This window comes from Mobula hypostoma, chromosome 1, assembly GCF_963921235.1.
Source record: "Mobula hypostoma chromosome 1, sMobHyp1.1, whole genome shotgun sequence".
NCBI lineage: Eukaryota > Metazoa > Chordata > Chondrichthyes > Myliobatiformes > Myliobatidae > Mobula > Mobula hypostoma.
In genome coordinates this window covers 215,283,357-215,355,445 of record NC_086097.1, presented here as the reverse complement: position 1 = coordinate 215,355,445, position 72,089 = coordinate 215,283,357, and positions in this window count along the sequence as shown.

Genomic DNA, 72,089 nt, shown 5'->3' with positions numbered 1-72,089 from the left:
CACAGGCAGTTGTGGGGTCCAAGTCATTATATATTTAAGGCAGAGGTTGATAGATGCTTGATTAGTCAGGGCACAAAGGGGTATGGAGAGAAGGCAGGAGACTGGGGCTGAGAGGGAAATGGATCAGTCGTGATGAAATGGTAGAGCAGACTCGATGGGCCAAATGGCCTAATTCTGCTCCTATATCTTATGGTCTAAATATTACCTAGCATATCATTCCTTGATGATGCAGCAATCACATGTAAAACTATCATTGTTACTGAAGCAGTTCACTTTTTTCTTGCTTCGCTCTCCATAAATCAATCCATGGTCATCAGGAATATCCTGATCATGGCTATCCATTACAACTATAGCAACTGACCTACACGGGTTAAACAGTCTCTCAACTTTAACACTCTCATCCTTATTCTGAAACCTTATGGTGTAACCCATACTGTGGCATGGTAGTGCAGCGATCAGTGCATCACTTTAGAGTTCCTGCAGTTGGGGTCCATTTCTCATTGCTGCCTGTAAGGAGGTTGTATATTTTCTCTGTGACTATGTTGTTTCCTCCCAGTGCTCCAATTTCCTCCCACATTCCAATGACCTACATGTGAGGGCAGTGAGCTGTGGGCATGCTATGACAGCACTGGAAGTGTGATGATACTTGCAAGATTCCCAGCACAATCCTCACTCGTTCGATCGGATGCAAACAACACATTTCAATGTACGTTTCATTGTTTCTATGCACATGTGACAAATAAAGCTAAACTTTAACCTCTAATCTTTATCTTTTATGGTTTTACTTTTCCTATCACCGCAATTTTCTTTCAACCTGCTCAATATGCTTCCATCTCCTTTGAGGAAGAGGGTTGCAAAGACAACCCTCTGAAAGAAAATAAACCTCATCCCTTGAATGAACAACTCTGATACATGAATAATGATTCCTAGCTATAGATTTTCCAACAGAGGAAATATCCTCCAAAGTTTATCCTGCCAAAACTCCTTAGGATCTTAAATGTTTCAGTGAAATCTTCTCTCACTCTTTTGAGCCAGGCCAATCCAACCTTTCCTCTTTAGGTGCCATTTTAAGGTAATCTTCTTTAAACTGCTTCCAGTATATTAAAATCTTCCATAATTAAGGAGCGTGGTATAGGGGACTCTGGGTAGAGGTAGTACCTTTGATGTCTGTCATGCTGCTCCCTACCAGACAGGGTGGACGGGCATCACTGGTCCTCATCCATCTCCTAAATCTCTCATGTGTTGGCTCCAAGCGCCATACCCCGGTAAACCGCTTCAGCTGGTGAGCTAAACCATGTGAGGGGGTGGTGTTAACACGGCACCACTGGGCGAAAGACTTCCATGATGAAGTCACCGGCTGGGCTGGAAAGGTTCTCAGATGAACTATAACGGCCTTGTGTTCACAACCAAGGTGAGCAACCTAGTTGGAGGAAATCGGCTGTGGTCAAACCTGGAGAGGGATGGGCTCTGCCAGGTTTCAGATGCCCAAGACACGCCGCATGATGAGCATACCAAACTGGTGCAAAGCTTGTCGTAACGGCGCCCCGACGACCCCACCAGGAGTTAAGGGCGCAAGAAGAAGAAGAAGAAGAATTAAGGAGCCCAATGGAGTACACATGATTTCAGATATGATCCTACAAATGTCCCATTTAAATGAATTAATAATTTTTTCCATGAATGCAGGGGTTCTCCTAAATAAATTAGACAATTTCATGAATATCCCGAACTCAATGGTAGCGGGAAGCCCTTGTCCCTCAAAAATCCACACAGCGCCACCGACTGGCAGGCAAACTCAGAACGTCTGCTTAAAGCAGCCAGGTGATTCTGAGAGAAATGGCACCACCACTAAAACATTTACTGATCCACAATGAACTTCACATTGCAGGGGTGAAACTTTCCTGTTCATAAAGAGGTCCAGGTGACCTCAGGGGATCTCTTGCTGATGAGATTGTGTTATCTATGCCATCCAGGGGCATCGTGCAGTACATGGCAAACAAATGCAGGCTCTGCCTTGTCATGTACAACATGATGAACATGCTCATATTGAAAACTGTGGCTGGTGCGGAAAGGAAAGCAACAAGGAGGTTGAGGGTCATCGGATGAGCCTGGAGAGCAACAGGAGAAGAGAAGGAGCAGGAAGAGGAACGCTCACCATGCACAGCCTCATCTTCCAGATGAGGGAAGAAGGGGAGCATTGTTAGCATAAACAACGAGGAACTTTCAGCTGGAGAGACTTCCCTCCAAACAAACCAGTCAATCACAATGTTCAATGTAAACAAAGTGGCCGTCTCTACACTCCCATGGTCACCACCAGCAGGACACGCCAGTGGCCAGGTGCAGTCACAGACTCAAAGAGTCATAGAACACTACAGCACAGAAACAGGCCATTCACACCACCTAGTCCATGCTGAACTACTGTATTATTCTGCCTAGTCCCATAGACCTGCACCTTCCATCCCCCTCCAATCCATGCCCATAGACCATAGCCATCCATACCCCTCCAATCCATGCCTGTAGACCATTGCCATCCATACCCCTCCAATCCATGCCCATAAACCATAGCCATCCGTACCCCTCCCGTCCGTGTACCGATCCAAACTTCTCTTAAATGTTGAAATCAATTCTGCATCCACCACTTCTGCTAGAAGCTTGTTCCACATTCTCACCAGCCTCTGAGTGATGAAGTTAAACCAGTATACACCTATTGGAAGTGAATTGAATTGACTTTATTACTTACATCCTTCAAACACTTGAGAGTAAAAATCATTACATCTCCGTTCAAATGTGCACTGTGCAATTTATAATAAATATTATGTACAACAGGATAGTCAATATAACATAGAAATACAGTTGCGTCAACATGAATTAAGCAGCCTGATAGTCTGGTGGAAGTAGCTGTCCCGGAGCCCGTTTGTCCTGGCTTTTATGCTGCAGTACTGTTTCCCGGATGGTAGCAGTTGAAACAGTTTGTGGTTGGGATGATTTGGGTCTCCAATAATCCTTCGGGCCCTCTTTACACACCTGTCTTTGTAAATGTCCTGAATAGTGGGAAGTTCACATCTACAGATGCGCTGGGCTGTCCACACCACTCTCTGCAGAGTCCTGCGATTGAGGGAGGTACAGTTCCTGTACCAGGCAATGATGCAGCCAGTCAGGATGCTCTCCATCGTGTCCCTATAGAAAGTTCTTAGAATTTTGGGGACCATACCAAAACTTCTTCAACTGTCTGAGGTGAAGGAGGCGCTGTTGTGCCTTTTTCACCACACAGCCAGTATGTACAGACCACATGAGATCCTTGGTGATGTTTATGCAGAGGAACTTAAAGCTATTCACCCTCTCAGCCCCAGATCTATTGATGTCTATAGGGATTAGCATGTCTCCATTCCTCCTGTAGTCCACAACCAGCTCCTTTGTTTTTGCGACATTGGGGGAGAGGTTGTTTTCTTGACACCACAGTGTCAGGCTGATGACTTCCTCTCTGTAGGCTGCCTCATTATTATTTGAGATCAGGCAAATCAGTGTAGTGTCATCAGCAAATTTAATTAGCAGATTGGAGTTTTGGGTAGTGACACAGTCATGGGTATACAGAGTGTAAAGGAGGAGGTTTAGTATACAGCCCTGAAGGACACCTGTGTTAAGTGTCAGAGGGGCAGAGGTGAGGGAACCCACTCTTACCACCTGCCAGTGATCCAGCTACACAAGGCAGGGTGAAGGCCGAAGTATCTGAGCGCCTGGAGGGAACTGGACCCAACAGAGACCCCTTTGGAACAGCACTAGTCACCAGCAGCCAACCAACAAAGGCTCCCTTAATTGCCACCCCTTGCCTCCCATCAAGCAGCCACTGCTTTATCCATGTTAGAATTTTTCCAGTAATACCATTGGTTCATAGTTTGTAAAGCAGCCTCATGTATGGCACCTTGTCAAAGGCCTTATGAAAATCCAAGTATTTCTCCTTTGTCTATCCAGCTTGTTAGTTAGAAACATAGAAAATCTACAGCACAGTACAGGCCCTTCGGCCCACAAAGTTGTGCCGAACATGTCCCTACCTTAGAAATTATTAGACTTCCCCATAGCCCTCTATTTTTCTAAGCTCCATGTACCTACCTAAAAGTCTCTTAAAATACCATATTGCATCCGCCTCCACCACCATTGCTGGCAGCCCATTCCACACACTCACCACTCTCTGAGTAAAAAACTTACCCCTGACATCTCCTCTGTACCTACTCCCCAGCACCTTAAACCTGTGTCCTCTTGTGGCAACCATTTCAGCCCTGGGAAAAAGCCTCTGACTATCCACACGATCAATGCCTCTCGTCATCTTATACACCTCTATCAGGTCACCCCTCATCCTCCGTCGCTCCAAGGAGAAAAGGAGAAAAGGCCGAGTTCACTCAACCTGTTTTCATAAGGTATGCTCCCCAATCCAGGCAACATCCTTGTAAGTCTCCTCTGCACCCTTTCTATGGTTTCCACATCTTTCCTGTAGTGAGGCGACCAGAACTGAGCACAGTACTCCAAGTGGGGTCTGACCAGGGTCCTATATAGCTGCAACATTACCTCTCGGCTCCTAAGTTCTATTCCATGATTAATGAAGGCCAATACACCGTATGCCTTCTTAACCACAGAGTCAACCTGTGCAGCTGCTTTGAGTGTCCTATGGTTTCCGAGCCCAAGATCCTTCTGATCCTCCACATTGCCAAGAGTCTTACCATTAATACTATATTCTGCCATCATATTTGACCTACCAAAATGAACCACTTCACACTTATCTGGGTTGAACTCCATCTGCCACTTCTCAGCCCAGTTTTGCATCCTATCAATGTCCTGCTGTAACCTCTGACAGCCCTCCACACTGTCCACAACACAACACCTACAACCTTTGTGTCATCAGCAAACTTACCAACCCATCTCTCCACCTCCTCATCCAGATCATTTATAAAAATCATGAAGAGTAAAATAAAAATAAAAATCCCAGTACAGATCCCTGAGGCACACCACTGGTCACCGACCTCCATGCAGAATATGACCCGTCTACAACCACTCTTTGCCTTCTGTGGGCAAGCCAGTTCTGGATCCATAAAGTAATGTCCCCTTGGATCCCATGCCTCCTTACTTTCTCAATAGCCTTGCATGGGGTACCTTATCAAATGCCTTGCTGAAATCCATATACACTACATCTACTGTTCTTCCTTCATCAATGTGTTTAATCTCCTCCCTCACCTCCCACATTAGCCTGGGGTACATCTCATCCGGTCCCGGCGACTTATCCAGCTTGATGCTTTCCAAAAGCTCCAGCACATCCTCTTTCTTAATATCTACATGCTCAAACTTTTCATTCTGCTGCAAGTCAGCACTACAATCACCAAGTTCTTTAATGAATTCTAACAGATTTGTCAGGCAAGATTTTCCCTTGAGGAAACCAGGCTGATGACAGCTTATTTTATCATGTATCCTGAAAAAACATCCTTAACAATCGACTCCAACATCTTCCCAGCCACTGAGGTCGGACTAACTGGCCTATAATTTCCTTTCTTGTGCTTCTCTGTCTTCTTGAAGAGTGAAGTGACATTTGCAATTTTTCAGTCTTCCAGAATCATTCCAGAATCTTGTGATTCTTGAAAGATAAGTACTAATGCCTCCACAATCTCTTCAGCCACCTCTTTCAAAACCCTGGCGTATGCACCATCTAGTCCACGTTACTTATCTACCTTCAGAGCTTTCAGTTTCCCAAGAACCTTCTCTCCAGTATTGGTAACTTCACACACTTCATGACCCCTGACACCTGGAACTTCCTTCATACTGCTAGTGTCTACCACAGTGAAGACTGATGCAAAATACTTATTCAGTTCAACCACCATTTCCTTGCCCCCCCCCCCGCCATTACTAATGCTCCAGCATCATCTTACAGCGGTCCAATATCCACTCTCACCTCTCTTTTAGACTTCATGTATCTGAAGAAACCTTTGGTGTTCTCTCCAATATTATTGGCTAGCTGACTTTCGTATTCTATCTTTACCTTCTTAATGACTTTTTAGTTGCCTTCTACTGGTATTTCAAAGCTTCCCAATCTCCTGACTTCCCACTAATTTTTGCTCTATTATGTGCCCTCTCTTTGGCTTTTATGTCGGCTTTGACTTTGCTGGTCAGCCATATTTGTGTCATTTTGCCTTTAGAATACTTCTTCCTCTTTGGGATGTATCTGTCCCTTCTGAATTGCTTCCTGAAATTGCAACCAAAGCAGCTCTGCTGTCATCCCTGCCAGTGTTCTTTTCCGATCAATTCTGGCCAACTTCTCTCTCATGCGTCTGTAATTCCCTTTACTCTACTGTAACACTGACTTTAGCTTCTACTTCTCAAATTGCTGGGTGAAATCTATCATATTACGATCACCTTTCTCTTAAGGTTCCTTTATCTGAAGCTCTGTAATCAATTCCAGTTCATTACACAGCACCCAATCCAGAATAGCTAATCCCCTAGTGGGCTCAACCACAACTGATTTAAAAAGCCATCTTATAGGCATTCTAGAAACTCCCCCTCTTAGAATCCTGCACCGATTTTCCCAATTGACCTGCGTATTGAATCCCCCATGACTATTGTAACAATGCCTTTTGGCATGCATGTTCTACCTCCTGTTGTAACTTGTAGACAATATCCTTACTACTGTTTGGGAGTCTGTATATAACTTCCTTCAGATTCTTTTTACCTTTGCAGTTCCTTCGCTCTATCCACAACCATTTAATACCTTCCAAGCCTATGTCATCTTTTTCTAATGATTTAATTTCATTTTTTACCAACAGAGCCCTGCCACCAGTCAGCCTTCCGGCTGGTCCTTTCAATACAATGTGTATCCTTGGATGTTAAGCTCCCAGCCATCTTCTTTAAGCCACAAATCAGTGACGCCCGCAACATCATACATGCCAATCTGTAACTGTGCTACAAGTTCATTGACCTTATTCCGTATACTGCGCGCATTCAAATATATTACCTTCAGTCCTGTATTCATGCTTTTCAATTTGGTCCACCTTTTACGTTGCAGCTCGTCTTGTTGACTGCAATTTTGCCCTATCATCAGCCTCCCCTTGCTAGGAGTCTCTCTACACATTGTCTCTGATGGCAAACCAATTACCTCATGTTCAGCACTATCACTCCTGTCCTCAACCCCCTGCCAAGTTAGTTTAAACCCACCCAAACAACTCTAGCTTACTTGCTCGCGAGGATATTGATCCCACTCAAGTTCAAGTGTAACCTATCCCTTTTGTACAGGTCATACCTTCCCCAGAAGAGATCCCAATGATCCATAAAAGTGAACCCCTGCCTCCTGCACCAGTTCCTCAGCCACATATTCACCTGCCAGATGATCCTATTCTTACCCTCACTGGCACGTGGCACAGACAGCAATCCAGAGGTAACTGTCATGGAGGTCCTGTTTCTCAGCTTTCTACCTAGCTCCCTAAGATCTCACCAGGTCCTCCTCACCTTGTCTACCTATGTCATTGATACCAATATTCACCAATACTTTAGGCTGCTCCCCCTTCCCTTTGAGAATGCAATGGACCCGATCTGAGACGTCCCTGATCCTGGCAACAGGGAGGAAACAGACCATCTGGGTGTCTCTATCACACCCACAGAACGTCACCTCCTTTCCTGTGAAAGGAATCTCCTTTCAACACTGCAGTCCTCTTCACCTCTGTTATCTGAGTCACCACACCAGACTCAGTGCCAGAGATCCGATCATTATGGCTCCCCCATGGTCGTTCGTTCCCCCTCGATAGTACAGTATCCAACTTTGGATACATATTATTGAGGGGAATGGCCACAGGTGTAATCTGTACTGGTTGTGCGTTTCCCCTGCTTATCTTGACAGTCACCCAATTACCTGTCTCCTGCAACCTAGGGGTAACTACCTCCCTGTATCACCTCCTCATTCTCCCGTATGAGTCAAAGGCCTTTGAGCTGCAGCTCCAGTTCTTTAGCACGCTCGTTCAGGAGCTGCAGCTCGGTGCACCTGGTAGAGATGTGTTTATCCGGGAGGCTGGAGATCCCCCATAATTCCAACATCCCACACAGATTACAAAACACTGCCCCAGAGCCATTCTCACAAAACTACTATACCCTAACAACGAGGACTGATCAAATAAGTACAGAGACAATTAACTGACAAGACAACTTACTTCACCCGAACCTGAGTATGATGAGCCAAAGCCACTCTAAACACTGGCACACTCCAAAACCACAGCCACCCTGCTGCCGCTTGAATTATTTTTATTGGCTCTTTCTAATGAATCCCTTTAGTTGGTTGGTCAGTCCTCAATGCAGAGAAACTGCCGCAAAACCCTTCCTTTAAAATCTCCATCTCAGTCCTGATTAAAGAGTAGTTCTTTTTACGCACCCCTGATGTGGATTGCCTGGCTAGAAGCATCCATTGCTCCATGGTGCAGGGATTGTTACTGTCGGGGGAGATCATTTCCTGCCCTACACACCTCATGGTGGTCTTGGTGAGCCTCTGGGCTTTCTAGCATATAGGACCTTCCATGTAGCATGCATTTTATTCAGCAGGGTTTGAATGTCCCTTTGTGAACTGTCTGCCTCTTGCCATCAGCCTCCTCCCCTACGGCTGTGTTCCTGTCACGCTGCCATGGGGAATCTGCAGATCTGAGGCATTCTTTGCTGTGTGTCTTTCAGGCAAAGAGTTGTCAGCTGTACTGAATGGAGAGAATCATGCAAATCCTAATTTAGCGCTTGTTTCTGGGTGTAAGTCACTTCAGTACGATTTCCCTTGAGCTTTGCCTGTCTTTTGTCATCAGTATACTATTTTTTTTTCGCCCTTTGCACTAAATGTTTTTAGCACACCAGATAAGTGTAATGTTATTTCGAGGCTCAGATCTTGTCAACTATTCTCATACTGGACCTCTGTCTGGGAACCTAGGGACCCCTGTAGAATCATGCTGAAGTATAAATTGGCTATTTTCTTGTACAGCAAACTTAATTTCACATAAAATGTGTACATACAGTGGATTTCAGTTAATAGGGACTCATTGGGAGTAGTATATTTTGGCCCAATTAGCCAAAGTTCCATGGAAATAGTAAAAAAAGACAAACTTCCATTTAATGGTGTAACAAGTTATGAAATTAAATGAAATACAGAACAAATTAGAGCACTTACATTAGCTCTACTTTACTAAAAAATTATGTATTCATTTTTAATAGTTATCGACGGGTGAGTTCATCCAGTGTGCGCTGTCATGTTCTTTTGATTGACTGTAAATAAAAAGAATTATTCTGTGCTCGGTGTCAGATGTGGGATGTCGGGGAGATTCCCAGCCTCCCGGATGGCCACATCTGTGCCAGGTGTGCGAGCTGCAGCTCCTTAGGGATTGCGTTAGGGAACTGGAGATGCAGCTCGATGACCTTCGTCTGGTCAGGGAAAGTGAAGAGGTGATAGAAAGGTGCTATAGGCAGGCAGTCATACCAGGGCCTGGGGAGACAGATAAGTCAGTAACAGTCAGGAGAGGGAAAGGCAGGAGTCAGACGCGTCCATGATATCCTGAAGTGGGAAGAAGAACAGCCAGAGGTTGTGATACATATTGGTACCAACGACATAGATAGGAAAAGGGAGGAGGTCCTGAAAGCAAACTACAGGGAGTTAGGAAAGATGTTGAGAAGCAGGACCACAAAGCTAGTCATCTTGGGATTACTGCCTGTGCCACGTGACAGTGAGTATAGGAATAGAATGAGGTGGAGAATAAATGCGTGGCTGAGCAGGGGGCAGGGATTCAGATTTCTGGATCATTGGGATCTCTTTTGGGGCAGGTGTGACCTGTACAAAAAGGACAGGTTGCAATTGAATCTGAGGGGACCAATATCCTGGTGGGTTGGTTTGCTAAGGCTATTGGGGAGAGTTTAAACCAGGATTGCTAGGGGGGTGGGAACCAAACCGATGAGACGGAGGAAGAGGCAGTTGGCTCACAAATAGAGAAAGTTTGGAGACAGTGCGAAACAGTTTGGAGATAGGCAGGTGATAGAGAAGGGACAAGCTTAGACCAATAGTTTAAAATGTGTCTATTTTAATGCATGGAGTATTATGAACAAAGTGGATGAGCTTAGAGCATGGATCAGTACTTGGAGCTATGATGTTGTGGCCATTACAGAGATGTGGATGGCTCAGGGGCAGGAATGGTTACTTCGAGTGCCAGGCTTTAGATGTTTCAGAAAGGACGGGGGGGAGGCAAAAGAGGTGGGGGCGTGGCACTGCTGATCAGAGATAGTGTCACGGCTGCAGAAAAGGAGGAAGTTATGGAGAGGTTGTCTACTGAGTCTCTGTGGGTGGAAGTTAAGAACAGGAAGGGGTCAATAACTCCTCTGGGTGTTTTTTATAGACCACCCAATAGTAACAGGGACATCGAGGAGCAGACAGGGAGACAGATTCTAGAAAGGTGTAATAATAGCAGGGTTGTCGTGGTGGGAGATTTTAATTTCCCAAATATCGATTGACATATCCCTAGAGTGAGGGGTTTAGATGGAGTGGAGTTTGTTAGGTGTGTTCAAAAAGGTTTCCTGACATAGTATGTAGATAAGAGGAGAGGCTGTACTTGATCTGGTATTGGGAAATGAACCTGGTCAGGTGTCAGATCTCTCAGTGGGAGAACATTTTGGAGATAATGATCACAATTCTATCTCCTTTACCATAACGTTGGAGAGGGATAGGAACAGACAAGTTAGGAAAGCATTTAACTGGAGTAAGGGGAAAAATGAGACTATCAGACAGGAACTTGGAAGCATAAATTGGGAACATTTGTTTTCAGGGAAATGTACGGAAGAAATGTGGCAAATTTTCAGGGGATATTTGCATGGAATTCTGCATAGGTACGTTCCAATGAGACAGGGAAAGGATGGTAGGGTACAGGAACCATGGCATACAAAGGCTGTTGTAAATCTAGTCAAGAAGAAAAGAGGAGCTTAGGAAAAGAGGATAGGATTAGGGAAAACCCCAACGCATTCTACAAATATGTGAAGAGCAGAGGATTAGACGTGAAAGAATAGGACCAATCAAGTGTGACAGTGGAAAAGTGTGTATGGAACCGAAGGAGGTAGCAGAGGTACTTAATGAGTACTTTGCTTCAGTATTCACTAAAGAAAAGGATCTTAGCAATTGTAGGGATGACTTACAGTGGACTGAAAAGCTTGAAAATGTAGATATTAAGAAAGAGGATGTGCTGCAGCTTTTGGAAAGCATCAAGTTGGATAAGTCGCCAGGACCTGACGAGATGTACTCCAGAATACCGTGGGAGGCGAGGTTGGAGATTGCTGAGCCTTTGGCGATGATCTTTGCATCCTCAATGGGGACGGGAGAGGTTGGAGAGGATCAGAGGGTTGCGGATGTTGTTCCATTATTCAAGAAAAGGAGTAGAGATAACCCAGGAAATTATAGACCAGTGAGTCTTACTTAGTGGTTGGTAAGTTGATGGAGATCCTGAGAGGCAGGATTTATGAACATTTGGAGATACATAATATGAATAGGAATAGTCAGCATGACTTTGTCAAAGGCAGGTCATGCCTTACGAGCCTGATTGAATTTTTTGAGGATGTGACTAAACACATTGATGAAGGTAGAGCAGTAGATGTAGTGTATATGGATTTCAGCAAGGCATTTACCAAGGTTCTCTATGCAAGGCTTATTGAGAAAATAATGAGGCATGGGATCCAGGGGGACATTGCTTTATGGATCCAGAACTGGCTTGCCCACAGAAGGCAAAGAGTGGTTGTAGACGGGTCATATTCTGCACAGAAGTCAGTCACCAGTGGTGTGCCTCAGGGATCTGTTCTGGGACCCCTTCTCTTCATGATTTTTATAGATGACCTGGATGAGGAAGTGGAGGGATGGGTTAGTAAATTTGCTGGTGACACAAAGGTTGGGTGTGTTGGGGATGGTGTGGAGAGCTGTCAGAGGTTACAGTGGGACATTGATAGGATGCAAAACTCGGCTGAGAAGTGGCAGATGGAGTTCAACCCAGATAAGTGTGAGGTGGTTCATTTTAGTATGTCAAATATGATGACAGAATATAGTATTAATGGTAAGACTCTTGGCAATGTGGAGGATCAGAGGGATCTTGAGGTCTGAGTCCATAGGACACTCAAAGCTGCTACGCAGGTTGACTCTGTGGTTAAGAAGGCATACGGTGCATTGGCCTTCATCAACCGTGGGATTGAGTTAAGGAGCAGAGACGTAATGTTACAGCTATATAGGACCCTGGTCAGAAACCACTTGGAGTACTGTGCTCAATTCTGGTCACCTCACTACAGGAAGGATGTGGAAACCATAGAAAGGGTGCAGAGGAGATTTACAAGGATGTTGCCTGGATTGGGGAGCATGCCTTATGAGAATAGGTTGAGTGAACTCGGCCTTTTTTCACTGGAGCGATGGAGGATGAGAGGTGACCTGATAGAAGTGTATAAGATGATGAGAGGCATTGATCGTGCGGATAGTCGGAGGCTTTTTCCCAGGGCTGAAAAGGCTAGCACGAGGGGTTACAGTTTTAAGATGTTTGGAAGTAGGTACAGAGGAGATGTCGGGGGTAAATTTTTTATGCAGAGAGTGGTGAGTACGTGGAATTGGCTGCCAGCAACGATGGTGGAGGCTGATACAACAGGGTCTTCTAAGAGACTCTTGGACAGGTTCATGGAGCTCATAAAAATAGAGGGCTATGGGTAACCCGAGGTAATTTCTAAAGTAAGGACATGTTCAGCACATCTTTGTGGGCCGAGTGGCCTGTATTGAGCTGTAGGTTTTCTATGTTTCAATGTTTCTTCTAATTTGCACAGACACTAGTGCCGATAATAGTGGACTGCATTTGTACAATGTTTTTGATGATTGCATCCTCCAAATCTGCTCTTTCATTGTAACATTTAAGATGATTGTCGACACCTTCAAATTCTTTGAAGTTTCTAACTTGTTGAAGTACTGAAATTTTTTCACTTCCATTCCTGGCCATTTCTGGCATCTCCAAGCTTGATACCTCAGTGAGCAAAATCATTCTGATCTATCTTACTGTTAATTTCTTAACCTCTATCAGTGACAAAAATCATTGCTTTTGAACACAAACACATGCCTGTGAAGCTATTTAAAAACTGCTCACTCTAATATCTCATGGCCACACAAGTGCACGCGACTGACGCTGGTCAGAAACCTCGTCAGTAGTCTTCGGTCCCAATTAAGTGGCATAGTGTCTCAAATAGAAGAAAGCAATCCTATCTATTCTCTCAATTAGTTTTTGTTCTTTTAAGAGTTGTCCCAAATAAGTGGCTGCCCAGATTATCCTCTGGCCTAATTAACTGCATTTGGGAATATCGAAACATTTATTTCAGATCTCACCACATATATATGCATATTTTCTCAGGGCATTTTTTACTTTACCTTGTATTACCGTCATTAAGCAGTGACCCACACACTAGCGATCTGACACAACACATTGTAACTACAGCTGCAGGGTTTGTAAGATAGCATTAAGAGAAGTAACTATAGAATTCTACCTTGCCTACAGTATTGGACTAGTGATGATCATAAACTTAGAACAGCAAAAGAACACCACTAAAATGTTTATAGTGAGATTCTAAGAGCTACATAAAGATGATCATGCTGCTAGCAATGGTTAAATGAGTAAACAGCTACTAATACTGTCTGTCCTTCCATCATTATCTCACCGTGTTTTCACAGCATCCTGCTGACAGCTGTAGCCAAGCCTCCAGCTTACTGCAGGACAGTTGTCTGCCCTTTAGGCCATCTCTTGCAATGTGAAGCAGTAATGAAGTGGCAGTGCCCTGTCAGACATCATCAGATGTCCTGCGAGGGAAGAATGAAATCAGCCGCATTGACCCTGTGGCAAATTTATAGGGTTACTCTTTGCCTGCTGCAGTACAGAGTGTATTTTCAGTCTAGTGGAGTGTTTATTTGTGGCATGGTAAATCAAATCACTGCCAGGTATATTAATCAGGAAGTGTAGGTCACTCATAGTGTTTGTCAGATTAAAACAATTAATTGTTTTGGACAACGTTTGTCCTAAATACACATCAGTAAATCTCTTAACTATAAAGGATGCTGATTGTGGATATTAACTTAAATAATAGGGTTCATTAATATCAATTTGTTTTCTCAAAGTTTTGTTTCTTGGGAACTTAGACTAGTCGTTGGATCAATCAGCAATTTTCTGGAACAAATCACGTAACAGTCAGTCTAACCTGAAAGGTTGTCTCCACAAATGATTTCCAGGGGAAATGGGACCCATTACGATATTAGTGGCTGTTAATCGTTGCACTGTTTGCATCATACTCATCTTCTTCCTTAGCGGCATAAATTAGAGCTCAAAGGAGCAACTCCTGAAGTTTGTGCATCACATTGTGTTCCTTTGTCTCTGGCTTTGCTGTTTAGACGGCCACTCTGCTGGTATCTGGGCCCTGACTAGCAGTCTTAATTTTCTTGCTGGCTGTCCTAAAGCTTTCCAATATCCTCAGAGTGTGCCCAAATTTGCAAGGGCTGAGTTCTCCACTATAGGAAACATCATCTCCACATCTACTCTGTCTAGGCATTTCAATATTCAATGAGATCGCACATCATTCTTCCAAACTCCAGTGAGTACAGGCCAGAGCCACTGTACAGTACGTTAAACTTTTTATTCCCAGAATCATTCTTGCGAACCTCCTTTGGACACTTTCTAATGCTGGCACATCTTTTCTTAGATAAGAGGCCCAAGGTGGCTTGCAATACTCCTAGTGAGGTCTGATATCACATCTTTACTTTTATATCCTAGTCCTCTGGAAATGAATGCTAGCATTGCATTTGCTTTCCTCACCACGCTCTCAACCTGCAAGTGCACTTTCAGAGAATCCTGTACAAGGACTCCCAAGTCCCTTTGCACCTCAGATTTTTGAATTTTCTCCCCACTTAGAAAATAGTCAATGCCTTTATTCCTTCTACCATACACTTCCCTACATTTTACTCCATCTGCCACTTTTTTTTTTATCCCAATCTGTTTCAGTCCTTCTATAGCACCCCTGCTTCCTCAGCACTACCTACCCCTCTACCTATCTTTGTAACATCTGCAAAATTGGCCGCAAAGCCATCAATTCCATTATCCAAATCCTTGAAATATAAAATGAAAAGAAGCGGTCCTAATACTAACCCTCGCAGATCACACTTGCCACCGGTGGTCAAACAGAATTGATCCACTTTTTTTCTGACTCCTTACTGCCTGCCAATCAGCCAATCTTCTATCCATGTTGGTATCTTTCCTGTACGCAGCCTCATGTGCAGCACCTTATCAAAGACACTCTGAAGCTCCTAGTAAACAGCATTCAACCAACACATACAAAATGCAAGGTGAAACGCAGCAGGTCAGGCAGCATCTATAGGGAGAAGTACAGTCGACGTTTCGGGCCAAGACCCTGCATTGGGACGTTTTATTTTATATGGCAAGCATTTAGAGATTAGAATTGATGGCTTTGTGGCTAATTTTACAGATGTTACAAAGATAGTAAACAACATTCGTTGACTCTCCTTTTTCCATCTGCGTATTATTTCCTTGAAGAATTCCAACAGACTTATAGGGCAACATTTCCCCATAAGCAAATCATGCTGACTTTGGCCTACCTTATCATGTGCCTCCAAGCCTTAGTAATGGACTCCAGCATCTTCCCAACTAATGAAGTCAGGCTAACTGGCCTATAATTTCCTTTCTTCTACCTCCCTCCCTTCTTAAAGAGTGGAATGACATTTGCAATTTTCCAAACCTCCAGACCATTCTAGAATCTAGTGATTCTTGAAAGATCCTTACTACTGCCTCCACAGTCTCTTCAGCTACCTCCTTCAGAACCCTGAGGTGAAGTTCATCTGGTCCAGATGACTCATCTACCTTTGGGCCTTTCAGCTTCCCAAGTACCTTCTCCTTATTAATAGTGTAGGTGTTCGCAAATGAAACGAAGTGAGGCATTTTAGTTTTAATGAAACCCATAACACATTTTATTGAACTCCAAAACGTAAACACAAAAGTACACTAAGTATCTTTACATAACAACGTCATCACACCAGGCCAGCCTCTTACAGTGAAATCCCAACTCAATATCAGTAGTTGTGAATTATGTACAATTCCCCCAATTACGTTACCCTACAGTAGCAACTAACCTCACTCCTGCCCTCTCACACTTTCAAATTTCTAGCATATTGCTAGTATTTTTCACAATGAACACTCACGCAAAATACTTATTAAGTTTGTCTACCATTTCTTTGTCCCCCATTACTTCCTCTCTTGTGTTATTTTTCAAAATGTCCGATATCCCCGCTTGCCTCTCTTTTACTCTTTATACACTATATGTGAAAAATACTTACAGCATCCTCTTTGATATTTTGGCTAGACTACTTTCATATTTCATCTTTTCTCTCCTTATGGTTTTAAATGCTTCCCAATTTTCTAACTTGCTACTAATTTTGGCTATATTGTATACCCTCTCTTTTACTTTTGTGCTGTCTTTGACTTCCCTTGTCACCCTCGGTTGCTTCATTCACCCTTTAGAATACTTGTTCGTCTTTAGGATATATCTATTCTGCACCTTCCGAATTGCCTCCAGAACCTCCAGCCATGTAGCCAGTCCAAGCAGATAACGTACAATGTCTTCTGTTTTCATTTTGCACCTGTACTGCAGACCACTGCGGTCTGTCTTGACTTTTCTGCAGCAATTACTGCTGTCTGCAGCTTATTTTTATCTTGCCTAGTGCGCACTCATTCACCAATTCATCCTGTGACATACGATCTTCTCATTCTCAACTGCAGAGTCATTTGTTCCCCTATTAAGTGATGTTGGTGAATGATATTCTGCTGATGTGCCAGAAATGTTTCTATCTCTCCTCTTTGCCTCTTCATTGTATGTCAATTGAGAATTCAGGCTATCCTAATCTCCAGCTGTACTCTCTTCTGGAGGTGGTCTGTGAGCTAATTTTTGGTGCTGGATGTTAACTTTGTAATCACCAGGAAAGGTTGTATATTTTATTGACAAATGCTTACAGAGAGTGTAGAACACAGAACATGGAAACAACAACACAGGAGCAATCCCTAGAGCATATAATGTCTCCATTGACCATAACACCAATCTAATCCCATCTGCCTGTAATGGCCTATATCCTTCACTCCTACCTATTCATATGCCTGTCTAAATCCCTTTTAAGTGTTGCTATCATACCTGTTTCTACCTCCTCCCCTGGCCATGTGTTTCAGAAACTATCACTTCTTAATTCTCTTCACCTTGGTATCCTGGTAAATCTTGGAAAAATCATGGCAAAAAATCTGGCCTTACAAATCTCCTTTAAACTTTCCATGCATTTAAAAATATTTCCCTTTTCCATCCTGGGAAAAAGACTCTAAGTACCTAATCTATCTATCCCTCTTATAATTTTATATACTTCTATCAGGCTGTTCTCTCTGCCTTCAATGGTTCAATGAAAATAATTGTATTTGTCCAACCTTAATACATAGCAAATACACTCCAATCCAGGCAAAATCCTTGCAAATCTCTTTTCTACTCTTCAAATAACATGGTGGCCAGATGTGCTCCAAATGTGGCTGGACGAAGGTTTTGTACAGCTGCACCAGGACTATCCAACCTTTTTACTCAATATCCTAACTGATGAAGGCAAGCGCACCGTACGCTTTACTCAATAACACTTGTGTGGCTGCTTTCAGGGAGATATGCACTTGTACCCCCAACATATCTCTGTACATCAACGTTCCTAAGAATCCTACAATTTACTGTGTATTTCCCAGCAACTCACACTTATCAGGATTAAACCCCATCTGCCATTTCTCCACCCAGGACTCCAATTGATCTATACCATGCTTCATCTGCATTGACAGCCCTCCTCATGATCCACAACTACATCAGTTTTTGAGTCATCCGCAAACTTACTCATGAGGCCATCCATATTTTCATCAAGATTGTTTATGTATATCATAAACAGAAGACAAAATACACTTAGTGGCTACTGTGTTAGGTTCCTCCTCTCAGTGAATGTTCATGCTTTTCTGAGTGCATACATTACTCTCTACTCACAATATCTAGCTCTGTTGTTTAGCTCTTAGCTCTGTTGTTATTGAGATTCTCATTGCACCATGTTGTTCATTATCATGAAACCAGCCTCCCACACACTTCTCTCCCTCCAGTATACCTTTCTGGATTCTCTTCACCTTAAACCTCTGGCCTCCCCTCCAGCTTCTCATCCCAGTGTCCTTCCCACTTCTGTTATTTACCCAGCTTCGGTGGGAGGAGAGAGAAGCAGCGTGCCGCGCGTGCGCAGCCCTCCGGTGAAAAATGATACCGTATCCGTTAAATAGGGGCCGTGGACAATTCTGATTTGATGGAGACAGACGTGAAAGCACAGAGAAACATCTGGAGAAATTTCTGAAATGCCTGTTTGCTGCTGCTGTTACTGGGCAATCGAGAATCTTCCGGGGGAAGGCCTCAAAATCCCCGGCTTTGCCAGCTGTTGGTGACCGAGATTGAGGTCGAATCACTCGGGTAGAGATGGTGCTTGGTACTCGGTGTCGGAGAGCTGATCGGAGGCTCGAAGTTTTCGGATGACTCAGAGTTGGACTGTCATCGGGCATGGCAGGGAGAGTTTTTCTTCCTTCTCCCGTCTGCGTGAGATGTGGGACGTTTGAGAGACTTTGAACTTTTTACTGTGCTCATGGACTGTTCTTCATCAAGTTATGGCATTGTTGCACTGTTGTAACTATATGTTATAATTACGTGATTTTGTTAGTTTTTTCAGTCTTGTTTTGTCCTGTGTTTTGTGATATCACACTGGAGGAAATATTGTATCATTTCTTAATGCATGCATTACTAAATAACAATAAAAGAGGACCGCGTGTCTTCATAATCTAATCTAAAAAAAACTTTCCCTCTTTCTCTTCTGGGGGGGGGGACATTGCCTCTCCCTCTACCTTGCAAAGACAACACAGAAGGTAATTTAAATGGTGGTCAAACAGATCTACATGATTCACCAGTAGATATAGTAATGAAGTTGTATGCTCCTGGTCCAAAAAGGGGATATGACAATGTGGCATTCACAATGAAACATCAGTGGCATATCAGGAGAGCTGAAGGTCACACTTGAAGTGGAGATGGTTTGGGGTGGGTAGCTCCTCTGGCAGTCAATCACAGAATAATCTCTGCCAATACAGGGAGGCTCTATGCTGGTGATGGCTTCTCCCTCTTGGCCTCTCTTCTATTCCTTGTCTTCTTAGCATGAAAGGGGAAGATGAACATTGAGTCACTATCTTACATTGGGAGGCTTGGCTTCCTTGTGAGGGTGGAGAGAAGAAGAGAAGAGAAGTTGCCTTTAAACTCATGAGAGAGCATAGGCCATCAACTTTTTGCTGTTCATGTTTCTGTAGCAGGCAATTTCTTTTTTACACTTAATGGAAAGCGTGCACGGGAGCCGGCTGGATTCGAACTCGGGACCTTCTGCCCCAAAATCCATTGCTGATGCCACTACACCACCAGCCGGCCAGAGGATGGAGAACTAGAAGGATAAAGATTGGTAGGGGACAGAATGGGCTAAGGGGGAGGATGAAGGTGGAGTAACAGTATGTGTGATTACAGTGTGTGTATATGTGTTTGTCCATCTGTCAGGTTGGCTCAGGAAATGAAAATGTGAAATAACATTTTAATACATTCACGTAGACCTTACCTTGACATATCCATGGAAGTCAAATAACTTTTGATAGCTTTGCTTCTTGCTTTGGGATTTTAATTTCTGACAAACACTTCCCCAGCCAGTGAAAATAAAATAAAAACTGTTGGAAATCTGAAATAATATAGAAAACACAGGAAATACTCAGCAGTCCAGGCCACATCTGAGGGAAGAGAACCAGAGTTAGGGTATCAGGGTGAAGACTTTTCGTCAGAACTGGAAAGGACACAAGAGAAACTTGTTAAGTTGCAGTGAGAGTCAGGGGGAGAGAGGATGAACCTACTGTGATATATCTCACACCTTGGGACCATCTCTTTTCCCTGGAGCTTATCATTCCACCTTTGCAGCCATAGTGTGGTTTGACTGCCATGAGGGTTGTGCACTTACGGAATGCGAGCTTTGGCAATTAGTGGAAAGCAAAGCGTTGACTGCCGCACTAGATTGGTTGCAGTCCTATTGGGAAAGAGGTTGGTTATATTTTTTGCATTTATTTCTGGCCAATAACAACTCAGGGATTCAAAGATTCAAAGTACATTTGCTATCAAAGTATGTATACAGAATACAACTCTGAGATTTGTCCTCCCACAGGCAGCCGTAAAATGAAGGAACACCATGAAACCTGTGCAAGAAAATATCAAACACCCTACACATGAAAAGAGAACAAATAGCACAAATGGCAAAAAGCAAGTGAACAACACATAGAATACCAAAATCAAACCAGTAGTATTCAGTTTAGTTGAGTTCAGCACCGTGCTACTAGTCAATGCAGACCACAGGACCATCCTACACCAAAGCAACCCAGTCGGCATGATCAACCTGACCAAACCACTCAAAAACAATAAAATAACGAGTAACCAGAATCCAACAACACATGCAACATGAAGTTCAAAGTCCCTCAAAACGAGTCCACAGCCTCACCGGTCAATACAGGCAATGTGGATCCCAAGACTCCTACACTTTCCTCAGACGGCATCCAGAAAGAGGGAGAGAAAGACTGGTCAAACACAGGCAGGTAGTGCCAAACACCCACCCATCCTTCACTCTCATCCTCGTCGAATTCAACCTTGCTCGGCACCTCAGTCGGAGAGGAGCGATGGAGTTGATCACCGTCTCCAGGTTTCCAGGTTGCACGCTGTGCTCCAAAACCCATCAAACTTCCCCGAAGACACGAAGCACTAGTGTGCTCTATTAGCCCCAAAACACATCATCAAAATGCAAATCCTAGGTCCCAATTACATGCAGCTTAGTAGTAGAATCTTATTTCAAAGGTACAATTTAGTGACAGAGAGACGTATACAATATATACATCCTGAAATGCTTTTTCTTCGCAACCATCCATGAAAACAGAGGAGTGCCCCGAAGAATGAACGACAGTCAGATGTTAGAATCCCAAAGTCCCCTCTCCCAGCTCCCCGCTCCCACACGTAAGTGGCAGAAAGCAACAATCCCCCCTCCCCCCACTACCAAAAAAGAACGCATTGGCACCCACCGCCAAGCACTCATGTGTGCAGCAAAGCAACAGTAAAGACGCAGACTTGCAGTTACCCCAAAGACTACATTCGACATACGACATACCACAGGTTCTGTCTCGCTCCCTAATAAGGTATCTCCGTTTTCACAGTGAGCAGGGAGACATAACAAACAACTCGATGGTTTACGATGTTAAAAGTCTGCCACATTGCTTTTTTCGAGCTCTGTACCCAAAGATCACGAGTCCCTGGGCACACAGCTGCAGATATTCCGACTCCCCCGACGACACATGGGTCTCTTGTCATGACACTGACCCTCGATCTGCCCTTCTTCAGAAGCCCAAGATCCTAGGCTTCCAAAACCGAGCCAAATACTTAGGCTGAGCCCTTGGCGTGCCGACAACGGCCAGTTCTGAAGCCCTGAGAGCGGGTCCCATTCCCGCAAAGAGCCATAGTCAGCGTGTAACTCTAGGTCAGGGTCTTCAAAAGAACCCTGAAAGGGAAAAATAAAGACATTAAAGATGGAAATAGAGCTGTTTCCAAGATGCAAGCAAAGCAGTCGCCATTTAGTTCCATCATCACTCCACTCCACCTTCGTATGAAAGAAGAAGTAAAAGAAGGAGCTTTGTGAACTGTCAGCAGGACATCGTCTTTTGTCATGTTGTTCACTGGCACCATCTTACAAACTCTAATGCCATTTCAAACATTTTCCAACCAATTTCACCATTCAAAGCATGGAAATTGAATAGGCTTCAACAGTGTAATAAGCATTCATTTAAAAACCAAAAAAGGGTGAATCCCATTATTATATTCCAATATATTCTTATTTGGCTTTGTGTCAATTTTTGCCTGATTATTCTCTGTAGGACAAAATTTATAATAATCAAGGAACTTATATAATAATCATGTTCTCAGTTTCATCTGGGAGGCTGAGAAAATCATAGATAAGACTTTTGGTGAGGTTGTCTCACCACTGGTGCAGGGTGTGGTTAGATGAATGACTGCCAGGAGACGTAAGGGAAATAGGTTCAAAGGAAATTTATATCCAGAGTACTGTATGTGTATGTCACCACATATTACCTTGTGATGCATTTCCTTGCAGGCAATTACATGGAAAATAAAGAAATGTAATAGAATTAATGAAAATCTATACACAAAGATTGACAAACAGCCAGTGTGCAAAATAAGGCAAATTGTGCAAATCGAAAAAGTAAGTAAATGCATATTACTGAGATCATGAGTCCTTGAATGTGAATACATTGCTTGTGGAATCAATTCAGAGTTGAGATGAGTTAAGTTATCCATTCTGGTTCAAGAGCCTGACCTGTACAAACAAAACTGTTTATATGTAAATTGTGAATAAGTGATACATGTGTGCCTTGCTTAAAGTATAAAAATGAGTTATCTCCAACTCTCCCTTGTTTTTATTTAGATTAGCATTATGTTTTTACAAAATATCATAGTGGCGATGATATCAAGGTGACTAATCATTAAAAAAAAAACAGAAATAGCTGGCTACATTGGAAAGGTTGACACATTCCACCACAGATAACTGGTTTTCCTATACTGAACGGACTGAGCAGTGTTTTAAATTAAATGGAATAGCTGATGAGAAGTGAATGCCAATTTTGCTGAGTGCATCGGATTTAAAGACATTTTACAGTTTTCTTCAAGGTTTGACTGCTTCAACCAAACCAGCCCAAATGAGCTTTGCAGATATTGTGAAAGTAATGCTAGAATATTTCGAACCGAAATGATCGTTCATTGCAAATTTTTTTAGTTTTATAAGCAGAATCAAAAGGAAGGGGAATGCATTTCAGCATACGTGGATAAATTGAAGACATTGTCTGAGTATTGTCAGCTCAGTAATGATGAACTGAGAGAATACTTAGTTTGTGGAATCTTACAACAAAGCATTGAAAAACGGCTCATAACTGAAGTGCAACTTACATTTAAAGGAGCAGTTGAAATTGCTGTATCAATGGAAACAGCAGAGGTACAATTGAGTTACAGTCAGGAATGAACAAAATTGCAATGTATAAACATAAACCTGCCTGGGCAAACAAATTTGGCAGGGGCTCACATACACAGATCAGTGCAGGTTCTTTTTTTTTGCGTGTGCCTGCATGCGTGCGCGTCTGCGTGTCCGTGCATGCGTCCGTGATGATGGATTTTTCAAGGCTTTTTTACAAGGCGCGGAGCGAGAGAGAGAGAGAGAGAGAGGGAGAGAGACTGTGTGGCGTGACAGTCCTCACACAGACACTTTTCGCAGTATTTTCCCTTTGTTTTACGAGGTCGAGTTTCATTCTCGACACTCAACCCGGCACGGATGGAAAGCGTACTCGGGGGCAGACCAGACTAATTTCGAACTCGGGAACCTCTGCTCCCGGTTCCGGCGCTGATTTCGTTGCACCACCAGCTGACCCAGATCAGTGCAGGTTCAAAATTGAAACTTTCAGAAAATACAACAAAATAGGACAGATTCAACAAGTATGTACGGCTTGTGCGGAGGAGATCATTGATCAGAGTTACAGGGAAGTGGTCGTCTGTAAGCTGCAGGAGGCTGGTAGCTGGGTGATTATCAGGAGAATGAATGAGAAGGTGAATAAGCAGCTAGAGCAGAGCACCCCTGTAGCCATTCCCCTCAATAATATGTATACTGTTTCAGATACTGTTGTGGGGGATAACCTTCAGGGGAATGTCATGGAAACCAGGTTACTGGCACTGAGCATGTGTCCGTGGTGCAGAAGGGAAAGAAGGAAAAGAGGGCAGTGGTAGTGATAGGGGACACAATAGTCAGCGGAACAGACATTTTGGAGGGGAAGGGAGAGCATCCACATGTTTTGGTACATATTGGTACCAATGAGGTCTAGAAGAGAGAGTTTAAAGAGCAAAGTAGAAAGCTGAGAAGGAGTCCAGGGTAGTAATGCTTGGATTACTACCTGTGCCATGCACTAGTGAGGGTAGGAACAGGATGATCTGGCAGATTAATGTGTGGCTGAGAAACTGCGGCAGGGGGCAGTGCTTCAGGTTCTACAAGTGGGAATTAAAAGGATCCCTTTCTGGTTGGCTGCTAGTGACTAGTGGCGTTCTGCAGGGTTTGGTGTTGGGACCACTTCTTTTCAAGCTGTATATTGATGCTTTAGGTGATGGAATATATGGCTTTGTTGCCAAGCTTGCAGATGATATGAAGCTTGGTGGAGGGACAGCTAGTGTTGAGGAAACAGGAAGGCTGCAGAAGGACTTAGACAGATTAGGAGAATGGGCAAAAAAGCAGCAAATGAAATACAACATTGGAAAATGCATGGTCATGCATATTGGTAGAAGAAATAAATGTGCAGGTTATTTTCTAAAAGGGGAGAAAATCCAAAAATCTGACATGCAAAAGGACTTGAGAGTTCTTGTGCAGAACACCCTAAAGGTTAAGTAAGTGGTCAGGAAGGCAAATGCAATGTTAGCATTCATTTCAAGAGGTCTAGAATACAAGAGCAGGAATGTAATGCGGAGGCTTTGTAAGGCACTGGTGAGGACTCACCTTCAGTATTGTGAGCAGTTTTGGGCTCCTTAGCTAAGAAAAGATGTGCTGGCATTATAGAGAGTTCAGATGAGCTTCACAAGGATGATTCTAGGAAAGAAAGAGTTATCATATGAGGAACATTTGATGGCTCTGGGCCTGTACTCGCTAGAATTTAGGTGGATGACGGAAGATCTCATTGAATCCTTCCAAATGTTGAAAAGCCTAGACAGAGTAGATGTGGAATGATTTTTTCCCCATGGTGGGGGAGTCTAGGACAAGAGGGCACAGTCTCAGGGTAGAGGAGCATCCATTTAAAACAGAGATGTGGAGATTTCTTCAGCCAGAGGGTGGTGAATTGTGGAATTTGTCACCACAAGCAGCTGTCGAGGCCAGGTCATTAGGCATATTTAAGCCAGAGATTGGTCGGTTCTTGATTGATCACGGCATCAAAAGTTAAAGGGAGAAGGCCAGGGAGTGGGGCTGAGGAGGGGGAAAAAAGGATCAGCCATGATTGAATGGCAGAGCAGACTTGATGGGCCAAATGACCTAATCCTGCTGTTATGTCTTATGGTCTTATGGTGTTTGTCAGCGGACAAAAACTAATGAACTGCACGGGAAAGAGAAAAAGATTAAAATGTCGAATTGCTGTTTTAAAAAAAAGCACTAATCTGTATGCTGTCGATGAAAAATCTAAGAGTAACACAGCATTAAGTAGCCATGAGGTTTACAATGTGAAAATTAACAATTGGCAAGCAATATGCTTATACCAGATATGAGAGGAAAATTAAGTAAAATGTAATTGGACGCTGACTCAACTATTTCAGTCATTCTAGTAAATGAGCTTGAACAGCATTTCAAAGATACTGAACCAAAGCCTGCGGATATCCAACCAAAAAAAAATTATATCGGAGAAAAAATAACTCCTGTGGGAAAGACATTTGTAACAGTGAAATACAACAACCAACGAGTCACATGGGGCTTGTATGTGATAAAAACAGGAAGGCCGGCATTGAGAGGATGTGGGTGCTGAGACATCTACAGCTTGATTACAGATCCATCCCACACCCCCTGCAATAGTCAACTGAAAGCGAATTAAGAAAGGTATTGGATGATGCCACAACTGTCTCCCTGCTGTATGACATTAACCCTTGCCCAACAGAGGGCTAACAGGTGCCTTTGGTTCAGAAGCATATTGGACCAAGGAAGAGACCATCCTGCTCAGAGGATTCATGAAAGTGACAGAAGTATTGGTCCGACTACACAGTTTTTGTTGCCAACTTATCGGAGAAAGCTTCTGATATGTTAATCGGGCAGCTACTTGTGAAATGTTGCTTGGTTTTAAGCTGGAAGAGAGTTCAAGGAGCTTCAGGGAAGTTGCAGGCATTCGGCTTTTGTGAGTATAAAGAATGCAGTGTGAGTAACGTCAGCAGAACACACTACACTAACACTGAGTCAGAAGCTTGTCAATTTCCTTCTTACATAGCACAATGCAGCACACTCCACGATTAACAACTCACCAGCTATGATATTCATGGGTTGAACCCTGTCTCCTCAAACCCAGTCTCAGAAGGAGTAGGCAGGACAAATAGCTGAGAAAAATTGAAGGCTCCTCCAACAAAGAGGTTCAATGCTTCACTCCTCGAAAAGCAGTCCAAGTGACGGATTACGAAGCTGATCAAGAGTGGGTACTCAGAAAAATTAAGGATACTCAGCATGGCTTCATGCATGGTTGGTCATGTCTAACAAATCCTATAGAATTTTCAAGGAAGTTACCAGGAATGTGGATAAATGCAAGGCAGTGGATGCTGTCCACATGGACTTTAGTGAGGCATTTGACAAGGTCCCACATGGGAGGTTAGTCAAGAAAGTTCACTTGCTCAGCGTTTAGGATGAGGTAGTAAATTGGATTAGACATTGGCCTTGTGGGAAAAGCCTGAGAGTGATATTAGAGGGTTGCCTCTCTGACTGGAGGCCTGTGATTAGTGATGTGCTGCAGTGATTAGTTCTGGGTCCTTTGTTGTTTGTCATCTATACCAAAGATCTGCATGACATCTATACCAAAGATCTGGATGTGGTTAACTGGATCAGTAAATTTGTGGATGACACCAAGTTTGGAGGTGTAGTGGACAGTGAGGAAGCCTATCATGGCTTGCAGAGGGATCTGTATCAGCTGGAAAAATGGACTGAAAATGGCAGATAGAATTTAATGCAGACAAGTGCAGGGTTTTATACTTTGGTGGGATCACCCAGGGTAGGTCTTACACAGTGAACATTGGGGCACTGTGGAATGTAGTAGAACAAAGATATGTGGGAATACAGGTCCATAATTCATTGGAAGTTGCATCATAGGTAAGTAAGGTTTAAAACAAGTGTTTGGCACATTGACTTTCATAAATCTATGTACTAAGTACAGAAGATCAGATGTTATATTGAAGCTGTATAAGATGTTGGTGAGGTCTAATTTGGAGTATTGTCTGCAATTTTGGTCACCTAACTAGAGGAAAGATGTAAATAAGGTTGAAAGAATACAGAGAAAATTTACAAGGATGTTGCTAGGTCTGGAGGACCTGAGTTATAAGGAAAGATTGAATAGGTAAGGACTTTATTTCTTAGAATGTAGAAGATTGAGAGAAGATTTGTTAAAGATATACAAAATTATGAGTAGTATATATAGGGTAAATGCAAGCAGGCTTTTGCCACTGAGTTTGGGTGGGACTGCAACCAGAAGTGATGGGATAAAGGTGAGAAGTTCAAGGGAAACATGACGGGATACTTTTTCATTCAGAGGGTCGTGAGAGTGTGGAATGAGCTGCCAGCACAAGTGGTATATGCGAGCTTGATTTCAATGTTTAAGAGAAGTTTGAATAAGTATGTGAATAGTAGGGTTCCTGGTGCAGGTTGATGGAAGTAGGCAGTATAAATGTTTTCAGCATGGACTAGATGGGTCAAAGGGCATGCTCCTGTTCTGTCCTTCTCTATGACTCAATGAAAACTGGGCCACTGCCCTACACACTGGATATTGCATCTGATATCATATGGAGATGACCCAGCCACCATGTGCTTCAGTTTGGAGCCATTTTAAATGCGTTCTTGCAAGATTCCACAAAGTAATCAATCTCTCAGTGCAATATTAAACTGATTACTGAACTGGCAATGGTCAGACAATTTCTTCAATTCAGCCACATTAACTAAAATGGACTCACCTTCATTTTGAATCTGCTTGTGAAACAAAATTTTCTGCCATCAACAATAGCTTCAGTTCTAAATGTTTCTGCATTACGTGCACAATATCAGCAAAGCACATTGGCTCAGAGTAGTCAAACCTCTAAGCAAACTCTATGCTCTTCCACCAATTGCAATCAGCAAAACTGGCACTCACTTCTCATCAGCTATTCCATTTGCTTTAAAATGCTGCTTAATTTGTTCTTTATATATCAATCGGTTATCTTCTTTGCAATCAAACACATCTTTCTTTCCAATGTCGCCAGCTTTTTTAAAAAATGATGATTATTAATATTATCACTCACTATTTATGAATCCATGAATTTTGTCTGTTTCTGCCTTTTTTAACTTGACTCTCTCTGCCTCCCTCTTCTGAAGAGATGCGTGCTGCGCTTTTTTTAAAAACTGGAACATTTCTCTCTTCTTGCAAAGAAAAATGAAACATGCTGCACTTTACTTGACCATTTTTCTCCTCTTGTGAAGAAAATATTTTTAAAATTCAAATGTCTCGCCATGCTTCAACTGGTAGGTGGCTGTCTGGAGTTGGCTTTAAAACTACCTCGTCAACACTATTATCCTGATCTCCTGTGTTTTTCTTTCAGTTAGTTTATGTAACTCCATAAACTAACTGAAAGAAAAACACAGGAGACCAGGATAAAGGTGTCTATTTTGTTCTTACTTTAGTGAGGTGTGCACATATGATGTGGTGCCATAATGATGTATGCCATTTATGTACTTTAACATATAAAGTAATGGATTATGTAAACACCAAAGAGTGCTTAATCAATGGATATATTTACAATATGATTCAAATATTATTGAAATTAAATATGCAACATCCAAGAAATGTCCTCTTTTCATTACTATCATCAGAGAGGAAGCAAAGAAGTACAGGACCCTCAAGACCCACACTCAACAATTAGGAACAATTTCTTCTCCTGCGTTATTACATTTATGAACAGTCTGTGAACACTACCTGATTATTCCTTTCTTTGTACTATTTATTTGTTTTTAAAGTTAAAGCAATGTTATACTTTTGCCCTTTAATGTTGCCGCAAAACAACAAATTTCACATTATGTAAGACAGTGATAATAACCCTGATTCTTGTTCTAAAAGCTTTATAAAATAATATTGTTGCATGATGATAATACCTGAAGAGGTGAATGAAATGTTAGGTTTTAACTTAGGAGAACTGAATGCAAGGGGACACATGTCATACCCTAGCCTTGTAATGCTCTGGTTAGTCTCATCTTCAGTTTTGCATCCAGCTGTATGCAGCAAACCTTGGGAAGGTTAGAGGTGAAGTTGAGCTTGGTAGCACCCAGTAATTGGGAACTTCGAGCCCCCCTGGGGTTTAATATGTCCTCTGCATGAATACATCTTTGACATAGTCTCTTGCTGCCATCTTGGTAAAGGACTCTGTTCTTAAAAATTCCACTGGGAGAATAATCAGCACATAGATCAAGGGAGCAAATGAGACTTGATGATACATCAAACCTTTGCATCCTAATTACTGTTGTTACTTTATCTTGAACAGTCAAGAGGCACTTAATGATGGGATTAAGCCTCTGTTGTCAGAAGTAAAGGAGATCATCTGCAGGAGGGTTGATGATTTATTTCCTCATGTTGCAATTCTACACATTTTGGCACTTGCTTCAGTTATTTCAAGTTGGTGTTTAATGTGTGTCGGTAAAGATTTTTATTCCCTGACTTCAAGCCTTCTGTTCAGATATGAGACACTGCCAAGTTTTGAAACACTGCATGTTTTGGAGCTGCACACAGAACAGGGCAAGATGCAGGAACACGGACAAGATAAAGGGCAAGAAGAGCTTCAAACAAGTGGTCACATCTAGCTAGATCAGTAGGGGGCACCTACCTACTACTGACACAGTCACAACCCCAGGGAGGTTCAAGGTCTATTTTGGTGTTTATGATAAACTTCAGGACTCTAAGACTGGTGTGTGTAACTTACTGTAATCCTATTGCTATCAACACCCTCTAGTGGATGAATAAAACAGCCTCTTATCACAGAGCAAAATATCTGACTGCTGAATCACAAGGGTTTTTACTCAGTATTGAAATGGCTGCAAAATGAATTGTAATTAAGCACTTTCAGAAGAACATAAAATATTCTTTTTGCTGTCGTTAAAGCTTTTTTTTGTCTCATCCTTGATTCTCTATTGACCCAAATATCCACGTCTCGTCCGTCAATATACAGGTACTTAATGGTTCACTAAATCGAGCTCCCAATAATTTACAGTTCTGTGAGAAAAGTAATTTTTCTTATCCTCAGTCTTAAATTGCTGATCCTTTATCCTGAGACGAAGACCTATGGTTCTAGCTTACCCCTACCAGAGGAAATGCTCACAGCATATATCCTTTCAATGTCTCTCAGAATCTTATACGCTCTGTGCTTCAGATTCATTCCAATCCAGTGCAGGAGGTAATCATACCTCACAGTTTACTATTGTGTAAGGGAGTTTACTGAGGTGCCCTGTTCAAAGAAAGATGGCTTAATCACATTCTCCCTTGACAAAGGGAAGAGAATGAGTGAGCAGAGAATTTACAAGGACTGCAGCCTTCATGATTCACTGCATTTTCCCTTGGAGTACAATAGGTCAATTCTACCATGTATCTGAACTGAAGAAAAGAATATTAGTCTGATACTACCTAGCTATGGTTATGTATCCTACTGACAGACAACATTGTTCGGTAAATTAATCGCAAAGCAATACTCTACGAATTTTTCATGAGCACCTAAGAGCAAAAGAAAAGAAGGACTGGAGTTGACCCCAGCTCTCCTCAAGCCTGTCCCACCATTCAATATGAACTTTGCTGATTTATGTTGGCCCAGTCCCTGTTCTATGCCAGTTCCTCCTAGCCTTCAACTCCTTAATCTATAAAATATTTATCTACCTCTATCTTAAATATTTCTCATGATCTAACCCCTGGGACAAAGAATTCCAAAGAAACCGCCCAACTCCATTCATGCCAATCCTTTTTTGGGACTGGGAATGAAACAGTCATTTACATATTCATACAGCCTAATGATTGTAGTAGACCAATACCATGAGTTCATTTATCACGTATAAGTCAATGTCGTATCAGACGTAACTTCAAAGCTGTTTCAGACAGGAGGAGCATCCCTGGAAATGGAATTTTGAAAGTCCAATTATCTGATTAAAACTAAAAAACTTTATTTATTAGAACAGAACAAAGATAGCATTAAAATACTTACCTAGGTGTGCAGCACATCTCACGTTCTATTGATCCACGGCGCTGTTCGCAACCAACCCATCAGTGAGACCCAAATAAAACTAACCACAAGCTCCCCAACCCCTCTATTTTTATACTCTTTGCACTGCTGTGAAATACTGCACCATCTCAAACCACCGAATCAGAGCCAATCATCACTTGTCAACACTCTTCACGATTCCCACCCGTGTTCTACTAACTTTCATGCTCCCATGGTTGTACTCACAGTAGTAATGCATTCCCATGGTGTATCCCATAGTAGTAATCAAAGTTCTGTTATGTTCATGGCCACAGTGGTGGTGAGACATTTTACAAGCACAAGGATTCATCCTTTACAATACAACCTACCCCTCGAATGTTGGAACGGCGTAACATCTCGTTGCAGGCTTCAATACAACCATTATGGATGCCCTACAAGCAAGTTGCAAAACTACTGAGCATAAAAACAAAATGGCTACAGTTACATCCCAGCGCATGATGGTAGGCCACCAGGCTCCTGGCACTCCAAAGGACCACCAGCTCTCTCCTGGATTATAATAGATATGGAACTGATATCCTACGTTATGTAACTTATCTACCGATGATTAGATATGGTCAGACAAATCTGTTGAATTTCATGACTCATCAAGAATATACATATCACACTCCTGGTCTATTATGGCACAGGTACTTATAATCCCATGCCATTCATTCTGTCTGAGGCCAATGGCATGACCACCCTTGATAACTGGGCAGTACAATATGAGGCAAAAACTATCCTTCACAACCAATCAGCCTCCGTGATACCCCTTTTCTGATGGCTTGACTTGTGGGTTGTGTGCTCAGTTAGATCATCAATGTGACACACGTATGGCACAAAATACTCTGGACAGCAGCAGCAGGACCAGTCCAGCAGGAGCCAAGAGTAGGCCCGGGAACCACACAGCCCGTAAGTGCCACTCAATGTGGGACACAAGCCTGCCCCAAAACAGTATATCCCCACTCTAGTAGTGCCACACTGCTCTGTGCATACAGGTACATAAGCCACTTCCTATTGGAAACTACACATCATAATGGTAACGGCAATTCTTCCTGGGTCACAGTATTATGTTCAATGTTGGTACTTTGGGCTTTGTCTGACCATATGCCGGTACATACCATCCCTAAAACACATCCTCGTTTACAGTCCCATCAGCAGTTGTAGCTGCCAAGTTCATGACGAATTCATTCCATGGCCAGTGTTCGGTGTCGCTCAGAGAGACGGGGATCTGTGCTCCCGTGCCTGAGTGCATAGGAATCTGGAAGATCGATACGTTCAGACGATGAGGATGTTCATACCACGTTCTGAGAAAGGTGTTAGTCGAGATCACCGTCACCATTGTGTCGAGGAGCAGCAGCAATGTCTGCAGTGTAGGGAAGGACACTGCCACACACTTTCAGTTAATCGTTGTACTCCCAGAAGCTGTATTTCCTGGTCCACCCCTCTCCCACAGCCCAGTTAGTTATTGTACCCATACCTTTCCCAGTCCTCTTCCAATTCTACCTCTTCTACTTTTGGAGGTGGGGGGGGGGGTTGGTCAGATTCTCCCAAACATTGGGACGTCAGCAATCCTCCCCGACCAGCAGGTTTGGAGTTCATGTTGCCTGCTTGTCTAACCTGGCCTGCCGCCGTACCTCTCCGGATTTGTCCCTAGGGGCTCTCTGGCCATCCCCTTGGCTTCACCTGCTGGTGTGTTGGGCAATCGGCTGCCACTGTTTTGGCTTCACATGAAGGAGCCAGCTCTCGGGCTTCTGCCCATTGCCTCACTCCTCCTACCCACAGTCACAGTTTGAGGATAAAGGGGAGGCCTTTTAGGACCGAGATTAGGAAAAACTTCTTCACACAGAGAGTGGTGAATCTGTGGAATTCTCTGTCACAGGAAACAGTTGAGGCCAGTTCATTGGCTATATTTAAGAGGGAGTTAGATATGGCCCTTGGGGCTAAAGGGATCAGGGGGTATGGGGGTGGGGAGAAGGCTGGTACAGGGTTCTGAGTTGGATGATCAGCCATGATCATACTGAATGGCGGTGCAGGCTCGAAGGGCCGAATGGCCTGCTCCTGCACCTATTTTCTATGATTTTATGTTTCTATGTTTCTACCCCTAGATGCCCACTTTTTTGATATGTGTACACGGCCAAGCAACCTGACTATTTCTCCTCTGGTGTCACTGTAGCTGACATTATCTGAGCCGCGCTGTCAACAGCAGCTTTGTGTTGTGCCTCTTCTGTGTCTTGAGAAGTGTGTAAAAATGAATTGCTGGAGTTGTCCCATATGCTTTCCCAATAGGGGCCGTCCATCTATCTCTCAATGTTGCCCACGCTGTTGGGGTATCCATACGGCATGCCATTCGCCACGGCCCAGGAGTCCTGTAACCTCACGTAGGCGCAGGTTCACGGCTACCAGCTCTACCAGCTGGCTGGATCCTCCCTTCCCCTCGGCTGTTACCACTTTCCCTGTTGTAGGATGAGGGGTAGCAACCTTTCACCACTGTTTGCCGTTCTGCTACCCCACATGCTCTTTCCCCTCAGAGGACACCAGAAATGAACTCTGAACGACAACACTCCAAGCTGTAATGGTGTTGTGTTAACCACTATGTTGCCTTGCTACCCCATGATTGCCGTTAGCGGCCGAAAAGCACCTCTCTGGCTCCCCCTCTTTTTCAGGAACCCTAATCCCTTTCATATAGACATGAGATGGTGTACAATCTTTAACAGTCGGAGGTACAGCTTGCCTGTCCAACCCATCGGGCAGCCCCTCTCTCTGCAGCACATCTCCCATTCTGTTCATCCGCCACTGTTTGTGACCACCCCATTGGTGATGCCGTGAAAAAACTACCTCCAAGCTTACCGACTGCTCTATTAGTATACTGAAGTGAAATGCTACAGTACGTATCGCACCATCTCAAAGCACCAAAACATCACCTGTCACCACTCTTCACAAGTCCCACCTGTGTTCTACGAGCTTTCATGCTTCTGTGGTTGGTCCCACGGTAATAATGCATTCTCACAGTGTTATTCCCACAGTAATAATCAGAGTTCTGTTATGTTCCATGCAACAATGGTGGTGAGACATTCAACAAGGACAAGGGTTAATCTTTCACCGTACAGCATTGCAAGCAACTTAAAGCACAAAGGTAGTGTCATAATCCACTGAGAAGCAACTTCACAGAACATATTCCCCATCTTTCCCCGTCTGTCCTGCTTCAGATTTCTCTAATAATGAATGATAACAGCTGTAATGTCACTGCAGACTGCAGATGATGGAATCTGGAGCAAGAACATTTTACCGGAGGAACTCAATGGACTGATCAGGAGATGTTGGGGGGAGAAGGAATTATTGATGGTTCGGGTCCTGATGTAGGAGCTTGATCTGAAACATCGACAGTTCCTTCCCTCTCCGCCAACCCGCACCCCCAGATACCATATGACCAACTGAGTTCTTCCAACAAGTTGTTTGTTGCTGCAGTAATGTCAAATAGAAATCTACCATACTGTAACATCCTGCCTAACAGGAACTCAGCAATGTCTCAGAGCTTTTTGCCTCTTATGATAGCCTCAGCCTTCTCCTTAGCTGCCCGTGTTTCTAGTTACTCACATACCAAAGTAAATCATTTAGTTCTACACAAGGCTGTAGTTGTTTCTTTTTGTCATCTCAATGAAGTCTTCGGAACACTTCCAGTAATATTCAAAGAGATTCCCTCTCTTTTATGGTTACAATTAGAGTGTTATTCTGATGCAATGTCAGACCCCTTGCAGTAGCTTTTTCATTCTCATCCAGAATATTGTTGGTGTTTATTACTTCCTGTTATGTAGCTTCGTGTTATGACTCCAAACACTGGCAGCTGTTTAATTATCAGGTAGTTAGTTCATAAGACATAGGAGCAGAATTAAACCATTTGGCCTCTCTAATCTGCCCTGCCATGCTGTCATGGCTGATTTGTTATTCCGCTCAAAGCCATTCTCTTGCTCATAACTTTTGTTGCTCTTACTAATCAAGAACCTATAAATCTCCACTTTAAATATACCCAATGACTTGGCCACCATAGCTATCTGTGACAATGAATTCCAAAGATTCATTACTTCCTGGCTAAAAATTTCTCTACATTTATGTTCTAAATAGACATCCCTCTATTCTGACGAAGGGTCTCGGCCTGAAACGTCGACAGTACCTCTTCCTATAGATGCTGCCTGGCCTGCTGCATTCACCAGCAACTTTGATGTGTGTTGCCTCTATTCTGAGGGTTTGCTCTCTCCTCTTCACATCCACTTTATCTAGTCCTTTCAATATTCAATAGGTTTCAATAAGACTCCCCACCCCCCCCCATTCTTCTAAACTCCAGCAAGTACAGGGCCAGAGCTCCTCAAAGATTAATCTTTCCGATCCTGGAATTGCTCTTGTGAACCATCTCTAGAACCTCTCCAATGCCAGCACATCATTTCTTAGATAAGGGCCCCAAAATTACTCACAATGCTCCAAGTGCACACTGATCAATGCTTTATAAAGCCTCGACTTTATATCCTTGCTTTATATTCTCGTCCTCTCTAAATGAATGCTAACATTGCATCTGCCTTCCTTACTCAACTGCAAGTTAACCTTTAGAGAATCTTGCACTAGGACTCTCAAGTCCCTTTGCTCCTCTGATTTCTGAATTTTGTCACTATTTAGAAAATAGTCTATGCCTTTATTCCTTCTAACAAGATATATTACCATATACGTCCTTATAAAAATAACACAAGAGCAAGTGGAGCGGCCGTCCTTCTGAGTGTGGCAGTGTTTAGAGTGGCTTCGGCTCATCAGGATTAGGCGAGACCAGCCTTGGGCCCGGTAAAGTATCTGGTAAGTTTCTCCTTTTGTTCTTACTTGTTCATTCCTCATCTGTTAGAGCACAGTTAGTGCAGTGAGAATAGTTCCATGGGCAGTGTTTTGCACTGTGTGTGGGATGTGGGAATCCTGGGATACCTCCAGTCTCCTGGATGAACACATCTGCACCAGGTGCACTGAGCTGTAGCTATTGAGAGAACACATTAAGGGACGGGAACTGCAGCTTGCTGGCCTTTGACTCATATGGGAGAATGTGAAGGTGATAGACTGGAGCTACGGGTACCTATAGGTTGCAGGAGACAGGTAACTAGGAGACTGTCAGGAGAAGGGAGGAAAATGCACAGTCAGTGCAGAGTACACCTGTGGCTGTTCCCCTCAATAATAAGTAATACCACTTATAAATAATAATAATACCACTTTAGATACTGTTGAGGGAGACAACTTAGCGGGGTGGGAGTGGGGGGAACCACAGTGACTGGGTCTCTGGCACTGAGTCTGGTGCTGTTGCTCATAAGAGCAGAGCAGTGAAGAGGATTGCAGTGCTGATAGGAAATTCCTGAGTCAGAGGAACAGAGACAGGGTTCTGTGGGTGCACTAGAGACAGCTAGATGGTACCTTGCCTGCCGGGTGCCACAGAGAGGGATGTCTTGGATCGGGTCCGTGGCATTCTCAAGTGGGAGGGTGAGCAGCCAAAAGTCTTGATGCATATTGGCACCTATAACATAGGTGGACAAGATGAGGAGGTCCTAAAGAGAGATTTTAGGGAGTTAGGTAGAAAGCTGAAAAGCAGGACTTCCAAGGTAGTAACCTTTGGATGGCTGCTGATACCACATGCCAGTGAGAGTAAGAATAGGACGATTTGGCAGGTGAATGCAGGGCTGAGGAACTGGTGCAGGGGTCAGGGATTCAGATTTATGGATCATCAGGATCTCTTCTGGGGAGGGAACAACCTGTACAAAAAGAGCAAGTTACACCTGAACCTGAGGGGAACAAATATCCTAGTGAACAGGTTTGCATGATTTGTTCAGGAGGGTTTAAACTAATTCGGCAGGGGGTGGAAGCTGAAGGGATAGTACTGAGGATGAGGTAGTTGGTTTACAAACAGAGGCAGTGTATAGTGCAACTCCCAGCAAGGAGAGGCTGTTGATAGGGCAAAATTACAGTCAACAGAATGAGTTGCAATGTAAAAGACGGACAAAATCGAAAAGCGTGAATACAGGATTGAAGGTGTTATATTTGAATACAGGTAGTATATGGAATAAGATAGATGAACTTGTAGCACAGTTCCAAACTAGCATGTATGATGCTGTAAGCATCATTGAATCATGGTTGAAAGAAGATTATAGCTGGGAGCTTAATGTCCAAGAATACACCTTGTATCGAAAGGACAGGCAGATCGGCAGAGGAGGTGGCATGGCTCTGTTGGTAAAAAGTGACATCAAATCATTTGAAAATGGTAACATAGGGTTGGAAGGTGTTGCATCGCTGTGGATAGAGGAACTACAAAGGTATAAAGATCCTGATGGGAGTTGTATACAGACCCCCAAACAGTAGTAAGGATGTTGCCTACAAACTACAACAGGAGATAGAAAATGCATACCAAAAGGGCAATGTTGCAATAGTCATGCGGAACTTCAACATGCAGGTAGATTGGGAAAATCATGTTGGTGCTGGATTCCAAGAGGGGGAACTTCTAGAATACTTACAAAATGGACTTTTAGGGCAGCTTGTTGTTAAGCCCACTAGAAAATCAGCTGTTCTGGATTGGATGTTGTGCAATGAACCAGAATTGATTGGAGAGGTTAAGGAAAAAGAACCCTTAGGGGTAAGTGATCATAAAATGATCAAATTCACCATGAAATTTGATAAGGAGAAGCTAAAGTCAGATGTATCAGTATTACGGTGGCGTAAAGGAAATTACAAGGCATGAGAGGAATGGCAACGGAGCAGCAATGGCTGCAATTTCAGGAAACAATTTGGAAGGCGCATCCTAAAGAGGAAGTTGACACACACCGTGGCTAACAAGAGAGGTCACAGCCAAAATAAAAGCCAAAGAGAGGGCATATAATAGGGCAAAACTGAGTGGGAAGTTGCAGGATTGGGAAGCTTTTAAAAATCAGAAGGCAACTAAAAAAAGTCATTAAGAAGAAAAAGGTAGAATATGAAGGTAAGCTAGCCAATAATATTGAAGAAGATACTAAAAGTTTCTTCAGATACATAAAGTGTAAAGGAGAGGTGAGAGTGGATATCAGACTGCTGGAACATGATGCTGGAGATGTAGTAATGGGAACAAGGAAATGGACAATGTACTGAATAAGTACTGTGCATCAGTCTTCACTTTGGAAGACATTAGCAATATGCTGGAAGGTCGAGAGTGTTGAGGGCAGAGAGGTGTGAAGTTGCCATTACTTGGGAGAAGCTTCTTAGGAAACTGAAAGGTCTGAAGATAGATAAGTCACTAGGATCAGACGGTGAACACACCGGGGTTCTGAAAAAGGTGGCTGAAGAGATCGTGGAGGCATTAGTAATGATCTTTCAAGAATCATTAGATACTGGAATGGTTCCAGAAGAGTGGAAAATTGCAAATGTCACTCTGTTCTTCAAGAAGGGAGAGAGGCAGAAGAAAGGAAATGATAGGCCAGTTAGTTTGACCTCAGTGGTTGGGAAGATGTTCTAGTTGATTATTTAGGTCATGGTTAAGGGGTACTTAGAGGCACATGATTTTAAAAAAGGCCTTAATCAACATGGTTTCCTCAAAGAAAAATTTTGCCTGACAAATCTGTTGGAATTCTTTGAAGAAAAAACAAGCAGGGTAGACAAAGGAAAATTTGTGGATGTTGTGCACTTGGATTTTCAGAAGGCCTTTGACAAGGTGCCACACATGAAGCTGCTTATCAAGCATGCAGTGGCTGATTGGCAGAAGGCAAAGAGTGGGGATAAAGGGAGCCTTTTCTGGTTGGCTGCCGGTGACTAGTGATGTTCCTCAGGGGTCTGTGTCAGGACCACTTTTTTATGCTATATGTCTATGATTTGGATGATGGAATTGATGGCTTTGTTGCAAAGTTTACAGACAATATGAAGATAGGTGAAGGCGCAGGTAGTTTTGATGAAGTGGAGATGTTACAGGAGGACTTAGAAAAAGGAGAATGGGCAAAGAAGTGGCAGATAGAATACAGTATTGGGAAGTGTATGGCCATGCACTTTGGTAGAAGAAATAAAAGAGTGGATTATTTTCTAACTGGGGAGAAATTTCAAAAGTCAGAGGTGCAAAGGTACTTGGGAGTCCTTGCGCATGATTTGCTGAAGGTTAATTTGGAGTCTGAGTTGGCGGAAAGAAAGGCAAATGCAATGTTAGTATTCATTTCAAGAGGACTAGAATATAAAAGCAAGGATGTGATGCTGAGGCTTTATGCTGAAAACTTAGAGTATCGTGAGCAGTTTTGGCCCCTTATCTTAGAAAAGATGTGCTGACACTGGAGTTGGTTCAAAGAAGGCTCACAAAAATGATTCCAGGATGGAATTGCTTGTCATATGCAGAGCGTTTGATGGCTCTGGGCCTGTACTTGCTGGAATACAGAAGGATAACAGTGGATCTCATTGAAACCGTTCGAATGTTGAAAGGCCGAGACAAAATTGATGTGGAAAGGATGCTTCCCATGGTGGGGGAGTCCCAGACAAGAGAGCACAACCTCAGGATAGAAGAGAATCCTTTTAAAATGGAGATACGGAGAAATTTCTTCAGTCAGAGTGTGGTGAATTTGTGGAATTTGTTACCACAGGCAGCTGTGGAGGCCAGGTTGTTGGGTGTATTTAAGGCAGTGATTGGCCATGGCTTCAAATGTTATGGGGAGAAGGAGTGGGGTTGAGGAGGGGGAGAAAGGATCGGCCATGAATGAATGGCGGAGCAGAGTCAATGGACCAAATGGCCTAATTCTGGTCCTTTGTGTTATAGCCTTATGAAATTTTCCCTCTCTTTCAACATAAGCGTATGACTGGGAGAGGACCCTTTCTCTGAGTCTTCTGCTCAGCTTGAGAAATTAACTTTGAGAGAAGAGGAAGAATGTTGTGTGCTGCAGTCTGACTGCGTACTCAGGAAGCAACTTGCTAACCAGACCCTGGTCTCGTTCTAGATTTCTGTGAAAGAAGGGTATCCTGCCATTCATAGGAAAGCAATGAACATTTTCCTGCAGTTTTCAACTCCTTGTGTGAGTGAACAAGCTTTTTCTTGTTCAAGAGCAAGGATAGAAATCATCTCATTTCAGTTGAAGGTGAAATCTGTGATTGCTTATGTCAAGTTTGACCCAAAATTGAGTACTTGCGCAGCAATAAACAAGCACAGGTTTCACATAAACAACAGGAATTCTGCAGATGCTGGAAATTCAGGCAACACACATCAAAGTTGCTGGTGAACGCAGCAGGCCAAGCAGCATCTATAGGAAGAGGCGCAGTCGACGTTTCAGGCCGAGACCCTTCGTCAGGACTAACTGAAGGAAGAGTGAGTAAGGGATTTGAAAGCTGGAGGGGGAGGGGGAGATGCAAAATGATAGGAGAAGACAGGAGGGGGAGGGATATAGCCGAGAGCTGGACAGGTGATAGGCAAAAGGGGATACAAGAGGATCATGGGACAGGAGGTCCGGGAAGAAAGACAAGGGGGGGGGGTGACTCAGAGGATGGGCAAGAGGTATATTCAGAGGGACAGAGGGAGAAAAAGGAGAGTGATAACTTCCGCCACCTCCAATGGGATCCCACCACTAAGCACATCTTTCCCTCCCCCCCCTCTGCATTCCGCAGGGATCACTCCCTACACAACTCCCTTGTCCATTCGTCCCCCCCATCCCTCCCCACTGATCTCCCTCCTGGCACTTATCCGTGTAAGCGGAGCAAGTGCTACACATGCCCTTACACTTCCTCCCTTACCACCATTCAGGGCCCCAAACAGTCCTTCCAGGTGAGGCATCACTTCACCTGTGAGTCGACTGGGGTGATATACTGCGTCCGGTGCTCCCGATGTGGCCTTTTATATATTGGTGAGACCCGACGCAGACTGGGAGACCGCTTTGCTGAACATCTACGCTCTGTCCGCCAGAGAAAGCAGGATCTCCCAGTGGCCACACATTTTAATTCCACATCCCATTCCCATTCTGACATGTCTATCCACGGCCTCCTCTACTGTAAAGATGAAGCCACCCTCAGGTTGGAGGAACAACACCTTATATTCCATCTGGCTAGCCTCCAACCTGATGGCATGAACATCGACTTCTCTAACTTCCGCTAAGGCCCCACCTCCCCCTCGTACCCCATCTGTTACTCATTTTTATGCACACATTCTTTCTCTCACTCTCCTTTTTCTCCCTCTGTCCCTCTGAATATACCTCTTGCCCATCCTCTGGGTCACACCCCCCCTTGTCTTTCTTCCCGGACCTCCTGACCCATGATCCTCTCGTATCCCCTTTTGCCAATCACCTGTCCAGCTCTCGGCTCTATCCCTCCCCCTCCTGTCTTCTCCTATCATTTTGCATCTCCCCCTCCCCCTCCAGCGTTCAAATCCCTTACTAACTCTTCCTTCAGTTAGTCCTGACGAAGGGTCTCGGCCTGAAACGTCGACTGCGCCTCTTCCTATAGATGCTGCTTGGCCTGCTGCGTTCACCAGCAACTTTGATGTATGTCACAGGTTTCACATGCTAGGCCTATCATGTCACTTGGTAAGAAAATGTTTTTTCAAAGTCTTGCAAAAAATTGTGTTTTAGGCTATATTTTTATTCATATTGCTTTGGTTGTGATTTTTAGTAACTTTAGTATTCAACATTGTCAATAAATTTTCATGTTGTAAATAACATTAATTAAAATCAATTTACAACCTTTATTGAAATTAAATCTACCAAGCCTATTTTTAGAAAAATTAAATCCCATTTTGGCTTAAGCTAGTTATTTAACAGAAATTTATTATGTTTGCCTTATGAGTTTTTAAAATTTATGAAAGGGAAAGAAAGAGATTAATTTCAATAAAGGTAAGCTAAGCTTAATTACCTGTATTTTTCAAGAAAAGTTGGCTAAAAATTCATTCTCTAGTCAAAAGAGCATTGATAATTATTTTTGGATTATTATATCTACAACTTACTGATCACACTAACATACTGTGAGCTGTAGATATAATAATTTTTATGCAGGGCTTCTCTGAGGCCTGCTGTGTACATACATCGACTGATGCTTCTGGACACATCTTCAGTGATGTTTCTGGAATCACCGGGTGTTTCGGGTCTTTCAACATCATACACCCTCCTCCAGGTGACCCAGCCGGGGCTGATCAGACCCCAGCTTGTGTCCAGATGGCTAGCTACTTATGACTCCATGGCTCCCCTCTTTTGAGCCACAGCCATCTTGAGGCCCTCTCTGCTGCATCGGTGGTGCTGTGGATGGCTCCCCTCTTCCTCTCTCCCTCGATGCCCAAAATGCTGAAGGCTCCAACCAAGGAACGGGCTGCGAATCCCCTACACCCAACCTCCACTGGGAGACACCTCGCTCTCCATCCAGCCTGCTGACAGTTGCTGACCAGTCCTGCGTACTTGGAGAGCTTCCTTTCAAAGGCCTCTCCCAAGCAATCTTCCCATGGGACTGTCAGCTCCAACAGCACCACTTGCTTAGTCGACTAAGACACTAGGACAATGTCTGGTTGCAGGGTGGTGGCTGCGATATGGTTGGGGAACTTCAGCTGCCCTTCAAGGTCCACCAGCAGCTGCCAGTCCCTTGCGGAGGTCAGAATGCCTGCAGATGTTCTTTTGGCAGGTATTGGCTGCTCCCCAGCTCTGACAAAGGCAATGGTCTGCTTGGAGGGTCGGGACCGCTTCGCCCACTCAACTCCTGCGCTGACGGCTTCAGCGATGGTCTTCAGGACCTGATCATGCCTCCATCGGTACCGTCCCTCACCAAATGCCCTTGCGCAGCTGCTGAGGATGTGCTCCAGGGTTCCTCGCTTGGAGCACAGTGGGCACGCAGATGACTCTGCCTTCCCCCATGTGTGCAGGTTTGATGGGGTTGGAAGCACATTGTACACTGCCTGGATGAGAAATTGGATGCGGTGTGGTTCGGCTTTCCAAAGATCAGCCCAGATCACTTTCCTTTCAACCACATTGTCCCATCTTGTCCAAGCTCCCTGTTGCTTCATTCCCATCGCCTTGCAAGCTCTCATCTCCTCCACTACTGCTCTCACCTCCTCCTGAACTAGACTTTCCTTCCGTCTGGTGTCCATTTGGGGAGTTGGAAAGGATCCTAGCCCGGCTCAGCCTCGTGTGACCACTCCCACCAGCCTCCAGTGACACAGCCTCGCCTCTGCCTCCTGAACAGCTTCCTCTGCCCTCCACTTCCTGCCAGTACTTACTTGGATCCCTGCTCTAGCCACCTTCGGGTCACTTGAGTCCCTATACTGTAGCACTCCTCTGGCTCTTGTTTCCTTGAATTCTTCCTCCAAGGATTTGAAGGGCAGTTGCAGTTTGTTGTGGTGTCCATAGAGTGCGATGCTGCTCAGGCTCTTTGGCAGCCCCAGCCATCTCCTGAGGTGGTTGCTAACCCTCCTCTCTAAGGTTTCGACTGTCGAGATCGGAACTGCATAGACGAGGAGGGGCCACAGGATTCTGGGAAGAATGCCATGCTGATACACCCAGGCTTTAAACTTCCCAGGTAGGCCAGATTTCAGCCAGCCATCCAACTCGGTGCAGGTCGCCTGGATGGGTGTCGTGTCCCTTAAAGAGCTGTCAAAAATCTTGCCTAAGCTCTTGACTGAAAAATATTTCAAGGGTTCCTTCAGGCCAAAATGACTGAGAAAGGCTGCAATAGAACATAAACTATAGTCATACAAACATAAAACAGCACAGAAACAGGCTCTTCAGCCCAAATTCTTCATGCCAGTCAAGATAGTGAGATAGTGCTATTTGCCTGTGCTTAGGTCATATGCCTCTAAAACTATTCGTTCAGTGTATTGGTTCAAATATCTTTTAAAGATTGTAATTGTACATCCTCTCCAGCTTCCTCTGGCAGCTTGTCTATATGGAAACATTTCCCCATGGGTCCCCTTTACACCTTTCCCTCCTCATCTTAATTCTGTGACCTCTGGTTTTAGACTCCCCTACCTTGGGATAAAGGCTGTGACCTTAGCCCCTCACGGTTTTATATTACTCTATATGGTCACCGTTCGGCTTGCTGCACTCAAAAGGAAAGAGATTCAGTCTGCATTGTATCCTTCCTATACCTGGGTGACCAGAACTGCACGTATTTCTCCAAGTGCGGACCCGCCAACAATTTGTACAGTTGCAACAGGAAGTCTCAGCTCTTGTGTTCAGTGCCCTGACTGATGAAGGCAAACATGCCAGGTGCCTTCTTCACCCGTACCCCTGACTCTTATCTCTACATCATTCCCAGCACTCTGCTATTTACTGCATACTATAGAAAGGACGTTAAACTGGAGAGGTTGCGGAGAAGATTCACAAGGATGTTGCTGGGACTGAGGGTCTTATGTTATAAGGAGAGACTGGATAGAACGGTTCTTCCCTGAAGCGAAGGAGTTTGAGAGATGACCTTAAAGAGTTTATAAATCATGATTGGCAGATGGTTGCGGGTTCCAGTCTTTTTCTCATGGCATGGGAGTCTAAAACTAGAGGATATATGTTTAAGTTGAAAGAGAAAAAAAAATTAAAGAGTACCTGTGGTGTAAGTTTTTGTTTACGACAAAGGTAATCAGAACAAGCTGCCAAATGAAGAAACATTTACAATATTTAAAAGACATTTGAACTGATATATGGATAAGAAAGGTTCAGCAAGATATTGGTATACAAATAGGACTAACTCAGGTAGACACCTAGCTCAGCATGGTTGAGTTGGGATGAAAGATATGCTTCCATTCTGTATAGCTTTATAACTTCATTTATGATCACCACTCCTACCTTATAACTCTGCACAATCTCCAATGTCACAGGGTTGAACTGCCTTTGTAACTTTTCTTTTCCATCTTTGTATGGGATATCAATCACCCTATGATAATGGGCAAGTAAGCTTTCCAATGTCAGCTAACGTGATTACCTTCTTGCATTCTTGTTCCAAGCATTTCTGCCTTGCCAGCCATTTCCATAACCTAATTTGCATGGAAATCACTTCACCCGATCAATGTCCAATTTGAGGAGTTTCAGCACTTTGGGTACGTCAGAAATGTTGCTAGTTTTGTCACTCTGGGACTGGACTGCCTTTTGTTCTGTCTTCCACTTACACAATTATCGGTCAAGCAAGTTCCAGAAGCATCTGCTGTAAATTTTGCAGCTGACACTTCCTTCTGCTCAAACCCTCAGACATGCTACGATTAGTTGTGAGTTTTCCAGGCTCATCCACTGGTGCAGCCATGCTTTCTATCAATGTCCTTGTTAACTTTATTGTTTTGGATGGTGTCGATTCTTTGCCATCCCATCTTACTGCCAGCGTGAAGCCTGTGTTCAGAGACAGCACTTGGCTTCTTGCACATGTCGGAGTAACTGGTACAGAACAATGCAGATGCTGAAAATCCAGAATAAATTAGAAAATGCCAGATCAAGCCACATCCTTGGAAAGCAACACTTCAGTAAAGTCATTTTTTCAGAACATTGTGGAGTATTGTTACATACCTCAAGGAGATCTTGTGATTTTTTTGTGAGAGTGATGTAATGGTCTTTTGGAGGTCACCTGATGTAATTTTCCCACCGATGTGAGGTCACATGATGACATATTCACCACGGGTATAAGGGAAGACCTCAGGTGACGCAGTTAGTTTTTAGTTTTTAGTTTTCCAGCTCGAACGTTAGTGTGTCTCCATTTCTGTTGCATTTTGCTTTATGACGCAGTTTCATTTGTAAAACGGAGTGTTACGTTCTTTTGCAAGGTACAATAGTGCTGGATTGGCAATTTTTGCTAGATTTGTTGATGTACCTTTTTCTAGTAGTATGGGACGGTGAAGACTTCATTGAAGTACAGGACCCGAAGGATTAAGAGAAGTTGGTATCATTCGACAGTTTAACAAAGGATCGACCTTATTGAGTCTTTGTTGAAGAAGTAGTGACCTGCATCGAAGATAACTCTTGCCAAAAGAGCAAGGAAGTTCATGCAAAGTTTGCTCTCTAGGAAATAAGGTCAGTTGTTCATATGAAGAAAGACTGGATGAACTGGGCTTGTACTCGTTGGAATTTAGAAGATTGAGGGGGGATCTGATTGAAACGTATAAGATCCTAAAGGGATTGGACAGGCTAGATGCGGGAAGATTGTTCCCGATGTTGGGGAGGTCTAGAACGAGGGGTCACAGTTTGAGGATAGAGGAGAAGCCTTTTAGGACCGAGGTTAGGAAAAACTTCTTCACACAGAGAGTGGTGAATCTGTGGAATTCTCTGCCACAGCAAACTGTTGAGGCCAGTTCATTAGCTATGTTTAAAAGGAAGTTAGATATGGCCCTTGTGGCTACAGGGGTCACGGGGTATGGAGGGAAGGCTGGGTTCTGAGTTGGATGATCAGCCATGATCATAATAAATGGCGGTGCAGGCTCGAAGGGCCGAATGGCCTACTCCTGCACCTATTTTCTATGTTTCTATGTTTCTATGTTTTTAAGCCGTTTATTTCCTTCATCATGAATCCTTTGGACAGAACCAACAGGAAAGTCGCGTCGATGAAGAAATCCTTCTCCAGAGAAGTCTCTCCCAATTGAATGTATAAATCTGTTGGACTTTCGAATTTACCATTTTAAGAACTGTGTCTGACTTTACTGCTTTAAGAACTGATTTTGCATTTAACGCTTTAAGAACCAGTAGCGAGTGATGGTTTGTTGAATGGCTGCATAGCGGTTAACTTCTGGTTAAGGTTTTCGTTTGTTTTTTATTGTTTATCCGTGTTTAATAAATGTTTGGTTGTTTTTATATAACCTGTCTCGATTGATATTCATTGTTGCTGGTTACATAACAGTATGCAATGTGAAACATATGAGTCACAACAAAAAAGTTTATCCAAGGTCTTTCCACTGTCCGTTTCTGGAACTTTCTCTGTACATTGGTGCAGCCCTGACACAAAACACCACCTTCAAAGGTGTAACAGCTTTAAAGCAACAACTGTTGTACAGAATCCAAGTTACAGTAATGGATGCATGCAGAGACATTAAACTGAAAGATTAATAATGTTTCTCTCTCCACAAGAGCTGCTGACTGGCCAAGTATTACCAGCACTTCCTGTCTTTTGCTTCAGATTTCCAGCATCTCTATTTCTGAGCAACAGACACAAAACTCTGGAGGAACGCAGCAGGCCAGGCAGCATCTATGGAAAAGAGTCAACAGTTGTTTTGCTTTTCAACAACAGCAATGAACGTCACTTTGAATGTTTCAATTAATGTCTAATCCATCTTGTTGACTAAGAATTGGAAGAAATTTTAGCATAACTGACAGTTGTCAGCAAAAATGGAGAGTAAAACCCATATGGTTACCTTTCAGCTTGATGGCATAGATTATATGTTTCTATGTTTCTATATACTTAATTAATTTGCTGGCATCAAGGGCATCCATCAAAAACCAGCAGATACTTTATATATATATAAAATGAAAGAATAGGCTTCCACTGTCCTTGATAATATTCCTTATCCAACCTGCATTTATTTAACTAATTCAGTTTATTTATCTTTTTTAGAGATAAAGCATGGCAATGGGCCATTCCAGCCCAGTGAGTCTGTGCCACCCAGTTACACCCATGAGACTAATTATCCTACTAACCCACACTTATTTGGAATGTGGGAGAAAAGAGCACCCAGAAGAAACCCACGCGGTCACAAGGAGAACTTACAGATTCCTTACATACAGTGGTGGGAATTGAACTTGCATCGTAGTAGCATTATGTTAACTGCTATGCTACAGTGCTACCCTGGTCCCACCGTATTCTCAGGTTTTATCTCCCTAGAGGACATTTTAGCTCCCTTATTCTAATGGTCAAGCAGTCACCTTTTGACAAATTAATGATTGGCTTAAACATGTATGTTCGCCAAAGTCACAAAACTCTTCATTTCCCAATCTACCTCATTGTGCACTTTGTTTGCCCCACCTACACTTCACTTTCTCTGCAGCTAGAACATCAGCTGCTGCATTCAGTTTTTCCTTTTACTACCTTGATGGCATGACCTGTCTGGATGGCACACAAAACGAAGCTTTCTGTTTTATCTCGGTGCATGTCACAATAATAAAACCAATGCTAATACCAAGGATCTGACTCTATTTCTGCTGACAAGATTGTCAACTTATCGTGAGCACATTCGTCTTCATCCTCCCTGTTGTAAACATCCTAAAACAAGGATCTTCATCCACTTGATACATAAACAGATGAATTCTTGGGCTTTGCTGTATCTGCTGGGATTTCCAGTGTAACTGGCATGGGATGAGAGTGCTGATGATGATGACCTACCCACTGCTGCTCCTGGATGGGAAGGAACTTGTCACCTGACTTTCTCGCTCAGAAGTTAAAGTCCATCCCTGAGGCCCAAATACAGATTCATTCTGTCACAATTAAGTCTGATTTATCCACTACAGTTGTGTTGCTGACCTCCTTGAAAGTACCATTGCAGTACCCCTTCACACCCTTTAAAAGCAATTGACTTAAAGTGCTGCAATGGTACATGTAGAGGTACTAGGACTTGATGTTTCAATCCCTACGGCAGTCTTGCAGTTGGCAGTGGGCTTGGAGTGGTGACAAGGAGGGAGGGTAGGTACGTCATCGGGGTCATCCGGTGGGCACCCTCTTTCTTTGACGTTTCATTGATAAGCCCACGACGTCTCCAGAGGACTCAACGGTGCTACCTGGCGTCCCAGATACACCCCCCTCAGTTCCATACCCTCCTGTCTTCATCTTGCAGCCCAGTTGTTGTCTTTCCTTTCAATCCAAATCCAATTGCTGCTTTCTTCTGCTGCGTTTGACAAGGACTTGATTGCTTGTTGGAGGAGGTCACCCTTCACCCCCATCTTCTTCTATAGACTGGTCGTAGATGTAGCAACGAATTCCCTGCATCCCACTTCTACAGGGAGAATCTCGGTCTTCCAACTATTCTGGGCAGCTTCAGTTGTCAGTTCAGAGTGCTTGGTCTTTTTCCTCTCATAAGCTTCTTCGACACCATCTTCCCATGTGTGGTAAACCATATATATATGTTGTAACTGGGTTACCTGTCTGGACATGCCTGGACACGCCCCTTTGCTGACTGCTCCTGTGGCTCCTCCCACAGACCCCTGAATAAAGGCGATTGTGCCACTGCTCCTCCCTCAGTCCAGGGAAGATACTCAGCAGGGACGTTGGTCCATTTACTGTTAATAAAAGCCTTTCAGTATTTACTCTACTTCCAGTTTTTTGGAGTAATTGATAGTGCATCACCATGGTACTGTCAATTCCACAACATATGACAGCTTGGCTGTTGTGAACCACAGGGCCATGTCTGGCCGGAGTGTTGTAGCCGCAATATCTGGGGGAAACGCAAGCTTTTTTTCCAGGTCCACGTCCATTTTCCAATCCTGAGCAACCTGCAGAAACAACGTATCCTTTTTGCAGTGAGAGCAGTCAAACTATGACGATATCTATCAATTTACCACAGCTAGCATTAAATGTTCAGTACATGGTCAGGTTTTAAAAAGTGAACAGGATGTCCTCTGTGTTGCTTTGGAAAGACCAATCACTTGCACCACAAGGAAGTGTTTGAAGGCTGATGTAGAATTCATTAGCACTTCCAGGAACCTTTTGCAGGGTGGCAGTTGCTCCTTAGAGAATGCTCAAACTTCAGTCAGCAAGCTTGAAGTTGTGTGCCCTGAGGCAGTGACACAGCAATCTTGTTAAAATTCAGTCCCATCGTGAAAATCGTACACCTGCTGCGCAAACCAAACAAAAGCTCAGTGCAATTTTGTCAATGGTGCTCTGCCTATGTACAATTAGGATGAGATATTGTCACAGTTATGGAACTAATATATCTTTACACTGACGAATACAACAGTGCCTAGCTCAGTTTTATTTCACCTGTGCATGTTGGTGAATCTTTTTCCCTATGCTCATTTTATCAAAATAATTCTGCAAGATGATTGTTCCTAGGTGTAGGCCGAAAAGCCTGAGAATAGTGTGTGAGAAAGCCAAGTGGTTCCTAGAGGTTAATTTACAGGGAATGACAAAGTAGATCCATCCAATTTATATTTTACTGTGTTAAAATGTAAGTTATCCAATGCAATTAGAGATTTATTTTCAAACCAATTTAGCTCACAATTTGATCAAAGATGTGCTCCTTGACATACTTGAACAGTAGCTCTTTAAAGAATGAATTAAATATGTAAATCATGTAAACTGAGGCATTGTATCACATAGTTAATTTTTCAAATCAGATAATTTCTAGGTTAATGGATGTTCCTTTCCTGTCATTGCCCACATCACAGTTTCTACTGGTTCCATATTGATTTGGACATTATTTTGGCTCAGTGCAACATAAGCTTTTGAAGTTTGTGCGCTAACATGGCATACAATAAAAATATCTCTGATTTCAGTCACAATGGTAGCTGTTGCTAAGTTGGGAACAGAATTATGATTTAATCAGGCATATATTAAAGACCATAAAATGCAAATATTTAAGAATTTATAAAGGTGTCGGATGTTGGCACAAGTCACGTTCTATCAAGGTCAGTCTAAGGTGATCTTACTTTTCTCTTCAGTGACCAACCTGACAGTTATGGACATCCAATTGTAATATGATATATCTAAATATAAACCTGATTTCTTTTTATCTTTTTGTACCTATACAAAATAAAAGGCAATCATCCAGCACAATGAACAGATTGCGCTTCTTCAAATAAATGTGTGAGTTTCTAACCAATTTCCTTTAGCAGTACAAATCCCATCTAGAATCGATTGAAATGTCATGGATGATTTCTACAAAACCAAAGATTATTGTATGAAAGGAATTAATTTATTTACCAATTCAGTAAAGTTGTAAGAAAAGCCACTGGGATTTAAGTTGATCCTTTTCTGTTTTCCATCACCTATTTTACCGAGAGATGCCTGCAAAGGTTGGACCATTAAGCTTGAAGACTTAATTATTTTAATTTCAGCTATAGAAGGTCTTAATGCCTCTTCAGATACATAGAAGGTAATCATTATGAAGGATTCATCACAATTCTAATTTTCTGCAGTGAGTTCGGTAGAATTTTTTATTAAACCTTTTCATTTTAACAATCTGCTGAATCTTCTGTGCACTGCACAGATCGTGGCATCTTTATGGATGTATAAAACAACCCTCTGGTTATTGTTAACCAGACAAGAATGCCTGTCCATGAGCACTTTCTTAAACATTAGTGGATATCTACAGGATGCTTATAGCAAATCTACAAAATTTACATTGTACTGAAGTTACTGAGCTGGTGGGCATTTCTTTCAGTGGCTACATGAGGAATTGAGCAAATTATGAATTAAGTTGCTTTGCATGTCTGATTTAAATGCCTCGCCTGCCAGTGATTAAAATCAGCAATGTTGGGCACATGGTTCCTTATATTTTATATATAACTGCGGCTTCCTGGCTATGCATTATAGAGGCAGGTTTCTGGCTATTACAATAGGATTTTTTAATCACCTTATTTTCTTCAACATTTTGGATGGGGGGTATAGATTGAAAGATTTGCACAATTTGCCGTTCACACTCAGCTTCTATAGCTCAGAACTCTGCATGACTTTGATCAAAAGCAACTTGAGCACTGCTGCAATATGCAGTGCTGAAGTTTGACAACTGCTACATAGAAATAGCTGTAGCATTAACCTGCACGCGAGGTTCCATCAGGCAATGGAAACATTTGAACTGGGGCTAAATCTAGAACTAGAACTCATGTGTTAAGGGTGAAAGGTGAAGAGTTTAAGGGGAACATGAGGGGGAATCTTCTTCACTCAGAGGGTGGTGAGAGAGTGAAATGAGTTGGCAGACGCAGTAGAGGATGCTGGTTTGATTTCAACGTTACTTGGATCGGTACATGGATGAGAGGAGGATGGCAGGCTATGTTCCAGGTGCAGGTCGATAGATCTAGGCAGAATAACAGTTCAGTACAGACTAGATGAGCCAAAGGGCCTGTTTCTGTGCTTAAGTGTTCTATGACTCTCTGACTCTATGACTCTAAATCCCAAATGCCGCTGAGAATTGCTCCAGCTCTTTGACCTGGACGCCCCAGGGGAAATTTTTTCCCTGTTTTTTTGCAGTGGCTTGAGTCATCTTAACATTGCACCAACCTCTGTGTAGCTTTTCATCATTTTGTTTCTCTTAAGATGACTTTCTGCTTTGACTATTCTTCTGGAAGCAATGAAGCCAGTATTTGGGATGTGATGCTGAAATTCTATAAGATGTTGGTGAGGCCTAATGTAGAGTATTGTGGCTGTTCTAACTAAGTACCTGCAGGAAAACTATCAATAAGATTGAAAGAATACAGAGAAAATTTACAGGGATAGTGCCAGAACTTGAGGACTTGAGTTAATAGGTTAGAACTTTATTCCTTGGAGCGTAGGAGAATGAGGGGAAATTTGCTAGAGATAAAGAATGAGGAGTATAGATAGGGAAAATGCAACTTGGCTTTATCAACTGTGGCAGGGTGGGTGGGACTAAAACTAGAGATTAACAGTTGAGGGTGAAAGGTGAAATGTTTAAGGGGAACATGAGGGGGAAATCTCTTCACTCTGAGAGTGATGAGAGGGTGGAACGAGCTGCCTGCAGAAGTGGATTATAGCTCAGCATTGACTAGATGGGCTGAATTGGCCTGCTTCTGTGCTGCAGTCTTGTATAACTCTCTGACTCTATTAAATGCGGGGTTGGTTGAAAGCATGTAGCCCAATATTGTTCAGGAAGCTCAGAAGTCAGTTTAGCCAGTGGTGCTTAAAGTCAGCCGTTGGCATTTTACTTCTAGATTTAAATTGATCTCAACTCCCACATCACAATGGCAACCTGAGGATTAAACCAGAGGCTGCAAAAAAAGGAATCAGAGAATTAAATAATGGATTTTGAGATTTGAGAAATGTCGAATAGCAGGGAGCATAGTTTTAAGGTAGTTGTAGGTAAGTTTTTTACACTGAGAGTGCTCAATGCATAGAATGCCCTGCCAGGGGTTGATGCTAGATGCAGATATATTAGGGACATTTAAAAACTCTTAGATAGGCACATTGATGCTAGAAAAATTGAGGAGAGAAAGGTTAGGTTGAAGTTAGAGTAAGTTAAAAAGTAACCCATCATTGTGAGCTGAAGAGCCTGTAGGTGCAGGCCCTGTACTACATTCAATAATAGGATATGCTGCTACAAAACATACATAACTGAAATCCAATTGTACAGTAAAATTCCAATAATCTGGGACCTCAAAGGCTGGCAGATTTTCCAGACTATTCGATGTTAACACTTACTAACCCACCTCCTATATTTCCCTTTTTTTCTCCACATGTTACATGGTAGTATTATAAATTTTCCAATGAAGCTGGTGAATTTAAAAGAACCAGAAATTGATGTCCAGCAAACTTACACAAAATGCAAAAGATAAACAAGTATGTGTCATCTTGATTTTTTTTTCAGCTTGTCACAACAAATGAAATCATTCTGGACCTCACTCCAGCCATAAACTAAATTTCCTGACCACTAATATTCCTGATATTGGCCCCAGCCACACACCCAGCTCACAGTTGGGCATGGGCATGACCACACAACCAGCTCACATTCTGGACTTTGGACATTTGTCTCTCTGAGTAAATATTTCCAAACAGTTGGATAACGGATTATTGGAGTTTTATTTGCTCTGTGAGACTCCTGCCAATTGAAATGTGGAGGGTGGTGTGTCTATCTGGTAGCCTCCATGAGGTGATGAGGTGGGCATTAACAAGAGGACAGGAAGAAAGATCAGAGATCGGTGAAGCATTGTAAAGCAGACTATCCTGTACAAGGTCATCGTCAATTTAATCAGCTCTATTCTGGGGTTTTACTTCGCTCAGATCAGGCGTAACAGGCCAAGGTCAGTTATCCATGTGCTACCCAAGGACAAGGTGCCCTGGATACAGGACAGTGGGTGGGCTCGAAAAACTAGGACTGGGAGAAGCACATGTTGGACTTGTTTTCCATGGGGTTTGGGAGGAAATCTGCAATTGGATTTGACTGTTAACATGAACATCAGTTTAAACCCATGTGTGGAAAATGGTAAGTTTTCTGATCAAATCTGCAGTCAAACAATGCTCCCCCTCTCTCCTCTGTCTTGTTAGTTTACGTCAACTGCTTGCCAAATCTATCAGGAAGGGTCAGGCAAAAAAGGGGGATGATCCCAGCAAGCAGACAAAGTCATCACATCATCTTCTTCTTGGATCCACTGTCCATCTGCATGCCTCGAGTGCAAGGACTGATCACAGTAAAAGCAAAGTTGAATTCTTTGGCAACTGGTCCCTTTAATTATTATCCTTCAGGCTGTAACGGACATCCAGGGTAAAGCAGAAGTTGGGAATGTGGGGTAGGAGCAGAAAAAGTGTGTCTCATCTTCCATCCCAGTGTTGCAATAGTCAATCGAAGAAGGAAGAGAGAGATACCCTTTGTCATTCCGATGACTATCTTTCTTTATGGCTGCATTGAGCTACACATAGAACCTGGTTAGACAAACAGCAAATGCCATTACACACTGAGGTTCTCGCTGTCCATGGTGCTGCAGCATCGTTGCAGACCATTCCTTTCAACTGTGGTGAACTGTCCCAACTGCCCCTCACAGAAAAACATGTGCAGAAGAACTTCCTTAACCATGAGATATTCAGGGAGTGGAGTAAATCCATAACTTCCCGAAAATGGCAAAACAAGCGAATAAGGTGGTAAAGAAAGTTGCTTGCTTCATTGTTTGTGGCACAGAGAATAAAAGTTGAGAAGTCATACCACAACTATACAGACATTGGATAGATCACATTTTGGAGTATTCTGGTCACTGCATTGCAGGGAGGATCAGAATCAGGCTTATTATCACTGACATGTTTTCAAATTTGTTGCTTTGTGGCATCAGTGCAGTGCAAAGAATAAAATTTACTTTGTTACAATAAAACAAGCAAACAAATAAATAAATAATGCAAAAGAGGAATAGTGAGGTGGTTCATGGGTTCTTGGACCGTTCAGATATGTGATGCTGGAGGGGAAGCATCTGTTCCTACAATGTTTAGTACGGGTCTTCAGACTGTTGTACCTTCTCACTGATGGCAGTAAGGAGCAGAGGACATGTCCCAGATGGTGAGGGTCCTTAATGATAGATGCTGCCTGCTTGGGGCACTGCCTTTTGAAGATATTCTTGATGGTGGGAAGGCTTGTGCCCATAATGGACCTGGCTGACTCTACAACTTCCTGCAGGCTCTTTTGACCTCACGTTGGAGTCTCCATATTAGATCGTGATACAGCCAGTCAGAATGCTCTCCACAGTACATCTGTAGACATTTTTTAGAGTTTTTGGTGACATACCAAATCTCCTGAAAATCCCAATGAAGTATAGCCTTTAGTGTACCTTCTTCATGATTGTATTAATATGTTGGGTCCAAGTTAGATCCTCTAAGATATTGACACCCAGGAACTTGATGCTCCACTTCTCTTTCCACTGCTGACCCCTCACTGAGGACTGGTGTGTGTTCTCCTAAATTCCCTCTCAACCAGCCGATTTATCTCACTCCTGTATGCCTCCTTGTTGCCATATGATATTCTGTCAACAACGGTGGTGTTATCGGCAATGTCAAGGGTGAGGTCAACAGTGGTGTGGGGGTTTTGAAGAGGGTACAGAAGAGATTCACCAGGATGTTGTCTGGACTGGAGAGTATGAATTATAATGAGAAGTTGGACAGACTTGAATGTTTTCAGTGGACCAGTAGCTGAGAAGTAACCTAGTAGAAGTATACAAAATTATGAGAGGCATAGATAGGGTGGATTGTCAGAATCAAATGCTAAATCCAAGAAGGCATAAATATGATATGAGAGGGGAAAGTTTAAAGGAGATTTATGAGGCAATTTTTTTCCACTGAGAATGGTAGGAATGTGCAAGCACTGTGGGGTGATGGTAGAACCAGAAATATTTAAGTGACATTAAGACAAACACATGATCATCAGGGATAAGAAGTAAACAGACAATGTACAGTATATGCAAACGGAATTATTTAGATTGGCACCATGGTCAGCATCAACATGGTGAACCATAAGGTCAACCAACTGGTGGGCATGTTGAAAGAAGTTTTCAATCTCTCATTGCTACAATTGGAAGTTCCCACCTAGCCAGTGAGAAAGAAGTATCAGTTTTGCTGAGTACATTGGGCTTAAAAGCACTAAGTTTGCATCAAATTTTAACTGCTCCAATGAAACCAGCTGAAATGAGCTTTGCTGAGATCGCGAAAGTGATATGGGAACATGAAGAACCAAAACCATTCTTGATTGCAGAACACTTTAGATTTCAAAAGGAAGGGGACATAACTAAATTGAAGAGATTGTCTGAGCATTGTCGGTTTGGTAATTGACTTAATTATGCACTGAGAGATCATTTAGCTTATGGAATCTTACAAGAAAGCATTCAAAAACAGCTTATAACTGAAGCGCAGCATCTAAACAGAAACTGGCCTGGCCAAACAAATTATGTTACAGGTTTCCCCCACCATCCGAAGGTAGAGCATTCCTATGAAAAGGTTCGTAAGCCAAAATGTCGTAAAGCGAAGAAGCAATTACCATTTATTTATATGGGAAAAATTTGTGACCGTTTGCAGACCCAAAAATAACCTACCAAATCATGCCAAATAACACATAAAACCTAAAATAACAGTAACATATAGTAAAAGCAGTAATGATATGATAAATACACAGCCTATATAAAGTAGAAATACTTTTCCACAATCATTACTACACTGTTCTCTGTAGTGAAAATCTCGCGCAAGCGCCATCTGCAGAAAATCTCACGCAAGCGCTGTTGGCAAAAACACAACGCAAGGGCTCTCCAGTAACCTTTAAGCTATGAAGCTGCCAAATCATACCCAATAACACAGCCTATATAAAGTAGAAATAATGTATGTACAGTGTAGTATCACTTACCGGAATTGGTTCAGCACCGAGCACACTGATGGTGGTGTGTTAGACTGAGTCGTTGCAGATTGGGTGGTGCAGTGGCCCCACCCGCCAGGCCGCCGACAGATACCGAACTGTGAAGCATGCAGGGGTACAGCGGTAGCCAGGAGGCATACAGCACATCTTTAAGAAAAAAGCCGAAATAAACATGCTAATTAATTACGTGTCGGGTGGCACCTAATTAATTAGCATGTTTATTTCGGCTTTTTTCTTAAAGATGTGCTGTGTGCCTCCCGGCTACCGCTGCATTCTCCGCGAATTGCGGGGTGGTGGGACACTGGGGTGCCATCTCGTCGTCTGTTTCCATTAGAGCAGGCAGCTCATCTTCTTCTATGACTGCCTGCCTCGATGTCAAAGGTCGAGGTTCGTCGTCTGCTGTGGCTGATGCGGAATGCTTGCTTGACTGCTGAGCCTCGCGCATTTTTCTATCATACAGTTCTTTGTAAGGACTCAAACCATCCTGCAAATATCCCCTAAACCTACGTACCCTTTCAAAATTAAAGTCGTACTTTATCATTGCAGCGAAAACCTCACGTAGTTGCTTCGCATTCAGTTCCTGGATGACTTCACTTTCGGTCCGTTCGCTACTGTATTCCATTTCAATTGTTATCCTTTCCTCTTCCAATTGCATCAGCTCTTCATCTATCAGTTCTTGGTCATGGGATGCCAAAACCTCTTCAACATCATGTTCGTCAGCTTCCACAAGCCAAACTCACTTAGCTCACTTAGTCCTTACTTCGTTCACCACAATCGAAACGCCTAATTATGTCTAGTTTTACGCTAAGTGTAACACCCTTACGAGCTCTTTTAGGCTTTTCCAATACCTTAGAACTCATCTTGCAAATGGCTGCTCACAGGCATGTGTTTAAGCAATGCTGGCGAGAATGCAGTTCCGAATCTGGGGGAGAGCAGCTGCTCAGGGCGCACGCTGCCTTTTATCGCACTCTGATTTTTTTTCGTAACAGTGAAAACACCTTTGAAAGCGAAAACAGGGTACTAATGTAGGTCTTTTGTAACAGTGAGGTTTCGTAAAGCGAACGTTCGAAAAGCGGGGGACACCTGTATCATTGTGGCAGGAGCTCACATATACCAGAATAATGCAGGTGTAAAGGCAAAACACAGAAAATGTAACAAAATAGGACACATACAAAGAGTGAGTTGGGCAAATAAAAATAAATGGACTGCACAAGCACAAGATAAAAAATCAAGTTGCAGTTTCAGAATGAGCACTGATCTGCATGTTGTTAATGAAAAATCTGATAATGATGAGAGTGACTCAGGACTGTGTAGCCTTATGTTTACAACATGAAAACTAACAATAGTCAAGCAATATGCTTACACCAGAAGTGAATGGCAAATTAATTAAAATAGAATTTGACACTGGCTCGGCTGTTTCAGTCATTCCACAAAATGAGTTTGAAGTGCCATTTCAAAGATACTAAACTGAAGCCTTCAAATGTCCAACTAAGAGCTTATACTGGGGAAAAAAGATCATTTCTGTGGGAATGACATATGTAACTGTGAAATACAACAAACAACAAGCCACATTGGACTTGTATGTGGTTAAAAACAGGACAGCCAGCATTGTGGGGCCATGATTGGCTGAGACAACTGCAATTTGATTGGAGATCCATCCTCAATTTGCATGCCACATCCCCTGCAATAGAGTCAACTGAAAGTGATTAGGAAAGGTGCTGGATGATGCCACAACTGTCTCCATGCTGTACACCATGAAGCGTTGCCCAACAGAGGGCTAACAGGTGCTGATGCCAACCTCTATGCTTTTGGTTAGAAAGCATTTTGGATCAAGGAAGGACAATGCTGCTCAGAGGGATCATGAAAGTGATGAAAGCAGTGGTCCAATTACAACGGTTTTTGTAGGCAACATATTTGAGAAAGCTTCTGATATGTTAATCAGGCAATTACTTGCAAAATGTTCACGGAGCTTTAGGTAGGTTCAAGCACTTGGCTTTTGTGAGTATAAAGAACCAGAGTCCATGCTGCATGCATTAGGATTATTGCATGAACATGTGGTGCACAAACGTGATGTTTCTGTCCCAGTCCTGCTCACCCAGCCTGGAACATCTAGCAGTCAAGTGTTGTCCATTTTATCTACTGCAGGAGTTTTTAAACATCATCTTGATAGCGGTGTATATTCCACCTCAGGCCCATGCCAAACAGACTCTAGATGAACTGAGCGACATAATCAACAGGCATGAAGCAATGCACCTTTCCCACCAATTTGGGGGATTTCAACCAGTCCAGCTTGAAATGTTCCTAAATAATTATCACCAACATATCACTTGTGGAACCAGCTGAGTCAACACATAGTGACTCTGTAATCTACCATCAAGAACCATGCTATTACAGGCCCACACTTTGGAAAGTCTGATGACCTGGCTGTACTTCTATTCCCTGAGGATATGCAGAGACTGAAGACCCCAGAACCAGTAATGAGGACCAAGAAGGTATGGACAAGGAAAGTGGAAGAGTGCTTACAGGACTGCTTTGTGTCGGTGGATGGAACAGTATTCAGGAATTCATTTTCAAGTCCAATTGAATACACCACAGTTGTCACTGACTTCATTAGAACCTGTGTGGATGAGTGTGTGTCTATGAGAACATACCATACATCCCTGGATCAAAAACTGTGGATGAACCAAGAGATTCATAGTCTGCTGAGGGCTGGATCTGTGGCATTCAAGTCTGGTAATCCAAAACTGTACAAGAATGCCAGGTATGACCTACAGAGGGCTATCTCAAGAGCCATAAGAACAGTTCCAATTGAGGTTAGAGGCAGATTTGGATATATATCATCTCTCAAAATGTTTGCATGCCATTACCTACTATAAGTAAAGCTTAACATTAAGAATTACTGTGGTTCTTCACTTGAGATGAGCTCAACATCTTTTATACATGCTTTGAAAGGGAGAATAAAGTTACAGCCATGAGAATACCTGCAGCATCCAGTGACCCTGTGACCTCTGTCTTGGAGGCAGACGTCAGAACGTCTTTCAAGAGGGTGAACACTCATAAGGCAACAGGTCCCGATGGTGTATCTGGTAGGACTCTGAAAACCTGTGCCAACCAACTGGCAAGTGTGCTCAAAGATATTGTCAATATCTCATCAGAAGTTCCGACCTGTTTCAAAATGGCAACAATCATAACAGTGCCCAAGATGAGCAGGACAATGCTGCCTTAATAAGTATCATCCAGTAGCACTTACATCTATGGTGATGAAGTGCTTTGAGAGATTGCCTATGGCTAGAATCAACTCCTGCCTAAGCAAAAGTCTGGACCCACTGCAATTTGCCTATTGTCACAATAGGTCAACAGCGGGATGTGATCTCATTGGCTTTTCTTGCAGCCTTGGACAATACAAATACTTATGTCAGGGTGCTAATTATTGACTACAGCTCGGTGTTTAACACAATCATTCCTACAGTTCTGATAGAAAATTTCCAAAACCTGGGCCTCTATACCTCCCTCTGCAAGTGGATCCTTGACTTCCTTACCAGAATACCGCAGTCCATGAGAAGCTGAAATAACATCTCCACCTCACAGATAATCAACACTGATGCACCTCAGGGGTGTGTGCTTAGCTCACTGTTCTACTCTCTCTACACCCATGACTGTGTGGCTAGGCACAGCTCAAATGCCATCTATAAATTTGCCGACGACACAACTATTGTTAGCAGAATTTCAGGTGGTGGTGATGAGGCATATAGGGGTGAGGTAGATCAGCCGGTTGAGTGGTGTTGCAACAATACCCTCACATTCAGTAAGACCAAACAATTAATTGTGGACTTCAGAAAGGGTAAGATGAGGGAACACACACCAGAGCTCATCAAGGGACCAGAAGTGGAAAGAATGATCAATTTCAAGTTCCTGGTGTTAAAATCTCTGAGGATCTATCCCAACATATCAAAGCAGTTACAAAGAATGAACAAAAGCAGCAATATTTTGTTAGGAGTTTGAGGAGATTTGGTATATTACCAAAGACACTGGATAATTTCTACAGATGTTACGTGGAGAGCATTCTAACTGGTTGAATCACTGTCCAGTATAGGGTCGAGGGCACTGCACAGGTTTGAAATAAGCTGCAGAAAGGTGTGAACTCAGTCAGCTCCATCATGGCCACTAGCCTCCCCAGAATCCAGGACATCTTCAAGGAGCAATGCCTCAAAAAGGCGGCATCCATCATTATGGACCCCCATCACCCACGACACACCCTCTTCTCATTGCTACCATCAGAGGGGAGACGCAAGAGCCTAAAGACACACATTCAACAATTCAGGAATAGCTTCTTCCCTTCTGCCATCAGACTTCCAAATGGACATTGGACCCATCAATACTACCTCACTGATTTTTTTCCACTCTTTTCACACTACTTATTTAATTTAACTTTTTAAATAAATTTCCTACTGTAAATTAGCTTTTATTATTATGTATTGCTATGTACTGCTGCCACATAACAACAAACTTTACAACATATGGTGGTGATATTAAACTTGATTCTGATTCATGTAGGAGACAAAAAGCTGCTTGTAGATGTAGATGCAAAGACCAAAATACAACTGGATGAATAGAAGGCCAAAAAGAATGAAGTCAATGGAGATAGGAGAACTCATCAGATGGGAAGTTTTAAACTAATTTGGCAGGGGATGGGAGGCAGATTGGTAGGACTGAGGATGGGGTAGTTGGTTCATAAACAGAGGCAGTGTGTAGTGAGACTGCTAGCAAAAAGAGGCTGATGATAGGGTAAAATTTCAGTCCACAAGGTCATCTATAGTTGTACCATGGAGAGCATCCTGACAGGCTGCATCACTGTCTGGTATGGAGGGGCTACTGCACAGGACTGAAAGAAGCTGCAGAAGGTGGTAAATCTAGTCAGCTCCATCTTTGGTACCAGCCTACAAAGTACCCAGGACATCTTTAGGAAGCGGTGTCTCAGAAAGGCAGTGTCCATTATTAAAGACCTCCAGCACCCAGGGCATGCCCTTTTCTCACTGTTACCATCTATTTGTCATGGTCCGGTCCATGAAGTCCGTATTCCGGTTCACGGTCCAGTCCATCGATCCTTGCTCCAGGTTTTTCTGTCTACCCACTTTCTATTCTTGTTGAGCTCTAATTGAGGCAGCTGATGCTTGTTGGGACTGGCTGCATAAATACCTTGAGAGACCAGGGCATGGCTGCTGGATTGTTCTTGTCCTTACTCCTTGTATCCTTTCCTTTGCCTTCTGTTTCCTTGCCTGGAGCCTTGCCGGTAACTCTCGCCTCGCTTGAAGTGCTCATTTCGCCTTGCAATGCCTGAAGCCCTACCTTATCTTGCCGGTAACTCTTGCCTTGCCTGAAGTTCTGTCTTGCCTTGCATTGCCTGAAGCCTTGCCTTGTCTTGCTGTCTTGTCCTGGAGCCACCCTGTACCTAGCTCCCTTCCTGTCCCTTGCCTCTGTCAGGTGGAGGACCACGCCCTGCCCGGGAGTACCGCGCCCTGCCCAGGAGTAGTTTCCAGTCTTCTGCCTCCATCCTCCTGCCAAGCCTCGCCTCGTCTCAAGTCTCCAGCCTCCTGCCAAGCCTCGCCTCAAGTCTCGTCTCCAGCCTCCTGCCAAGCCTCGCCTCAAGTCTCTAGCCTCTAGCCTCTAGTCTGAAGACTCCAGCCTCCTGCCTAGCCTCAAGCCCGAAGACTCCATCCTCCTGCCTAGCCTCAAGCCCGAAGACTCCAGCCTCCTGCCTAGCCTCAAGCCCGAAGACTCCAGCCTCCTGCCTAGCCTCAAGCCCGAAGACTCCAGCCTCCTGCCTAGCCTCAAGCCCGAAGACTCCAGCCTCCTGCCTCCTGCCAAGCCTCGCCTCAAGTCTCTAGCCTGAAGCCTGAAGACTCCAGCCTCGTCCTGCCTGCCAGCCTAGCCTCATCCTTGCTTAGTTCTGGGGTCCGAGCCAGAGGTAAGACCCAGGTACTTGTCCAGTCTCTGGCTCGGAGTCCAAGCCCGGGCTCCTAGCTCTCTTGTCCAGTCCTGTTCCGGGTTTTCGGTTTTCATGTCCATGTCCTTGCTGTCATCCTGTATCCTAGTCCAGTCCCTAGTCCTTCAGTGTCTTTCTTCCCCTCTGCCATTCAATTCCTAAATGGACTTTGAAGCTTTGGACACTTCCTCACTTTTTTTAGTATACAGTATTTCTGTTTTTGCAGATTTTTTAATAATCTATTCAATATATGTAGTTGATTTACTTGTTTATTTATTATTAGGGGGACAAAATTGAAAAAGATGATGAATACAGGACTGAAGATGTTATATTTGAATGCATGCAGCATATGGAATAAGGCAAGTGAACTTGTAGTACAGTTACAGATTGCCATGTATGACATGGTAGGCATCACTGATTCATGGTTGAAGTAAGACTATAGCTGGAAGCTTAATGTCCAAGGATACACATTGTATTGAAAGGACAGGCAGGTAGGCAGAGGGGGTGTTTCTTTTGGTAAAAAAGTGAAATCAAATCCTCAAAAAGAGATGACATAGCATTGGAATACATAGAATCATTGTGGGTAGGGCTAAGAAATTGCAAGAGTAAAAAGAACCTGATGGGAGTTATATACAGACCTCTGAACAGTGGCAAATATGTGGTCTACAAATTACAAAGCAAGATGGAAAATGCATGTTAAAAGGACAATGTTACATTGGTCAAGGGGATTTCAATATACAAGTAGATTGGGAAAATCAGATTGGTGCTGGATCCCAAAAGGGGCAATTTGTAGAATGCCTACGGGATGTCTTTTTAGAGCAGATAGTGTTTGAGCCCACTAGAGAATCAGTTATTCTGGATAGGGTGTTGTGCAATGAAATGGAACTGATTAGCGATGTTAAGGTAAGAAACCCTTAGAGGACAATAATCACAATATGTTAGAATTCACCCTGAAACTGAGAATCATAAGCTAAAGTCAGATGTATCAGTATTGGAGTTTAGAAGATTGAGGGGAGACCTCATAGAAACATTTCGAATGTTGAAAGGCATGGACAGAGTGGATGTGGCAAAGTTGTTTCCCATGATGGGGGAGTCTAGTACGAGAGGGCATGACTTAAGGATTGAAGGGCGCCCATTCAGAACAGAAATGTGAAGAAATTTTTTTAGCCAGAGGGTGGTGAATCTATGGAGTTTGTTGCCACGGGCAGCAGTGGAGGCCAAGTCATTGGGTGTACTTAAGGCAGAAATTGATAGGTATCTGAGTAGCCAGGGCATCAAAGGTTATGGTGAGAAGGCAGGGGAGTGGGACTAAATGGGAAAGTGGATCAGCTCATGATAAAATGGTGGAGCAGACTCGATAGGCCGAATGACTGACTTCTGCTCCTTTGTCTTATGGTCTTATGGTCTATTACAGTGGAGTAAAGGGAATTACAGAGGCATGAGCGAGGAGATGGCCAAAATTGATTTGAAGGTGAAAGTAGCATGGATGAAGTCAGAGCAGCAATGGCTGGAGCTTCTGGGAACAATTTGGAAGGTGTAGCATAGATACATCCCAAAGAAGAAGCTTTCTAAAGGCAGGACGATGCAACCATGGCTGACAAGAAAAGGCAAAGCTAACATAAATGCCAAAAAGAGCGAATATAGTATAGTGTGGCGACCCACTTTCTACACAGCGAACCGGCTCACAAAACCCCGCGCACGTCGGCAGAGAGGCCAGCCCCAAGCTGGCGCTGGGCCTTCTTCTTCACCAGCAAGGGGAGAAAGCCCGCACGCGGGAAGAGACTTTTGTAATGCACCTCTGACATCATTTCTGCCTGGAGAGGGCGGGAATGGAATTGCGTAAAAGCCAGTGCCGCGAAGTTTGAATACACTAGTCTCGAGTGCAACTTACAGACTGTGTGTCGTTATTTCTAGCTCTGTGTGTAGCACATCGCTACAATAGCAAAACATAGTGGGAAGTTAGAGGGTTCAGTAGTTTTCAAAAACCAACAGAAGGCAACTAAAAAAATAATAAAGAAAAGATGGAATATTAGATTATGAGAACACTCAGTCCTCTTTTATTGTCATTTAGAAATGCATACATGTATTAAGAAATGATACAATGTTTCTCCGGAGTGATATCACAGAAAACAGGACAAACCAAAGACCAACACTGACAGAACCACATCATTATAACATATAGTTACAGCAGTGCAAACCATAACTTGATGACGAACAAACCATGGGCACGGTAAAAAATGTCTCAAAAGTCCCCGAGTCGATCGACTCCCGAGTCCCCGATAGTAGCGGCAAAAGGGAGAAACTCCCTGCCATAAACCTCCAGGCACCGTCAACTTGCCGATGCCTTGGAAGCAGCCGACCACAGCCAACGCGGAGTCCATCCGTCTGAAAACTTTAAGCCTCCGACCAGCCCCTCTGATACAGCCTCCCGAGCGCTATCCTCTGCCGAGCGCCTTCGACCTCACCCCAGCCGCTGAAACAAGCAAAGCCGAGGATTTCGGGGCCTTCTGCTCCAGAGATTCCAGTTACCACATAGTAGCAGTGGCAGCGAAGCGGGCATTTCAGAAGTTTTCCAGATGTTTCTCCGTACTCTCACGTCTGTCTTCATCAAATCAGGACTGTGCACGGTCCCCTACTTGACAGATAACAGATATTCATCACCGGAAAGGCCGCGCACGCTGCCTTCGCGCCACCATCTTCTCCTCCCATATGAGGTTAAGTTAGCAAATAATATTAAAGAGGATACCAAAAGTTTCTTCGGATATCTAAAGTGTAAAAGAGAGGCAAGAGTAGATATCAGATTGTTGGAAAAGAGGTAGGAATGGGGGACAATGAAATGCCGAATGAACCAATTGCTTGTTTTACATCACACTAGCAGCATGCTGGAAATTCAAGAGTGTCGAGGGGTGAGGGGAAGAGGAAAGTGAAGTTGCCATTACAAGGGAGAAAGTGTTTGGGAAGCCGAAAGGTCTGAAGGTAGATAAGTCACTTGAACCAGATGGTCTACACCCCAGGTTTCAGAAAGTGGTTGCTGAAGAGATTGTGGAGGCATTAGTAATGATCTTTCCAGAATCAATAAATTCCAACATGATTCCAGAGGAATTGAAAATTGCAACTGTCACTCCACTCTTCAAGAAGGGAGAGAGGCAGAAGCAAGGAAATTATAAGCCAGTTAGTCTGACCTCAGTTGTTGGGAAGATGTTGGAGTCCATTGTCAAGGATGTGGTTTTGGAGTACTTGGAGGCACATGATAAAACAGGTCTAATTCAGTATGGTTTCCTTGAGGAAAAATCTTGCCTGACAGATCTGTTGGAATTCTTTTAAGAAATAACAAGCAGGATAGGCAAAGGAGAATCAGTAGATGTTGCGTACTTGGATTTTCAGTAAGGCCTTTGACAAGGTGCCATGCATGAGGCTGCTTAACAAGTTAAGAGTCCGTGGTATACAGAAAAGATATTAGCAATGGATAGAGCATTGGCTGATTGAGAGGAGGCAAAGAGTGAGAATAAAGGTTAGCCTTTTCTGGTTTGCTGCCAGTGACCAGTGGTGCTCCTCAGGGCTCTGCTTCTTTTTGCATTGTATGTGAATGATTTGGATGGTGTAATTGATGGCTTTGTGGCTAAGTTTGTGGATGATACGAGGATAGGTAGAAAGCAGCTAGTGTTGAGGAAGCAGAGAGGCAACAGAAGGACTTGGACAGATTAGGAGAATGGGGAAAAAGTGGCAGACTACTTTCTAAATGGAGAAAAATTTCAAAAATCTGAGGTGCAAAGGAACTTGTGAGTCCTCGTGCAGGATTCCCTAGAGGTTCGTTGGAGGTGAGGAAGGCAAATGCAATGTTAGTATTCATTTTGAGAGGACTAGAATATAAAAGCAAAGATGTAATGTTGAGGCTTTATGAGGCACTGGTGAGGCCTCACTGCAGATTTGTGAGCAGTGTTTGGCTCCTTATTTAAAAAAGGATGTGCTGGCATTGGAGAGAATTCAAAAGAGGTTCATGAAAATGATTCCCTGATAGAAATGCTTATCATATGAGGAGCTTTTTATGGCTCTGGGCCTGTACTCACTGGAATTAAGAGGAATTAGGGGGGATCTCATTGAAACCTATTGAATGTTGAAAAGCCTCAGTAGAGTGGATTTGGAGTGGATACTTCCTATGGTGGGGGATTCCAAGACCCGAGGACTTAGCCTCCGAGTAGAGATGAGGAGGAATTTCTTTAGCCAGAGAATCTGTGGAATTCATTGTCACAGGCGGCCGTGCAGGCCAAGTCATTGGGTTCATTTAAGGCAGAGATTGATAGGTTCTTGATTAGTTAGGGCATGAAGGGATTTGGGGAGAAGGCAGGAGATTGGGGCTGAGAGAGAAATGAATCAGCCATGATGAAATGGCAGAGCTGACTCAATGGGCCAAATGGACTAATTCAGTTCCTAAATCTTATGGCCTTATGGTCTTGTGGTCTATGGATAAGAAAACGAAGAGGAGAGATCAAATCTAAAGGGAGCAATAGAAGGATCAGTAAGAGAATACTGCAGTGAATTCTAATGCACCTTCCCAAGATCAAGATAAATATCCTGGAAAGAAGGAAAAGGAAAAGAAAAAGAAAGAGGAGGATGACATAAGTGACATGGAAAAAGGAGAGCATCAATGAGACCTGACACAGATAGATAGATAGATAGATAGATAGATACTTTATTGATCGCAAAGGAAATGATGGTATTATAGTCACGTTACAAGTGCACAGATATAAATATTAGAAGAGAAGCATGAAACAACAAAAAATAAGTTACCTCAAACAGTCTAACAAGAGAGTGTCATCACCTCCCTGGCTATAGGTTTACTCATTATAAAGCCTAATGGCCGAGGGTAAGAATAACTCCATATATTGCTCTTTGAAGCAGCATAGGTTTCCTATGTTTCTATAGTTGTCTTAGCCTATTAATAAAAGTGCTCCTCTGTTCAGCCAAGGTGGCATGCAGAGGTGAGAAACATTGTCCAGAATTTCCAGGAGTTTCTGTAGGGTCCTTTGTTCTACCATAGCCTCCAGTGTGTCCAGTTGGGCTCCTATAACAGAGCCAACCTTTCTAATCAGTTTATTGAGTCTGTTGGCATCACTCGTGTTGATGCCATTGCCAAGCACACCAAGGTGGCATGCAGATGGTGAGTAACAATATAGATATGCACTCTATATTGAGTTGGAGTTTAAAGCTAAGCAGGGAGGAATGTTGTGTATTGAATATTTCGGTAATATTTGAGTAATATTGTAAATATATTGTTGATTAAGCATTCTGTGTTGCTTATGTAATGCATTTAGGGTTATTTGGAAAAGTACCTACAACAAATGATGTACAAACATTTGTACATCAGCACGCCACCACATGATAACTGTGTGCGCCTCACTTAAGGTAAAATCTAAGCTAGACTGGCATTAGATGGCACTTCTTAGAAAGAAGCTCCACAATCGTTACTAGATTGGAGCCAAGTCCCAATCAAACTTAGTTGGAATGTTCCAGCTTCACAGTGTTCTGGTGAAACTGCCTCTTAAACAGGGTGTTCACTTCAGCTCCCCATGTTATAGTCATAGTCATAGTCATACTTTATTGATCCCGGGGGAAATTGGTTTTCGTTAAAGTTGCACCAGAAATAATAAACAGTAATAGAACCATAAATAGATAAATAGTAATATGTAAATTATGCCAGTAAATTATGAAATAAGTCCAGGACCAGCCTATCGGCTCAGGGTGTCTGACCCTCCAAGGGAGGAGTTGTAAAGTTTGATGGCCACAGGCAGGAATGACTTCCTATGACGCTCTGTGTTGCATCTCAGAGGAATGAGTCTCTGGCTGAATGTACTCCTGTGCCCACCCAGTACATTATGTAGTGGATGGGAGACATTGACCAAGATGGCATGCAACTTAGACAGCATCCTCTTTTCGGACACCACTGTCAGAGAGTCCAGTTCCATCCCCACAACATCACCGGCCTTACCAATGAGTTTGTTGATTCTGTTGGTGTCTGCCACCCACAACCTGCTGCCCCAGCACACAACAGCAAACATGATAGCACTGGCCACCACAGACTCGTAGAACATCCTCAGCATCGTCAGGCAGATGTTAAAGGACCTCAGTCTCCTCAGGAAATAGAGACGGCTCTGACCCTTCTTGTAGACAGCCTCAGTGTTCTTTGACCAGTCCAGTTTATTGTCAATTCGTATCCCCAGGTATTTGTAATCCTCCACCATGTCCACACTGACCCCCTGGATGGAAACAGGGGTCACCGGTACCTTAGCTCTCCTCAGGTCTACCACCAGAGTCTTTTTCACATTAAGCTGCAGATAATTCTGCTCACACCATGTGACAAAGTTTCCCACCGTAGCCCTGTACTCAGCCTCATCTCCCTTGCTGATGCATCCAACTATGGCAGAGTCATCCGAAAACTTCTGAAGATGACAAGACTCTGTGCGGTAGTTGAAGCCTGAGGTGTAAATGGTGAAGAGAAAGGGAGACAAGACAGTCCCCTGTGGAGCACCAGTGCTGCTGATCACTCTGTCGGACACACAGTGTTGCAAGCACACGTACTGTGGTCTGCCAGTCAGGTAATCAAGAATCCATGATACCAGGGAAGCATCCACCTGCATCGCTGTCAGCTTCTCCCCCAGCAGAGCAGGGCGGATGGTGTTGAACGAACTGGAGAAGTCAAAAAACATGACCCTTATAAGGTATGTCAGAGCTTTCAGGCTGATTCCAATCATCAACGGTCTGAGGGAAAACTGATGAAATTTGGGTTTTTCAACCACAAAATGTGACTGCCTGCAAATTTATTCTTACTCTAAGGTATTTCTCAGAGTTACATGATTGAAAATTGATTACTTTTTTCAGTCTGCAGGGTGACAGCCACTATTTCACATCATTTAAGTGAACACTCCGGGAAGTTGGACCGAGTGACTATCGATGGACAATCCAGGGAAAACCATGACTTACTACGCAGTGCAGGATGACCGCCTCTGGAAGGTAAGATCCACATTTACCCTGATATTATTGTGCCTGCCCCAAAGAACAATGGCAAACCCATCACTCAAACACCTTCCTAAGGACCTGGTCCCAACCTCCAAATTTTCTGAGCTTCCTTCCTCTTGACGTTCTTTGATACTTCCGAAGCCTATAATCTTCCTGAAAATCAGCTCTGTCTCCCATTCTGACAATCCAGACGATCACCCACCCTTCAAGCTCGTCCTGATGCTTTGGGATATTTCACTGTCCTTCCACTGATAAAGATATGACTGGCTTTACACAGACCCGACTTCCCTCCCTGCCTCCCCTAGTGAAGACATTGTCAGTTTACCAATCTTTTTCAGTGGTGCACCAAAAAAAAATGAAGAAAAAAAAAAGCAGAAAACAAATGTCAGTGCCCCATTACAGAGGCACTAACAAATCTGCCTCTGTGCATTAGAATTCACAGTCTAACCTATTTGTTGGACGGGCAGTTAAAAAAACAAAAGGTATAGAAAAACTTGGAAAATTACTTAAAGCAAAATGTTAAGAGTTGAGTATGGAGTGTCAAACTGAATATAGATAAATTGGAGTTTAATGTGAAAAGTATTATAATGCCAATGTAACTGGAGTGAGCAGCAATGTATCTTCCACACACACAAGAGGTACTGCAGATGCTGGAAATCCAGAGCAATACACACAATGTGCAGGAGGAGCTCGGCAGGTCAGGCAGCATCCATGGATGGGAATTAACAGTCGACGTTTTGGGCTGAGACCCTTCATCAGGATCTGCCACCCCGACTTACAACTTCACTATCTTCTTTCTCTGCCGCAGTTTATAATTAGCCCTGATAATGATCCACTTAAAGAAGCAAATGGAGCCATCAATTATTGTAGCCATCAGTTTGTACAGTCAGCCTGTGATCTCTAACCTGCAGGAAGAAGGGGATTGACTTGAAACTATGCTGTGCAATATTAATGCAAAATTATATAAACCTCCTTTGTCTGCTGCTTGACTAAAGGTATTAACCCATTTATGCTACTATATCACACAGCATGATTTCAGTCCACTTGCCTGCTAATGGCAATGACTGTCTCTAGTGCGCTGTTTACTACAACAGGAAACACAGAGCCAATTAAACCATTTGGAAACAATCAGCACTTAGTAACTTCATTTCTCCTGCTCTGTCAGGTGGCAAAAGAACAGCCGAAGGCTCAGGATTCTGACCCCAACACCAACTGGAAGCTCTGAGAAAAACACAGAAACTGTTCTCGGGTATCAGTGTGCACGAGACAGATTGTCCGAAGTCCTAATGCATATTTACATGCTTCAGGAAGCATCCGCTAATTCAGCATTTAAACTTCTGCACCTAGTAGACAGGGTCCAGATAATGATAGTGCTGGTAGTGTTTTTGTGAAGTCTAGTTACTGGTATTCTCAGGAGAATATCTGAGAAATATTTTTAATCAGTTCTGCCTTTTAGCTTAGTAAATGAAAACAGCCAAAAAAAAAAGAACTCCAGGAAATTTGCCCTTCATAGTGACTGATTTGAATGCACTGAAACTCTCTGAGATTCTACATGAGATGTTGCAGTTATTTTCTGCTTACAGCAAGCATTTCAAAGATCTAAGATTTTCTATTACTCTTGAACAACACACAGACGAGTGATCTCATTTTCTTATGCAAACGTTAATTGCTTGAAAAATGCTATCAGAAGATAGGCGCTAATGGTTTTTATTTTAAGACAAATTAAATTTCCTTCCATTTCTGTCAATAACTTCTGACCGATTGTTTCAGTTCTACTCATAATCCATTCTGAGCAGAGAAATGCTGACATTCTTCTTGACAAATTAGACAAAGCGACAATTAGATATAATTATTGTTTCCTTTCAGCTATATGTTTCCCTATAAATGTACATACAAAACCAACCAGGATGATTTTTGTCTCACTGTTCCCATTTGTGTCTAAAATAGTGTGTACTGGGT